At 34.6% G+C, this 72,089-nt stretch overlaps 3 protein-coding genes across 6 annotated transcripts; 1 reads left to right on the top strand and 2 right to left on the bottom strand.

The window, feature by feature from the left end:
• The first annotated feature begins 33,148 nt into the window (after positions 1-33,148).
• On the top strand, positions 33,149-34,587 carry LOC110638706 (transcription factor MYB62). Of its 2 annotated transcripts, none has more exons than XM_021789328.2 (3): positions 33,149-33,433; positions 33,533-33,662; positions 33,750-34,587. In XM_021789328.2, exons 1-3 carry the CDS (start codon positions 33,241-33,243, stop codon positions 34,387-34,389), a joined length of 963 nt encoding a protein of 320 aa, XP_021645020.1. In that variant the 5' UTR covers positions 33,149-33,240; the 3' UTR covers positions 34,390-34,587. The 2 variants fall into 2 exon arrangements, with proteins under 2 accessions (XP_021645020.1, XP_021645021.1); XM_021789329.2 differs by having other exon boundaries at positions 33,152-33,415.
• Positions 34,588-42,652: 8,065 nt separating this feature from the next.
• On the bottom strand, positions 42,653-57,122 carry LOC110638709 (uncharacterized). Of its 2 annotated transcripts, none has more exons than XM_021789331.2 (10): positions 56,773-57,122; positions 56,108-56,203; positions 53,365-53,449; positions 53,030-53,151; positions 46,114-46,138; positions 45,929-46,012; positions 45,797-45,826; positions 45,606-45,711; positions 45,413-45,477; positions 42,653-45,160 (listed from the first exon to the last, which is right to left on the bottom strand). In XM_021789331.2, the coding sequence occupies exons 1-9, from the start codon at positions 56,863-56,865 to the stop codon at positions 45,414-45,416; spliced, it is 705 nt and encodes a 234-aa protein (XP_021645023.2). In that variant the 5' UTR covers positions 56,866-57,122; the 3' UTR covers positions 42,653-45,160; position 45,413. The 2 variants fall into 2 exon arrangements, with proteins under 2 accessions (XP_021645023.2, XP_021645024.2); XM_021789332.2 differs by having other exon boundaries at positions 56,821-57,122.
• Positions 57,123-59,681: 2,559 nt separating this feature from the next.
• LOC110638710 (cysteine-rich receptor-like protein kinase 10) lies at positions 59,682-64,185 on the bottom strand. Of its 2 annotated transcripts, none has more exons than XM_021789334.2 (5): positions 63,825-64,185; positions 62,033-62,243; positions 61,683-61,920; positions 61,384-61,534; positions 59,682-60,338 (listed from the first exon to the last, which is right to left on the bottom strand). In XM_021789334.2, exons 1-5 carry the CDS (start codon positions 64,008-64,010, stop codon positions 59,934-59,936), a joined length of 1,191 nt encoding a protein of 396 aa, XP_021645026.1. In that variant the 5' UTR covers positions 64,011-64,185; the 3' UTR covers positions 59,682-59,933. The 2 variants fall into 2 exon arrangements, with proteins under 2 accessions (XP_021645026.1, XP_021645027.1); XM_021789335.2 differs by having other exon boundaries at positions 59,682-60,335; positions 63,825-64,182.
• Positions 64,186-72,089: the final 7,904 nt, after the last annotated feature.

Here is a 72,089-nt window from a genome sequence, read left to right as displayed (position 1 = left end):
AACCAGAGGTTGATAACAGGAATTAAAATTGCATGAAATTAAAATCAACTTAGATCAAGGAACCAGAGGTTGATAACAGGAATTAAAATTGCATGAAATTAAAATCAACTTAGATCAAGGAACCAGAGGTTGATGGTGGAATTGCAGGAAATTAAAATCAACTTAGATCAAGGAACCAGAGGTTGATGGTGGAATTGCAGGAAATTAAAATCAACTTAGATCAAGGAACCAGAGGTTGATGGTGGAATTGCAGGAAATTAAAATCAACTTAGATCAAGGAACCAGAGGTTGATAACAGTAATGTAAATTGCATGAAATTAAAATCAACTTAGATCAAGGAACCAGAGGTTGATAACAGAAATGTAAATTGCATGAAATTAAAATCAACTTAGATCAAGGAACCAGAGGTTGATAACAGAAATGTAAATTGCATGAAATTAAAATCAACTTAGATAAAGGAACCAGAGGTTGATAACAGGAATTAAAATTGCATGAAATTAAAATCAACTTAGATCAAGGAACCAGAGGTTGATGGTGGAATTGCAGGAAATTAAAATCAACTTAGATCAAGGAACCAGAGGTTGATGGTGGAATTGCAGGAAATTAAAATCAACTTAGATCAAGGAACCAGAGGTTGATAGCATGAAATGTAAATTGCATGAAATTAAAATCAACTTACAAAACAAGTCTGACTTTGGCACATGAAGTTATTCCTTGACAAAGTGTACTTAACAAGATAATGAAGGCGGACGATTAATGGAGGAGGAGTTGTAAGGCCTGACCTATGACCTCGTTCTTTCGGATGTCCCTTTTCCGTTCCCGACTTTCTCCTTATTCTTCGGAAAGCGCCCTTGTGGGTTTTCACTTTCTTTTCGTCCATTCGACCATAAGCGCCCTTTCGGGTTTTCACCTCTAGTTTTTTTTTTTTTTTTTTTTTTTTTTTGGCGGCTATTCCCTGCAAATCTCATAGTAAAGTACGCGAGGTTATCAATTTTTAAATTCAAATCTTATGGCAGAAATTTAACTAATCAATAGCGCATTAGTCAAAGAGAAAGGATAGTATTAAAAAGTGAGCAAGCAGGAAAACAAAAGCAGAAGGAATGGAGTATAACTTTATCATGGCTTTAGGAAAAATAGACTTTCAAAGGAAAAGGAAAGGTACAAGGATAGATCTCATATATTCCTTTTAGTTGGTTTTGAAGTCTTTTAACTGCCATATTCCAAGTTCTCTGAAGTCCCTTGCCGTGACGGTTGCCTCTCTATCCGCGGTTTCATGCCCCCTTCCTTATTCCTCCATTTTTGTTTTTGGTTCGCCCATTTTGTTTTTCACACCAAGAATGTTTTTTTTTTTTTTTTTTTTTTTTAGGACGCTTCGGGTTTTCATCCCTTCTCCTTTTTATGCATAGTATCTCTTGATGTCGGCATTCACGTGTCTCGGAATTCTTCACCGTCCATGTGGGTCAAGATCAAGGCTCCTCCAGTAAACGCCTTTTTAACCACATAGGGTCCCTCGTAGGTTGGTGACCATTTGCCCCGGGGATCGTTTTGGTTTGGTAGTACTTTCTTTAGAACTAAGTCCCCGGGTCGGAATTCCCGTGGGCGTACGTTTTTATCAAATGCTCTGGCCATTCTTCTCTGATATAATTACCCGTGACATGTCATTGTTAACCTTTTCTCATCCAAAGAAGTTTAATCGATCCAACCTTGACTGGATCCATTCTGACTCACCAATCCCTGATTCCTTCAGAATCCTTAGGGAAGGAATTTCAACCTCAACAGGTAATACTGCTTCCATCCCGTAGACCAGTGAGTATGGAGTTGCCCCAATTGAGGTTCTTATGGAAGTCCGGTATGCATGAAGAGCGTAGGGGAGCATGTCATGCCAATCCCTATATGTGACCGTCATTTTCCGGATTATCCTCTTTAGATTTTTGTTCGCGGCTTCCACCGCTCCATTCATCTGGGGACGGTATGGGGAGGAATTGAGATGTCGGATTCTGTATTGATCACACAAACGAATCTTCTGACCGCCTGTGTTCTTGGCGTTATCGGTGACAATTTCATTCGGAGACCATGCGGCATATGATATTGTTTCAAGAATTTGAGAAACGTGTTCTGCGTGATGTGAGCATATGATGTCGCCGACCCACTTGGAGAAATAGTCGATGGCTACAAGGATGAATCTGTGCCCATTGGATGCCTTGGGATTGATGGGACCAATCACATCTATGCCCCACATTGCAAAAGGCCACGGTGAGACGAGATTGAACAGCTTGTGAGGTGGCACATTTATCGGATCTCAGAATCAGACACTTGTGGCACTTCCGGAAATACTCGATGCAATCCTTTTCCATTGTGGTCCAAAAATACCCACGTCGCATGATTTGCTTGGCCATCATGTGTCCATTGGCGTGAGTTGCACAATTTCCCTCATGAGTTTCAAAAAGGATTCTCTTTGCCTCCTTTGCATCCACACATCTCAATAATTCACCGTTGGAGCTTCTTTTGTATAGGGTTTCCCCACTGGGAAAATACCCCAATGCTAACCTCCGAATCATCTTCTTTTCATTTTTGCTTGCCCCTGAAGGGAATTCTCCGGTTCTACAGTAGACCAGGATGTCGTGATACCAAGGCTTTCCATCGAGCTCTTCTTCAATCATGAAGCAATAGGCTGGCTCATCCCTTACTTTAATCTTCAACGTCTGAAACGTCGCCTTCTTCGATTTGAGCCATAACAGCTAGAGTAGCTAAGGCGTCGACAAATTGATTCTTGTCTCTACTCGGATGAGTGAAAGAGATTTCTTCGAATTCCCGATCATCTCGATGAGAAGTATTTCGGTAGGGGATTAGCTTGGGATCCTTGGTTTGCCATTCTCCCTTGACTGATAAATTATCGAGCCGAGTCTCCATACACCTCCAACTTTCGATTTTCATCTCCATAGCAAGATGTAGACCCATTACACAAGCTTCATATTCGCGACATTGTTGGTACAACAAATCCCAACTTAGCAGCTATTGGGAAGTGCTTTCTTCCAGGGATACTAGTACACTCAATTCCATTCGGATAAATTGATCGCTCCAGTCAAAATACATTTCCACACATCGATCGACCCTCTTCTTCGTAGTCTACTTCATTAATATGTTCGTCGTGGAACTCAAAATCGAGCTTCATAATCTGGGATAGGGTTTTCCGCTAGGAGGTCAGAATTACGCTACCTTTCACCGCTTCCGGTCATGTAGACTATATCATACTTCGAGAGTATAACTCGCCACTTGGCTATCCTTCCCGCACGAATGGGCTTTCGAATACGTTCGATAGGATCCATCCGAGATAAGCCATGTCTTGTGATTCAACATGTAGTGCTTGAGGCGATTCGTCTGTGCTAACGCGCAGCAAGTCTTTTCTAAGAAAGAGTACCTTGACTCACAATCATTGAACTTCTTGCTCGTAGTAAATGGCCCTCTCTTTTAGGGGTATCATCATGTTGTCCCAAAACACATCCCATAGAACTCTGTTGGACTGCCATGTACAGGATCGAGGCACCGCCGCCACAAAGTGACCAATACCGTGGGTTTGACAAATCTTGTTTGATTGTCTCGAAAGCCTTTTGACAATCCGAATCCCATTGGGTAGGATTGTTCTTCCGAGTAGTCAAAATAGGCTCACTTTGGCGTGAGATTAGAAATAAATCTTGAAATGTAGTTCAACTTTCCTAGAAAATCGCACCTCCTTTCTGTTTTGGGGACGGCATTTCTTGAATAGCTCGAACTTTGTCCGATCCACTTCTATCCCTTTCTCGCTTACTATGAATCCCAACAGCTTTTCCGATCTAGCTCCAAGATGCATTTAGCAGGTTCAGCTTCAACTTGTATTTCTGAGCCTTTCGAGCACCCTCCTCATCACTGAACGTGGCTCTCTTCTCCCCGAATTTAATGATCATATCATCCACATATACCTCCACTTCTTTATGCATCATATCGTGGAATAATGTGACCATTGCGCTACCGTAAGTAGCCCGGCATTCTTCAACCCGAAGGGCATGACCCGATAGCAAAATACCCCCATTGGGTGATGAAAGCGCTTTATCCTTGTCTTCCTTGTCCATCGGAATCGATTGTACCACGATGCCCCATCAATACACGAACACCTACCCAATCCCGCAGCATTGTCAACTAACACATCAATGTGAGGGAGAGGGAAATCATCTTTCAAACTTGCTTTATTAAGGTCCCTGTAGTCAACACACACCCTGACTCTCCCGTCTTTCTTCATTCTTCGACGACATTAGCCACCCATTGGGGATATTTGACTACTTCCAAGAATCCGGCGTCATACTGTTTCTTGACTTCATCCCGAACCTTGAGCAGTGTATCGGGATTCATTCTCCTCAGTTTCTGCTTTACCGGGATCGTTCCTGGAATTAAGGGAATCTTGTGCGTCACTATCTGAGGGTCCAAACCGACCATATCATCATAGCTCCATGAAAATACGTCGAGAAATTCCTTAAGCAGACCGATCATATCTCCCAATTCCTCACTCTCCACTATCTTAAGTTCCCTTTTTACTTCTTCCGAACCTAAGTTTATTGTGCGCGTTTCATCTTCACAAGGCACGAGGGAGGGTTCATCTTTTTCATTGCTTTCTTCTGTAAGGTCTTCCTCAGAATTACTTGAAGTAATGGCAGTTATGGGGATTTCAAAATTAACCAGAGGAATTTCTGAGTCTATTGGATTATTAGGTGTTAATTGATGAATGGTCCTGAATGAATAAAGAATAGAACATGTTATAAGGATGGAATTAAAAAGGAAAGAGAGTATTGGATTTAAAATGCGCTATCAATTCATTAATATTAATGCCATAAGAAAAGGTCCATTTACAGTATTACACTTGTCACCATGGACAAAATGATCAAGTGTAGATAACCAGAGGTACTTTACTCGAAATTGAGTACAGGGATATCCTCCGTTGTCCAGTTGTCAAGCTCCTGCTCCTCAGCCATGGGTGAAACTAGGGCCTCATACAAGGAATCCAGTTGGATGACATCTATGGATGGATCATCTGGCGATCCTTCTGTACTTGCCGGATGTTGGATGACCGGTTTGGTGAAGATCTCCGTAATTCTCGGGACTATTTTCATTTTTTTCGTCTCCTGGTCGAACCTCTGATCCCGAAGCATCCTCCTCATCCAGAATCGCCCATCCACGAGGGCATCCTCCTCATACCCCAAACCACAACGGCCTATCTTCTGAATAGCCGGTATAGGCTCGACGATTCCTTGCAAGGCAGTGCCCAAGCCTTTCCCCTCTTGATACCCGTTTCTTGACATTACTTTGGCCACCATAGCCATAGCCCCTTCCTTCCCAGTATCTTGCAATTCAAGGGCCTGGAAAGAACTCTCCAATGATTCCTCGGCCGCTTCCACATAAGGAAGTGATTGCGGCTTGGTGACCAGTATGGCCTCTTCGCCCCTTACCGTGATGATTTTGCCGTCCTTAATGTATTTGATCTTCTGGTGTAAGGTTGAAGGAACAGCGTTCGCAGAGTGGATCCACGGCCTCCCTAATAACATAGTGTAAGCCGGCTCAATGTTCATCACTTGAAACGTGACGTTGAAAGTACATGCCCCGACTTGGATTGGCAAGTCAATGTCTCCCAGCACCTCTCTCCTGGTACCGTCAAAGGCTCTTACCACCATTGCACTTTGACGTATATGCGATTGGTCAACCGGTAGCCTGGCTAAGGTCGCACTAGGCAATACATTGAGGGCCGATCCGTTATCGATGAGAACCTTGGCCACTATACAACCCTTACACTTCACAGTTACATGTAGAGCTTTATTGTGCCCTAAGCCCGCAGGGTCTACCTCCTCTTCAGAAAAGGCTACAGAGCTGGAAGCCAGGAAATGTCCTACTATTTTCTCAAACAGCAAATGAGTAATGTCGTGTTTCACAAAGGCCTGATCCAGGATTCTTTGTAGGGCTTGTCGGTGGACTTCCGAGCTCAGGATCAGTGATAACAGTGAAATTCGGGCGGGGGTTTTTCTCAATTGCTCCACCACGTCATACTCGCTCTGTTTCATTATTTGGAGCAGCAGTTCTTCATCTTCCTTGTGCTCAATAGGCTCTGCTTCCCCTGCTTTCTCAACCTCCTCTTCCGTGTTTCTGGATGACTCTCCCATTTTTACTTTCCCTTTTCTCTTCTCTCTTTCTTCGTTCCCGTAACACCTCCCACTTCGAGTTATAAACTCGACTTCTTGCTCAGGTGGAGAGGATTTTGTTGCAATAACGGGTCTAGAACTGGCTTGGGGAGTAGTGTTGCTAGCAGGTCCAGCATAAGTCATTCTGAAGTGCTCGTGAGGAGCGAAACATGGTTTTGGTGGTGCCGGAGGTGAGGCAAGACTAGGAGCGGATGTACTGCTTGACGCTCCCTGAGTGAAAACTTGGAAGTTATAATTCCAAGGGACAGCGTGAGTATTGGTGATGGGGAGCTGAGGTGGAGTTTGGATAACTGTTACCTGCGGAGAGGCTACCGGGGGTGAGAAGGTGATTAGGTTTGGAGGTGGAGGCGTCGGCAGTATCCGGTGGTGTTCACTCCTTTTTCCGCCTTTGTCGGCATCTCGTAACCCTGAGAGACAATAAGTTCTGGACTTCTTGCCTGAACCCCTCACAATCTCGCAGCTCATGGTCAGCTGCCCCTCCATGGTAAGGACACCTCGCACTCTCTTCGAATCCCGCTACCTGAGGGCAAAGGTAGCCTTCCCTCATTGCTATAGTAAAAATCTCCTTAAAGTATGGAACCAGCTCATCCACTTCTGGTGTTGATCCCTCTCCCTCAGACTCTATCATATTCACACCACTACCCGCATTATGGTTAGGTAGTGGGTTTGAGGTGACATTGGGGAGGGAACCATTTCCCTCGATCTTCAACCACCCGTTCCGGATTAGAGCGTGCACTCTCCTCCGAGTGCCCCGCGATTGTCGATTGAATGCCCTTGTGCTCCTCCATGATACTCACAGGCGGTGGCATCATACCACCCAGGATATGGCGGCTGGATTGGGTCTAAAGGACTGCACGATTTGGTTTATACCGACAAGGTATCGGTATATTTCACTGAGAGGGAGGGGAAGGGGTGGATCAGGATTCCTTGGAGGTCTTGGGTTATTTTGTGGTGGTCGTGGTTGAGCTGGAGGAGGAGGTGGTCTTGGTTGGAAATTTGCAGGTGGGGCGTATTGTGGGCGTGGTTGTGAATAATTAGGGAAAGGGGGTGGGATGTTTGCGATAGTTGGGCCATGAGAGGAGGATATGGCGGTAGTTATTTTGGGGGAATTGGGGAAAATTATTCTGTCGAGTGATGGAATGCACATCACTCTCCTTTTTCTTGCCAAAATTGGCAGTCTTTTTCACAGGATTCTCAGCCAACTCCTGTAGTCTTCCTATTCTCAGATTAGCTTCAATTCTCTCACCGGCTTGGATGATATCTGAGAAGCTGTTGGAGGTATTTCCGATCATCAGGTTGAAGTAGGGAGCCTTCAATGTTTCGATGAATAGGGAGCAGAGTTCATTATCGGTCACTGGAGGATATACTGCGGCCTTCTCCCTCCATCGTTGGGCATACCGCTTGAAACCTTCCGGTCTTTGCATGCAGTTCTGGAGGTCCCTCCTCGTGGGTGCCGCATCACAATTGAATTTGTACTGCTTTAGAAAGATATCGGCTAAGTCCTTCCAGGAGTGCAGCTTGCTCCTGTCCAATTGTATGCACCATCTCAGAGCTGCTCCGGAGAGGCTCTCGTGAAAGAAGTGAATGAGAAGTCTATCGTCTTCTGTTAAAGGCGGACATTTTGGCAATGTAGGTTGCCGGTGGATGCGAAGTCCGAGTTTCATTGTATTTGTCGAAATCAGGAACCTTGAATTTGGGTGGTACCACCACATCTGGCACCAATCTCAGTGACGACACATCGACTGAGCCATACATGTTCAACCCTTCTATTGCTCTCAATCTTTCTTCTAGGGCAGATAGTTTCTCGTTTTCTCTCGCCCTATGTTCTCCTTCCACCGCATGATACACTCCTCCAACCGGAGCCGAGGGGTGGAGTAAACTGGAGGATCGGGATTGAATGGTGAGGCTCGGCATTTGAGACGGGTAATAGGAAAAAGGTGGGTCATTATTTATGGTCACAGTTGACAGATGATTGTCGGTCCGAATGGGAGGCGAAAGGTAAAAGAGGTTGAAGCTTGCTGAGGATCATTTGTTGTAGGAGGCGGAGGAGGTAATGGTGGGCTAGGTTCTGAAGCAGGTTTGCTCTGAGACATTTCCTTCATTAGTCTCATAATTTCAGAAAGCTGATCCTTCAACTCGGAGACTGTCCACCTGTAGGTTCTGTACTTGCTCTGATTTTTCATTATCTTCCTCGTTCGAGATCTTGTTAAGTACACTCGCTTGGGTTGGATCGTGTGCTTGGTCAGACTTGCCTTGTTTGAATCAATATTGATTTCCTGTGAGGATAAAAAAAATTTAAATGAATTTGAGTTTTGCAAAGAAACTAAAAGTCCCTGATGCAGACGAAGGATACTGATGGCATTTGAGAGCCGTGTTGGAATCTGCAAAGGATAATCGCCTCGGCTTTGTCATGGCATCGTTCGATAGTCGGCCAGTGAATGACGGATTGAATGCGCATTTATGATACTGTCCATATAGCGCATTTCAATTTTTCACATAACCCTAGCGAGGAGTTCCTACTGAGTCATATTATTCATTCACAAATGCTTAGACAATGGTCCAAAATCATTTCATTAACTGAATAATTTGTACAGCATATTCTTTACATCGGCCTAGGTTCTGGGAGGTTCTTTATAATGAGATGACATTTTCTGAGATACTCATATAACCTTTCCTCTTGTTTGGCAGGATCGAACACTTTCAGAGCATACTCGGATTCAGGTAATAGTTCCTTTTTTCCCTGTGCTATCATTTTCTCCAACTGGTCCACATTTTCTTTCAGTCCTTGATAGAGGGCAGCTTGTTTCTCTTTCTCTTTCCTTTCTTTAGCACACTCTTTCAAGATGTCGTTGATGAGGAGTGCCTGTTCTTTTAATTCAAGCTTCTTCTTCTTGTTTTCCTGTTTATACTCTTCAACGAGTACCTCTTGGTACTTCATCCTTTCCTGAAGCTTACTATTCTGCCCTTTCATCTCTTTGACCTCAGCTTGGAGAGAGTTTCTTTCTTTTTCCCACTGTACCTCTTGCTCTTCGAACCCTATCCTTTCGGCCCTTGCCTCTTCCTTGAGCTTTCTTACCCTTCTCTTAAGTTTCTGCTGTTGGTCCTCCAATTGTTTCATTCGTTCTTGCAGCTGTGAGTTCTCGGTATTTGCCTTTTGTAGCGAGTCAACCAGGCGATTATCAGCTTCCTCTAATAGGGCGTCTTGGCGAGGGTTGTCGTCCTTGAATTCTATGGTAGAGCGTTCTTGGTCCCTATCAGCTCTCCATTTAAGGTAATCGCCCGAGGCACTTGGGCCTTTGGGTGATCTCTCCATTAGAGTGATGTTTTCCCAGGACTTGCGAGCCCTTTTCAACCCTTCTTCTTCCTTGAGCTCATGGTAGAAGTGACCTTGGTGGTATTCTTTAATGTTGATCATGGACTGTGTTGAGCCAAACTGCCTCATTACGGTCTTTGGAGTGTAACTTGTATACCCGGTTATTCCAATCAGGGACACCGACTGAATACCTCCTGTACCAATCAAGACGGGTTGGCTTGACGTCCACAGCTTCCTCCAACAGTAATCATGGCTATTGAAACTCAAAATCCGTTCCCGCCACTGTTTTTCATTCTTCGAGCTGATCACTAACCGGATCATCTTCTCAATGGGAGGCTGGTCAAGGTACCAAGTCAATCCTTTTGTCTCCACAGGACACATGTGACTGATAGTCAGGTATAATAACCGAGAGCAACACTTAATGGATCCTTTCCTGTTATGTCCGTAGTAAGTTAGGGTTAACAAGGTTTCGGCAAGAATTGCCGGTATCGGATTGATCCCCTGCCTTCCTACTGTCCAAAATACCTCCACTGCACTGCAAGTGATGATCCCCAATGGCCCCGGGAACAGGATCAGACCATAGATTCCCAAGGCGAGTGCTACGGAAGCTTGATCCCACTGTTTCTCTTGGAGGTGATGATCTAACCGCTTCTCAAGGTACGTCCAATGCCATCCATGCGTGTTCCCTTTGACTGTTTCTCTGGACTTTACTTCTTCTGGGGGAGAACCCAACATATGTGCCAACCGTTTCAGTGCGCCTATGCTCGAGGTGTAAGTAGATCCGGTTACGCAATGAATATGGGACCCCGGCAATGCACGATATTCCTCCATAGTGGGGGCCGTATCAATGTCATTGAAAGAGAACACTCCGTACTTAGGATTCCAAACCGTCAACATGGCTTTTAATGCAGGGATTTGGACCTTGACTTGCATTAAGGTTGCAATCCTTCCGTACTTCTCTTCAAACTGTACCTTGACCTGGTCGGGAAGCAACCTCCATCTATTAGACAGACCCTCGAGGTTGTTCATTTTGACCTCTATTTTGTCCAGATCCAGTGAAGGTATTGAGCTAATGTGTGCCTTGGAAACATCATTTTGCGAGGGTACCGACCAATGAGCTGATTTGGACCAAAGTTTAGCATGCTGAGCCTCTCCTGCCGACTGACTCGAGGATGCCATGATAAAAATGATGCCTATCCTTATACAGACTCTTGGTTTGGTAACGCCTGCGGGAAAATTTGTTAGTAAGACAAATTAGGGTAATTTTGAATCATACACGTACACATTTATCAAAGTAGGAAAATGTGTAGGCGTTTTAGTAGGATTCAAGATTGCCCTCAAAAGAAATGAACAAAAGGAAATTAAAGCAGAATAGGGTAAGAGTAAGTATGCCCCTTTTTGTCCTATAGTAGGGAGACTCCTAACACCAGGTAAGCGCTACCTATCTGGATAGTTCTATCTTATGAGGCAGTTTACTATGGCTTTCAGCTATCGTGACGGTTTAGCTCAGGATCTAATTTTCTAATAGCCACAGGTTCCCAAATTGCCCCTACTGTAAACAGTAGAGCCCCATCCTACCCCCATGATATTATCGGGAAAATTCCACGGGTATCACGGTAAATAGAACGAGTTTCAATTTGAGCAGAAGCCTTCACGGATACTAACGGGGTAAAACCCACGGGTACCGCTACATGACCCCCTCCTACTTTCCTAAAAGGGTAAGAAAGCCCGGGTTAGGACCATAGTGTGTGAGGACATTGTGTAAGTGTTCAGTGTGTGAAGGGACACTTTTACCTCTTCCCAATTCAGGGGGATTTTATTTTTCCATTTTTTCTTTTTTTTCTTTTTCTTTGAAATGAAGAGCACTGTAGGAGATAGAACAGGCAAAACAAAATAGTTAGCAGCAATAATAATTAACATATAAGACATCGCCGAGTGAGCCCATCTAACTATAATTTGATCGGACAAAAATTAAACCTAATTTTGGACCACTAGACCGGGGTTAAGTCGGTATGTCCCCAGTGGAGTCGCCAAGCTGTCGCAATGGGATTTTGCGGTTGCCCGGACGATCACTCACCGAAGTGGAAAAAAGTGAGGAGTCGCCACCTTAGTTTTGAGGAAAACTAAAGAAAACCATTTGAGAAAAAAAATGACACCACTTCAAGGCAGAGATTCTAGGTTCGGGGTCCGTAAACGGGTGGGGAAGGTGTTAGGCACCCCACCTCGTCCCTTAATGAGGGTAGGTAGATTTAATTTTGCGTCCTTTATAAATTAGTTAGAAGAGCTTGAACGGGAATGTTAGTCCTTTTGGTAAAAGGAATGTTTGATTTTTCACTGATTAGGATCACCCAGATACATAAGTAAATGAGACAGCCTTAGTGAATTACTTTTGTATGTTAATTTTACTTGAAAAGGAATGTTTTATTTAAAATTTAATTTAGAAGATCGGATAAGAACTCTCCTCCGACCTCTTTTGGATATTCATTAAAATTTTGGTTGGGGATCGGATAAGGACTCTCTTCCGATCCCTAATAAATATTTATTAGAGATTTTAATTTGAGATCGGATAAGAACTCTCCTCCGACCTCTTTTAAGTATTTATTAAAATTTTAAGCTGAGACCAGATAAGAACTCTCCTCCGATCTCTTTTAAATATTTATTAAAAGTTTTGAATTGAGGTCGGATAAGAACTCTCCTCCAATCTCTATTAAGTATTTATTAAAATTTTAAGCTGAGACCGGATAAGAACTCTCCTCCGATCTCTTTTAGATATTTATTAAAAGTTTAAGCTGAGACCGGATAAGAACTCTCCTCCGATCTCTTTCGGGTTAGCAGGAGCCTGGAAGGGGCTTTGCCGATCTCCCGAATTTCAATTTTAGCTACATATCACAAGAACCTAAAACTAAGGTTTCTGGCATTCAAAATGCTGGAGATAAGGTTTCTTGATACCCTATGACTAAATGGGTAATACTAAACTTGATTTACCGACCTTCCATGTAGTCATTTCACGCATACCTATTAATGTCCGATGCATTACTGTCTAGTTTATTTAGGTTTTATTCCAATTCATGGTATCTTGCAGAAATCAAGTTCACGTCAACCTAATAGTTTGGCTATTTTCTGACGTGTTATTCAAGCTTTCTCTTTTAAAAGAGACCCTTAAGTTCTGAGATACTTATATTTTGCCTGACCACTTACACGCTACTAGGAGCTAAAAGCTCGTATTCAGAAATGACGAAAATTGATGAAATGATGGACCGATCACTAAAGAGAATTCGAGAGTAACGTTCTTTGAGATTTTTTTTGCTTAGAATAAACTCAGAGAAAACCGCGTACGTAAAGAGAACAAAGAAAGTGCGAAAAGTAAACGCAAATACTTAATAAGACAGTAATATGAACTCTTACCTGTGAGGAGCCAAATATATTGAAATAACCGTGAGGTGGTAAATAGTGATGAAGATGGTGGATTGATCAGCCTGAGAGTTGATGTCTGTGAGGAGCCAAATGTATTGAAATAACTATGAGGTGGTAAATAGTGATAAAGATGGCGGATTAACCAGCCTGAGAGTTGATGTCTGTCGTGAAACCGAGAGATGCTTTAGCTAAAAGGTAACCGGGTAAGAACCAGGTGGAAGGAAGTTGAGCTTGAACAGAGGAAAAGAAAGCAGAGATGACAAGAGTATGACCAGATAATGAACAAACTGGAAATGTAGAGTTCCAGTATTCAAAATCTTTTCCAAGAAAACACTCCTGAAAACTAGTTTCAAAAGTCTTTTTGATCACTACAAAGCAATGAGTAACAAATGAATGAAGTTTCAGAGTTCCTCCACGATAATAGCGACCTCTTGTCTATATTTTTGTCCATCCTTGAACAGTTTTTCATGCGGTATTTATAGGAATCGGGTGCTCCCCATGAAGGGTCACGATTTATTTTGAGGAGATGGAGGGTCAAGATTTTGAAGTACATGATCGGATGTTCAGAATTAAAGAGAATCAAAACGAATGGTGAGATCGCTTCTCGGAATATTTGTCCTTTTCCTCTTTTAATCGACGGTCTTGAATCCTCTTGTCGAACGATCGAGGGCTAAGAGTGAAAACGCTGGTATTGTCGTCTTCTCTTTTGATCCAAGGGTTCGGATTCATCCTTACAAGTGAGATCAACGGTGGAGATTGGGATGTACAGGTGTCATGACATACCACGGCACTGTCGGCATTGCGGGCGATTCTTAGGCGTGCGGTGGAGATCTCGTCGCCACGCTTTAACTACCTCGGCTCGATTACGACGGCGGTTATTGGAATTTGTCTTATTCTTTTTGTCTTCCGATCCTCCCCTAGCTCCTATTCCGATCTCTCATGCCGATCTCCTATCTCCGATCTCTTTTATCCCTTGATCGATGCCGATTCGGTCCAAGCATTAATTACATCTCGATTCTCGGCGTCCGCCGTTTTCCTTCGACATTAAATGCCCATTTCCCCTATATATACCCACATCGACGGAGACATTTTCTTCATCGACTTTCCTCTCTTCTTTTCTTACTTTCCTGTTCATTTGCTCGGTGGAAGTTACGCTATAATCGTGGCTTTGATCTTTTCCGATGAACTTCTTTACTTACCGATGAAAATTTATGATCCGGTGATCGCATGACCTTAACTACGATGGTGAGAGAACTGGATTTGACCGTCTGTATTGCGGACCTCGGTTGTACCGATCTCGAGTCGCTCAACCGAGTTCATTCGGCTTCTCACCGCATTGGGTGTTCCGGCGTCTTTCCTCCACATTGGGTGTTCGACGGTAGTCGGTTTCGAGTGGTAACATCGGTGACGATGTCTCTCATCTTCATGGGAGTCATAATCACCCCATCTCGAAATGTACATCCGTCCGATGTCAATAGCGGTCTCTGATCGAACACATCTTTTGATTCAGCCACAAGACTAGGCTTTGACATAGGCCTTTAGATAGGATGTTCCAGGTCTCTAGAGATCGCCCAAATGATGTAATCTGAAATGTAATCAGATCTCTAGAGATTGCCCAAATGATGTAGTTAGACCTTTATTGTAGTCCGATCCTAGAGATCGCCCAAATGATGTATTTTATTTTCAATGCAATCCGATCCTAGAGATCACGAAATGATGTGATCCAATGTTAGTGTAATCCGATCCCTAGAGATCGCCCAAATGATGTAATCCGATCTTTTGAAAATAAAGACTTTATTTTGTCGGTTATCATCTTATTATTTTTGCATTGATTATTTTTCCGATCTCTAATGTGGTCATCCGATCTGGTTCTTTACCTGAATGACACTTAACTGATCCTTTATTCAAAATATTTAACTTATTATGCCGATCTCCAATTAACCGATCTCAGAACATTCGGATATTTGAGAGAAGTGTCAGAACAGCTGTCGAGTCCCACCAATCGATGCGCTGCCTAGAACCTCGCGAGCATTAAATGCTCGGACTAGTATAAATAGGGGTGGGAGGGTTAGCCAGTTGTTCTCTCATTCCATTTTCAATCCTCTGCTCACAACTTCAAAGTTCTCTCCTTTTCTCCAGCTCTTCCGACGCCGATCAGACTCCGGTAAGGGCTTTAATCCTCTTTTTAGTTTAAGTTCTTTGTTTCTTTTGAAAATGAGCGGTGCCGAAGGTCAGAGAGCGGCGAGCCCTCCTTCCATTCAGTTCTCATGGTCATCGTCTGATGAAGAAGAAGCGATCGGGCCAGCGTGCAACCTAAACCCCTAGGGTCTGCTCCAGTCGTGGTCGGGTCATACCATCAAGGCTTGCACCACCTTCAAGGAGAGAGACCCTTCCTATAGACGAGCTTCCGTCGGTTCTTCGGGAATCCGATCTGCAATCGTTTGTTCAAGAATACAATATTTGTCCTGATTCATATGAGCTGATCAAGTGCCATGGCGATCTTCGTGTCGATCACTCTTTTGAAGAGAATGACATGGTCATGGTGTACGAGGAACAGTTAAAGGCCGGTCTGAGGTTCCCTCTAGCCGATTTCTATAAGGAGGTCCTAAAACTTCACCGAGCATCCATTGTTCAAATCTACCCCAACTCGTGGCGGATCTTGGTAGCTGTCCGAGGTCTATGCCGAGCGAAGGGAATCTGTCCTACGGCTAAGGTGTTCGCCGAGCTGCATGCACTAACTTCGCCAAAGGATGACGAACCGGTTCTTTCAGTGAAGCCTCGTTGCGGACTCTTTTCCGATCTGCCTCATCCCTTAAGAATTGGAAGAACCAGGTTCTTCATTCGAGGAGTAAAGATCCGAGCCGCTTTGAGGACTTTCCTCGTAGCTGGTGGTACCAGGGCCCCTACTTCCAAGCACTTTACCTGAGTCAAGAGGAAAGCTTGATAGTGATGGAGCTGAAAAGTCGGGCCACCACTCTAAAATATTCTGTCCAAATGCGGTGATCGCGGCGCACCATTGGACCATGCAATCGATCACCGGCCGAGATCGCGAACTTCGCTCTCGACCTCGGCATTGGTATTTTCTATATCTCGATTCGGGACCTTAGCGATCTCACTAACCTCTTTTACGTGCGGTATGGCGGGTGGTGAGGGTTCTAGGAAGCGGAAGAAGGAAAGAGAGATCTCCGGAAGGTAAAGGAGATGAAGCGTTGAACGTCTTCAAACACCGATCACGAACACGGGAGATACAAAGAGACCCGCCTCAACCTTCGGTCCGCCGACCATTGAAGCTGTCAGATCTCCTCCTAGATCGGAAGAGCAGCCCCCGCCTCTCAGTTATTCCAAGCACGGAAATGGAGCCTTCTCAATCTTCTGGGAGGACCTCTTCTCGTGGCGCTCGACATCTTGATCATTGCTTGAAGAATAACCGATCGTTAGGGAGAACTCCGATTTTGCCAAAGTCACGGATCTACCATCTTCTTTCAAGAGGATCGGACAGCTATCCCGAGAATGGTCTCGATGATATCTTGACTCGAACCATGAGCCTAAGCGTGGAGTGTCCGTGAACCGGACCATGATTCGAGAAAAGATTCGGCGTGCAGGTAAGGAGGTCGGGAAGAAAAATCAGGAATTGACTTCCCTCCGATCCCAACTCTCATCCGCTCGGGATTATATATCTCAAGTCGAGGGACGGGCGAAGTACCATGAAGACCAGCTGGCCGAAAGGTCTCGTGACTTGGCTGAAAGTGAACGGGCTCTCAGAGAAATCCGGGCACTTCAGGCCAACGAAGCCGCTCAGGTCGCTCAACTTGTAGAGGAGCTTAACGCGAAGGATAAGGAGCTTTCGGAGAAAGAAAAAGAGCTCAAGGAAAAGGATGAAGAGATGGTGTCGGGAATAGCCGGAGCCTATGTGAATGCTCATAAGGATCTCTTGGCCGAACTTCAAAAGCGCTATCCTGAAGAGGACTTTTCTTGGATGGACGACCTGGCTCCCGGGGGCGATGGTGAAGATAGTGAGGAGGAGGGCGAGGAAGAGAGAGAGAGTGAGCAGAATGTAAATCAGGCTGGGGGATCACCCCCAGCCGAATAACTTGTACAAATTATGAAATGAAATGGAATATCTCTTTTGTTCAATGAATGGATGTGATTGGAAAATCTTCGAATTTGCCTAAGTATTTGATTGTATGAGCATAGCGAAACATGAACTAAATGCCATTATTAATCTAAGTATAAAAGATCGGAAAGCACAATAAGCATGAGATCGGTGGGGGAGAAATGCTGAACGGGACTTGGTTAAAATTGAAAATTTAACTTGAACACTTAAGATCGGAACCCTCGTTAAACCGAACCCAAACTTTAGCTCTTAATCTTCCGAAAAGGAGGTCGGCAATAAAACTGGTAGGAAAAGATCTAGTGCCAGTTCATTTTATTTATCAACAGAGATCAGGAATATACTTGACAGGTCCGGAAATTCGACAACGGGTTTGAGAGGTCGGTAAATGATTTGAGAGATCGGCGAGGCTTAATGAATATGAGGACTCAGCATTAATTCAATTTTTGTGAGGAGAGATCGGAAATGTGACCGCCTAAAGAGGGATCGGAAACGAGATTAGCTGTTCAAAGAAGAATTTTTATTGATTCTAGGGATCGGCCAAAATATGGTGTCGACAATGAGTTTTCTTCTTAAAGTAAGCTTTACTCACTAAGCTCTAAGCTCACTCCCTTAGAGTTGAAAATATAGTCAGTATATTCAATCTATGAGTTCTAGAGGCTATTACCTCATTTTATTTTAAAAAGTATATGTAAAGTTTGTGGAACTCTCCTAAGACATGTAATTGTATAAATGTTTACTGTGCTTGTAATCAAATGTTTTATATATTTAAAAGTGTTTTATGAATTACTACCAATTGTTATGAAAGTATTATACAGGGTTGTTATGGGTTCTGGTGACTTCTTGCCTACCCATTTATTTAGCGCCGGTAATGATTCAAATTTGGGTTGTTACACTCAGAGACATTGATGAGTGCCAATTATTAACTAACTAGTGGACAACAACATTATAAGCTCGCTTTGCAAATTGAAAAGAAATTGTATGGAAAATGTAGGTCATATCAAGGATGTCATCCACCACAAGTTGAATAGGTCTTAAGAACTAAACCTATCAAGTAAGTGTTTTTATTAAGATATTGGAATTAGAATCTATAAGAATGTTCAAAAAGCCATAGTCTAAAGCAATAATGCAATACCAAGGGTATAAAATATGTCATGCTTTTAGTAATCACAACCTCATAAAGGCTAGAAACATTATTAAAAGCAAAAAAACATCACCTAATGTGAGGTATCTGCAAGTATACAGCTCGTATCAAGTAATAAAGTGATAAGTCAAGTATCATTCCCATGAGGATTTGCGTTTAAATACTAAACTATGAATGAAGAGATTATTTGGGCTGATGATAATGCAAGAAAGTGCCAATGTAAATAAACTTGATAAAATTAATAAATCTAAACAAAATAAGTAAATAGAAAAGCAAATAAAATCTTAAACAGATAAAAGCAAATAAATTCTTAAACATATTCAATTAAACTAAATTAACAATGGTAATTAAAATCAAAGACTAATTAATGGTGAAATTGATTTCAGAGTTGGGGTTTATATATAAATTAATTGAGATTTATCTTAGTTCATCTAATTTTAAGAGAAAATATAGTTTAAAGGTGATTAATTCTAAAATCCTTTGATATCTTTTTCAAGCAAACGAAAGAGTATTTTAAGAAAACTAAACCTACTTTCGTACGATATTTGATTCACTTAAAACTCATTAAGTTTTGTAACCAATCAATGGATCCTCTTAAATCCCTAATTTATTTCTATATCTAGGGGCTTTAAGTTCTAATCCTTGATTATCTATCATTGATTTTCACCTTTCAATCCTTCAATCAAAGATTAAAATAATACCTAATGGGTACCAACATTAGGCAAGTAAAATAGGCACATAAGGAGAAGAATCAAAACTCATATTTGTATAAAATTTAGAATAAATTAGTCTACATCCACAAATTAATCTAAAACATAGTTTTCAACTCTAAAATCTAAAGATTCTACTCACTCATGTTAATATTTACAAGAGAAAATGATGATGAAGAAGAGAGAAACATGATAATAAGCTAAAAATAGAAAAACCATGGAAGAATCCAAAATCTCTGAACTTTGTGGCTTCTAGACGTCTTCAGCAGCCACACTTGCCCAGAAAATCAATGGCATCCTTTCCTTTCCTTTTCTTGTAATTTTTCTCTTTCTTTCTTTTTAGGGCAAAAACTAGAAAAAGATGCTTTTATGTGGTCTTAAAAGTTGTCCTAAAGTAGGTTTAACAGTGGATAAAGACAAATGAATGGATAGGAGATGGGGTGTAGAAATTTTCAGGTCAGCATATATTTTCACGTTTCTGAGGTGTCCGCTGACAGAGTTGCTTAACCTTAAGCAAAATCTTAAGTAAGGTTCCAGGCACTACACTGCCTATCGGTACAGGGTAAGCAAGTTCTTCAGTAAATCTCATTAGGTTTTTTGTTGCACTGAATTTTTCACTGCGCTTGACTTCTAGCTTAACCCGAGCCACATCTTAAGCACCGTGACATACCATAAGCAATATCTTAAACAACTTCTTAAGTAAATCTCAACAAGTTTAATGTTGAAAATTCTAAAGATGCTGAAATTTAGCTACACTTGACTTGCAACTTGCCCTGTGTCATAGGCTAAGCAATGTGACATGCCATAAGCAACATCTCAAGCAATATCTTAAGCAAATCTGCAAGTTTATTTTCCAAAACTTGATTTCTTTAACTTTTTTTCCATTCTTTAGTACTTCAAATCTCTTCAATGCATCATTGACCTTCAATTCATCATAAAACCTATTAAAAACACCAAAATTACAAAAATCAAGTATCAAGTAACTAAAATTAACAATTAAGCTAAAATAAAGCTAAAAACATAAAAAGTACTCAATTGTAAGAGTGAAATGGATATAAAACTACCCTAAAATGCTTATATGAAATGAGTATGATCTCCTCCTCATTTTCATTTCATAAAATTGCATTCATTTCAATATAACCAATTAACTTAACGAGAGCAGCATTTACATTAGACTTAAAAAATGGAAATAAAGGTGTAATCCATTCAGCAAGAGGAGAATATTAGCAGACAACTTGCTTCCTATATGTGTTATAGGATGGAATTAGAGGCTACTGCTCCTAAGTTAATAAATTATCCTTATTAAATGCGCCAAATATAATTAATCAAGACATTATGGCACTTCCTTTAAAATGACGTGACACCTAGCAATGCTGCAAGGTCAAATCTAAACCTGCCAAAAACCCAGTGGTCTATTGCCCCAAACATTGACTAAATCCCACAAAGTTAACCTCATTTGTGCCATTAATGGCTATTTGAAGACATTTAAGCTTAAGGTGACATGATGTTACTCCTCAAATAATTGATACCCTTGTTAGATAGTCTCTATTGAATTGCGAGTTAACTTGCTAAAAACCAATTGATTCCTCTCACCTCCATTGCCCACAATAAAAAGACTAATAATTCAAAGGCCTCAATAGACAAAATACTTTCAATTTAGGGAGTCTAATCCCTAATAGATGAACAGTGCATAAAAACCACCTTAGACCCAAAAGTAACTCAGAGCCAGACTCCTCTAACCTAGGTATAATCTTTAAAAATATGAATGAGAGTGTCATCAAGGAAGCCACACCAATCATAGAATAAAGGGGCCATCACCCATTGGAATTAAAAGTTGTTGAACTAATATGAGTGATTGAGCCATATAGTAACTAGATCTAACTGTATAAACCCCATTCTTGGTGTATGAGAAGAATGATGAATTTAAAGGTATGTGAACACTCAAAGGAATATGTATATTACACTCTTGTTTAGAAAGGATAAAAACATTACGAATCAACTAACATTCCATTATAAATTAATGTAATCAATAAGAACACTCACCCTAGCATCAATTAAGAGAACCCAAGAGACAAGTGGTTCTAATTTAGAAGCTTCAATAGCCAATTGTCATTCCATACCTAGATAGACAACCCATTCCCCACTTTCCAACAAATCTCCTTCTTTAGTTCTTTTTTACCTTGTAAAATGTTTTGCTAGATATAACTAGGCTTATACCTCATCCAAGCCTCCATAAAAAAAAGACTGCATAATACTTAGCCTATAAATTCTTTGCACAAAGTGAATCTGGGTGCATGATTAACCTCCAACTCTATTTCATAAGTAATGCTAAATTAAAGCCATGCAAATTATGAAAGCTAAAGCCCCCATCTTGTTTTAAAGAACACTGTTCCTCCCATGATAATTAGTAAACCTTTTTGCCATTGCCCATATTATCATACCAGAAATTGCAAATAATACGCTAATTCTCATCACATAGAGTAGATGGAATAGCAAAACATCTCATTATATAGGTGGGGATATACTAAGCAATGGATTTAATTAAAACTTCCTTACCAATAGTTGATAGGTATTGCTGCTTCCATCCTTTCAATTTCTTTTAAATTCATTCCTTCACATAGGAGAAAATGTTTTCACTTGCCAATCAAGGCTGGTAAACCCAAATATAGAGTGTAACGATCTAGCTTGAACACTAAGTAAAGCATGGATATCACTTCGAATTTGCTTAGGAACATTTTTACTAAATGAGATCTCAAATTTTTTAAAGTTAATCAACTGACCTGAAAATCTCTCATACTAAGCCAAGACTTTTTTCAACTTCTAACACTCTTCCCATTAGCTTGTGAAAACAAAACATTATTGTCAATAAAGAATAAATGAGAAACTTTAGGGCTAGTCCTATACACCTTGACACCATGAATATCCTTTCGTTTAACAGCTTGCCCTAATCAAAGTGGAAAAGCCTTTTGCTCAGATAAAAAAAAAAGGCCAGAGAGAGTCACCTGACACAGACATATGGTGGTTTCAAAAACCTATTAACTACCCTTTCAATAGAAATGAAAAGGATGCAGTAGATAGAAAGGTCATCACCAAGTGTGTAAAATGTGCAATAAGACCCATTTTAACAAAACTCTTTCTAAGTAATCCAACTATGCTCTATCATATATAAGTTTTGCTCATATCAAGTTTTAAAGAGAAAAATCCTCACTTCCCCTCAAATCTATGCTTCATTGAATGGAAGACTTCAAAGGCGGCTAGGGCATTATCTACAATCAAATGACTTAATACAAAAACATTTTGAGCTTCATTGATAATAGAGGGCAAAACACATTTTAGATGATTTGCCAACACCTTACATATTAGCTTATAAGTGAAATTACATAAATTGATGGGCCAAAGATCTTTCATTGTCTCTGAATTTTTCTCTTTAAAAATGAGAATCAAATTATATATATCATTAATACATGGGGGTACTAACGGAGGCATTAAGGGGCCAAGGGGGGAATTGGACCCCCCTGGGCTTTTAGAAAATATTAGGGGTATAATAGTCCTTTGAATAAAAATAAAAGTTAAATTACCTTAAACTCTCTTACTTTTAATAAAATTAACATTTATATCTTTTTTTTTTTAAAAATGTAGTACTTAATTTTTTTAATTTTATAACAATCTACTTATACAATTAAAATATTATATAATTAATCTTTATGAATTTGCTTTAAATAACATTTTAGTCCTTGAATTTTTAGGCAAAATTAATTTTTAATTTCTAGGAAAATCAAAGATAAGAGACTAAAATGTTATTTTATCTAAAAAATTGACAATAAAAGTTATTTAACATAAGCGAGGATTAAAATGCAATAAAAAGATTAAATTTTTTATATTTTTTTAAGAATAAGAATAATTTATTTCAATTCTTAAAAACTGAGTATATAAGTGTGAATTTTATTAATTATTAACAAATTTAATAATTTCTCCAATAGAAGAAAATTCAACCAATTTCTCTTTAGGTAAACGATGTGCTTAGAGTTTTAGCTAAAAATTTTTTTTAAAAAATCTATACTAAAAATAATGAGAATTTCTGATGTCGCGGATTTTTACAGTTGTTATAATATTAAATATGTTCTAAAATAACAAAGTTAAAAATTTCAATTTAATGCTTGGATTTTTTGATAAATCAATAACGAAAGATCAATTTTAGTACATCCTTTCTATTTCTCTCGTTTAATCATTATAACATTCTATTGAGTTTAGTAAATTTTCTTTAATAATAAAATTTAATTAGTTAGTAAAAAATTTAGAGATATAGTAAAAAATTTAGAGATATGAATATTTAGTTTTATACAAAATTTTCTATAATTTCTTAATTTTTTTTCCTAATATCAAAGTTGAGGTAATTGAAAGAAATAGTTAATGCTCAAAATTTTTTAAGCTAATAACAAATCTATCAATATAAAAAATAAAAAATTTTATCAATTTTTTAAAAAGATTATAATTTTAATTTTCATAAGAAGAAATATATGTATTTATTTTCATATAATTATATAAAATGGACCCCCTAAACAAAATTTCTGACTCCATCACTGCATGGGGGCATCACTCTTGAGTTCAAAAAACCAAGAACTAATTGCACTATATCAGGCCCCATGATATTTCCAAAAGTGGTGTAGAATAGAGCAAGCAGGGCTTCTACTTTTATAGGATGTTTTAGCTTATTAGTCACCTTCTTAGCCACAAGGGGAGCCTGAAGGACAAGTTTCATATATTCTCAATCAAAATCGAGGAGATCACCTTAACGGTGTCGCCAACTATAAAGGTGATTGGGCAAATAATCTAGTGATCGAATTTATATTTTATGATATAAAATATTATAATTTCAAATTTTGATAATTTTTTTATTTTAATATTAAAAAGTTTTATCCAAATCAAACCAATGTGACATGATACCACTATCAAATATAGATTTTTTAAAAAGATTTCTTCAAAAGCTTATTTCCTCTTACATCCAAAAAGATTTTGTCACGACTCAACCTATAGGCCGGACCGACACTAAAACTTGGGCCAGCCTAAAGCCCTCGAGACCCGTAGTAAGCCTAACTATTTCTCAACCCAACTCTAAGGCCCATTTGGGCCCAATTTCAAGAATTCAACTGGACAGAGTCCGACCATAAAATGGACATTCAACGGGGAGTTTTTTACTCGCCGGACCTGTAAACATAATATATAATAAATTGGAGAGCTCAGCTCACCCTCCACATAATCAAAATGTCATAACTCAAATAGGAGCTCAGCTCCCTCATTCAATCCCATCATGCATACAGTTAATAATTTTACAGGTCCAATATAACTTTTATAATACAGGCCCAAAATAAAAATAAGTGCTTCTAATACATGCGGAGTCTAAAATTTAACTAAATTATACAAAATATATTAAATACTATTAATGGACCTACAAAAAAGAAGAGCAGGTTAGCCATAATAAATAATCCTCCTATAACCTAGAAAAATATATAAACAGGAGTGAGTATTCAACTCAGAGAGTAAAATATCAATTTTAATCATAATCTCTATAACTATCTAAAACTAATATACCCTGTAGAGTGAAATACAACGTTGTCATAATTTTTATATCATAACAGCAAAAAGGCAATTTGGAGCACTCACACACTCAATACTGTCAAGCAATACATATATGAGAGCTGATCCCCTATACAGCCCTCTTAATCTAATCTCTATCAGCGAGTGTCTCTCAAGCCGAACTTTCGCTTAATAAACCAAATACGGGGTTCCAGCGAGTGTCTCTCAAGCCGCGTCTACCCGTCCTGTCCATATCCTATACCATACCACACGCACGCCATGCACACACACCGCTCCAAATTACCACAAATAACATCCATGGCACATCAACAATTATGAATATAATATAAAACGTGCCTAGTGTTTAACTATATAGATACATATTTATAAGTGATGCATGGGCATGCTTGAACATATAATAATATCGAAATTACAATTAAAATTAATATTTTACTCACAAACTTGAACCGAGGTCACTGCTGCGGCTGGGCGGAGGAGGAAGGCTATCCCGACTCACCTGACAATTTCATTGTAATTATTTAATATATTTGACTCAATACAAGTTTAGAAGAGACCAAAGATACCCTAAGTTGTGCTGAAAATCCGGCAGAGTCTCCCCTATACCTATGACCTACCCAACCTGCAAAATGATTCAAATAACACTTCTAAACTCAACCCATATCTCATCATCATTATATAGCCCCTCCTGGGCCCTCCAAACCAACCAATAATTACAACATCAGACAACTCAATTATAAGACTTCAAAACTAATATTTTTCAAAAACTATCCAAACTAACTTTAAAAATTCTATAAACCTGCCCCACGGTCTTTAACAGTATTATAAGGCTATTGCAGTAAGAATCATAATTTTTTTTATCATCCACAAATATTTTATAAATTTTATTCTAACCCAGTATAAGGCAAAAATTGAGTAATGTAGAGTTCGAATTTACCTATGCCAAATATGATAACTAGAACGCGTCCAGAACGTCTGAAAACAATGGGGTAGCCTATAATCTTAACCCGGTTCTGAAATGGTTCCAGCAGCTTATCTGCTCGGCCTGAAATTGCAGATCCGGGTGAGGATCGAATTTCCATGAAATGAAAGTACATACGCGAAGTCCACAATACCAGGGTTAGAATAATATATATATATATATATATATATATATATATATATATATAAAATTATTTGAAAATTAGGGATGTTACATTCTTCCCCCCTTATAGAAAATTTATTCTCGAATTTTACACAAGGCAGAACAATGACACATAGTTGCATATCAAACTTATGAGTACTTGCTGCGCATATCCCGCTCTAACTTCCAAGTGCATTCCTCCATAGATTAACTCCTCCACAGGACTAACCATAGGGATTTGCCTTGACCAAAGTTATCTCATCTGATAGTCTACTATGGCTACTAGTTGCTCCTTAAAGATCAAATTCTCATTTAACTCCACTGTGTCTGGTCATAGCACATGAGAAGGATCAGGAACATACTTTCTAAGCATGAAAATGTGGAATACTGGGTGGACATGAGAAAGGTTTGGTGGCAACTCTAACTGATAGGCTACTGCTCCCACTTTGTCTATGATCTTAAAAGGTCCTATATAACGAAGTGCCAATTTGCCTTTTCTTTCCAAATCTCATAACCCTTTTCATAGGAGAAACCTTCAAGAACACGGTTACCCATTGCAAATTTTACATCTTTCCGCCTTGGATCTGCATGGATGGTTAAAAATTTTTATGTCTATCTGCCCCTGTCGTAGTATGCCAGCTACCATCTCCTTCTGAGTCTAAACCATCACATCTGACTACACGTTTACCCCTCCTTTTTTTTTTGTCATCTCTAGTACTCATTATAACTCCACTACTCTCGACTTGATATCTGATAACTTTAATTAACTTTGGCGCTTACCTCACTTTTATTACATCCTAACGTGTCTCTTGGTGACTTCAGTCCTCATTCCTTTGTTTCAATAATCTCTGTTTCCCAAAAACATGACTTATGTTCCTTACCCTATAGTATCCTATGAAATGCTTTCCTGTAGCACCTATCATATACATCTCGTTTGAAACCTTTACTTGTCCTATGACCTAAATGGTCAATACCTATAAATCTTCTCACTCCCATGATACTTCAAATTTTCAATCTCTTTTGTGTCATTACTAAGGTCCTTAGACTAGCTCTTGTCCATCTTATGTAACTAGTTATGTAGAGCTCCATCCAGGTGTCAAGCGTACCCTACACCACTTATCAATATTGGACAGTGAACTGGGTCTCTTCTCTTACAGGACAAATGTATTTGTATTCCCTGACAACCCAGTTAATGCAACTTTATCATTTCCCACTCCTTCTCTGGAATGGAAATATCTAGACTTCTTCCTAAAGCTTCTTGGTATGTGGCTTACTTCTGACACATTGGCACTCAGATCGAGGCTCTACTACTCCTTTAATCTATCATCTCATGATAACTTGTTTCAAACATCTCTTAGTGTATTCATAGCATACTTATTCCTTCTTATCCTCCTCATTATAACTAGCGCTATCGAGCTTTCTTCCTATCCTTTGGATCTTATCCACTTTCTTTTCCTATTTCTGCTATCGTTGATATCTTTTCAACATGCTGTACTTATTCCTTAATCTTAGTCCTATCTCACCCTTACACCTTTTCCTTCAAGGATGTCCATCCCATCATTAACTTTAACTTTCTTTTTTTTATTTTATTTTATTTCTTAGTCTTATCTTGATTATTAGTTCCATTACTTCGAGAATTCTAACTTTACGATTGACTCCTACCAGCACATTCTTCACATTACGTAATACTTGTAATTAACCATAGAAAATTCTTTTTGTATCCCCTTTCCTAACTTACCTATCAGAACATTATCATTCCCTACCAGCCTTAGTAGGAAATTGCTTATCCTGGATGGATAGGAGCCCTAGAAATTATAAGTTCCATCTGAACTAAACGGCTGTGGGAAATATGTGCCATGCCTTAATTCTGAACAAGATACTTCACGTATTCATTCTCCTTAATATAATCACATATACTGCCCATAGCTTTCCAAACTTCAGCCTCAACTTTTCCCATTAGCAATAATTTCATTCGCTGTAACTCATTAGCAAATAGCACTTCCTCCAGCTTATAGTTCAAAAGGGTTGTAAGCCTTAGTAACTAGCTTGATTTAACTCCTGTCACCTTTATGATCATTCTTTCATACTTAACATTAGGTACACTATTATTGTCATTTTCGCCTCAAAAGATTAGATATGTACTAATGCCCATCAAATTTTCAATTAATTGGGTCGCTTTGACATGACCTCTCTTCTTAACATAATCTCATAGAATCGAAAAACGAGCCAATTTGAAAAGGAGGAGAAATGTTCTCCCACCATTTATGGGATACCATTGTTTAATAAACAAGATTTAGCTCATACCCCTTAGTCTCCCTTTTTAGTTTCATTTTTTCTTTGCAATTATTGTGCGTTATTACAAGATATCAGTTGTATCTACCATTTGTTATATTGTTGTCCTGCCTGACATATCATCTTAGAATTTACTATTGCCTTTTTACTCTCCATTTATCTTCCATACTTATAATTATTTGTCCAATGCTCCTTATACTTAGTTATATTCTTGAAGATAAAAGCACTCACAGATTCTTTTAGATTTACTCCAATCTTACCAATAATCACTCCTCTAATCCATGTACTTCTCAATATCTTATAATTACACCTATACCTATCTTGTCCTATTCTGACCGTTATTAGCGTTCTGCTACATATTATCATACTATTATTTATTTATTATTCTCTCTTTTTTTTACATAATTATTCTATCGATCACGTTGAAAATATATATCTAACTCCAATTTTTTACTCTAGGTCTCACCACTCTAAATTTTAATATCAAGCCTCTGTAACATTATCCCTCATCTTGCATATTTATATCCCTTATGTTGACTTTTATCCAACTTACTCCTACTGATCTTGCTTCTTTATCTAATAATATAATTCAAGTTACCACAGCACGCTCAACAGTTACTACCTACTTTGGTCGCCCACCTCACCTAATTTTCATTATACTGTCAACAACCAAAAGGGTTCTTATGTCATTGCCCCATTATCCTACCTTGGGGGTAGAAAATAGATAAGGTCTAATCCAGATCTTGTAACTCTAAGCTCTAGGCTCAGGCTCCTAACACTACATCAATTATGACCTGCTCTAAGTCTTGTACTTCTGGGTTTCATAACTTAAAAATGTTCTTCCTAATGCCATCCTTTTCTACGCTCTCTATCCCTTTTTTTTTTTTAATCTCGTTTATCCTTCCTAGAACCACATTTACCTCCTCGGTATTTTGGCTCTATTCTTCCTAATCTTATCCTAATCTGTTTTTCCAGTTTATTCTTTAGCCAACTCTTTTTATCTTACCCAAATCTGAACTTTCACTCTTCCATCCTTTAGCTCTATTTTCATTTTGAACCTGATTGTCATATCAGAAACTTATACCTTTCCACTATCCCTACCACGTCATCTATACCTCAATGTTACTCGGAATTGATCCTCTAACTACCCTAGCTAGACTTCTGCTGGCATTCAAGCTATCTCTCTTACTGCATTTGAACCGCACTCCATTTCTCTCTCTCTCTCTCTCTCTCTCTCTCTCTCTCTCTCTCTCTCTATATATATATATATATATATATATATATATATATATATATATATATATATATATTCTATGATTTATCGATGCTAACTTTTGTCCTTTTCCTTTTTCTTTATTTGGAGTATACTTTAGTCTTAAGCATTAAGAAGCTAAGGATGAACTTAGGGAATAGCAGTCATACTTCTCCTGCGTGATCTCTATTCTTACCCTTTTGGACTACATACTACCCCCTACTACCTTAGGGAGGGGATCTGTAGCAACTCTAATTTTTCATATCCATTTAATTAGTCGAAACTTAAAATACTAGTATCTAAACTCGTCATTCAATTTAAAGGCTTACATACATCTTGATCTTACATCTTATAATTCCTACATGGAACTTGTACCCTCTCCAGAACACCTAAGCTAACAACTCTCTATCTCACGCTACAATCCCATTTGGGGCACTACTCCATAAGTCATCATTATTAGTAATAATCTTCGATCCCTTCTGAAAAGATAGGACTATATCCTAACTTACTGCAACAAAGGTACTACATTTACCACCTTGCCAAAACCATATCAAATTAATGACTCTCTTATCATAGCATAGCTCTGTAAATCATCAATTCATAGTTCTGACCTTCCCTAGGTAGTAGGGTTGTACTTTACACCTTGTTGATACACATAAGATATACTATTCTCACTAAGCTCTAAGCAAAACGTTTGTCGTACTGCAAAAATCGTCCAAAATTCCATATAAAAGACTAGATGGTCTCACTCTATAGATGTCACCTTTACTTTGCAACTAATCCACAACCTCTGGTCTGATGGCAACTCTTGATGTAACTCGAGCTCATGCTAGGGTAATCGAGTTACTGACTCTAGTTACCACCCAACTGCGACCTTTCGATATTCTAGCTCTAGTTCCCTAACCAGGAGTTTCCAACTCCTCTATAGATATAGAACTTTGTTCTAGCATAATTGTACCAAAACAGAGGCCATCCGAAACACCCTCATTATGGAGCACCATGGGGATGCTCGCAGCTCTACATAATAATCTCATATCGGTACTGTAATCTACAACTTACAGAGCAGACATCGAGAACATTGTATAGTTACTACGATACGTCCTGACAGACTAGGTCTCCTAATCTCTTATCTCTCTTAAATTTACTATTATCATAAACTTACTCTGATTGGGTCATCCACTGACAACTGCCAGCAGTGGTATCCTCACCCTTATCTAGTGCAATTATATTATCAAAACTCACCTTTATGTACTCATGCCTAGCACCACATAGGCACAACACTTAGACCATACTGATAGAAATATAGTGTTTCTTGGAGAACGTATTTTCATGGCAAACCTCAATATGTCTGCTAACTCTATTTCACACTTTTATGTACTTCACAATACTGAGGTGCTAAACTGAAGCACTCTTATATTAATCGAGAAATAACGCAGAATCTAGAAACGAATAATTATAGAAAAAAAGATGAAACAGAATCCTATACTTGGCATGTGACAACTCTAGGTGCACACTTACCCATGAATCTAAAGCCTAAGCTCTGATACCACTTTTGTCAGGACCCAACTTATAGGCTGGACCGGCACTAGGACCTGGGCAAGCCTAAAGCCCCCGAGGCCCATAGTAAGCCTAAATATTCCTCAACCCAACTCTAAGGCCCATTTGGGCCCAATTTTAAGAATTTAACCGGATAGAGTCCGACCATAAAATGAACCATTCAGCGGAGAGTTTTTTATTCGCCGGACCTGTAAACACAATATATAATAAATTGGGGAGCTCGGCTCACCCTCCACATAATTAAAATGTCATAACTCAAATAAGAGCTCAGCTCTCTCATCCAATCCCATCATGCATACAGTTAATAATTTTACAGGTCCAACATAACTTTTATAATACAGGCCCAAAATAAAAATAAGAGCTTCTAACACATGCGGAGTCTAAAATTTAACTCAATTGTACAAAATATATTAAATACTATTAATGGACTTGCGAAGAAGAAGAGCAGGTTAGCCACAATAAATAATCTTCCTGTAGCCTGGAAAAATAGATGAACAGGAGTGAGCGTTCAACTCAGAGAGTAAAATACCAATTTTAATCATAATCTCTATAACTATCTAAAACTAATGCACCCTGTGGAATGAAATGCAACATCGTCATAATTTTTATATCATAACAGCAAAAAGATAATTTGGAGCACTCACACACCCAACACTATCAAGCAATACATATATGGGAGCTGATCCCCTATACAACTCTCTTAATCCAACCTCTGCCAGCGAGTGTCTCTCAAGCCGTGTCTACCCCGAATGATCGGGTCCCAGCGAGTGTCTCTCAAGCTGTGTTTACCCATCTTGTTCATATCCAATACCATACCACACGCACACCGCGCACACACACTGCTCCAAATTACCACAAACAACATCCATTGCACTTCAACAATTATGAATGCAATATAAAGCATGCCTAGTGTTTAACTACATAGATACATATTTATAAGTGATACATGGGCATACTTGAACATATAATAATATCGAAATTACAATTAAAATTAATATTTTACTCACAAACTTGAATCGAGGTCATCATGTGGTGGCCGAGTAGGAAGGTCATCTGGCTCACCTGACAATTTCATTGCAATTATTTAATATGTTTGACTCAATACAAGTTTAGAAAAGACCAAAGACACCCTAAGTTGTGCTGAAAATCCGACAGAGTCTCCCCTATACCTATGACCTACCCAACATGCAAAATGATTCCAATAACACTTCTAAGCTCAACCCATATCTCATCATCATTATATGGCCCCTTCTGGGCCCTCCAAACCAAGCAATAATCATAACATCAGACAACTCAATTGTAAGACTTCAAAACTAATATTTTTCAAAAACTATCCAAACTAAATTTAAAAATTCTATAAACTTGCCTCGCGGTCCTTAACAATATTATAAGGCTATTGCAATAGGAATCATAATTTTTTATTATCCACGAATATTTTATAAATTTTATTCTAACCCAGTACAAGGCAAAAATTGAGTAATGTAAAGTTCGAGTTTACCTATGCCAAATCTGACAACTAGAACGCCTGAAAACGGTGGGGTAGCCTATAATCTTGACCCAGTTCTAAAATAGTTCCAGTAGCTTATCTGCTCGGCCCGAAATTGCAGATCCGGGCGACGATCGAATTTCCACGAAATGAAAGTACATACGCGAAGTCCACAATACCAGGATTAGAATAATATATATATATATAATAATTATTTAAAAATTAGGGATGTCAGATTTTTTTTTTAAGAACCAAAATAATTATGAAATTTATGATTCAAATGCTCACAAAATAATCATTTGTTGTTTTATCAGTTAGACATCATTATATAATGATAATATTAAAATATCATTTATATATTTATATATAATAGATTGATTTTACTATAATGATATTGATCTTACTTTTAAAATTATAAAATTACAAATTCGAATAGTGATTAAAATTTAATAAAAAAAAAACCCTTTAAAAGGTTATTTTTTAAATGATTCTATATCTTACTGTTTTATGTCCCTTTATTTCTTCGAAATGAGTCTACTCATTTTTAAAAGAAAATTTAATTTTATAGTGAGTGTTTTAATCTAATAAGTAAAAATATTTTAAGAAATTGCAAGAATTTTGAAGTATGTTAATTTGTTAGACCAATGTAATTGATCAAGGGAAAATTAAATAAGCATGCAGAATAAAGAGGTGGGCTAATTTTTGTCTACAAATAGGTCAAGAGATCAAGAGAGAGAGATGATCTCATCACCAATTCTACAAGATTTCCATTGTTTGTATTTGTTTATTAAGGAGAAATAGACTTTAAGGAAGTTCAATGGAAACTCCTTTCTGTTTACTTCTACAAGCTACTTGTTTTGAAAAGTAACTACTGTCATAATACAGTATTGTAGCTAAAACCCTTTTGAACTCTGCCATATATATATATATATATATTTCATTTTGGACTGCTGCCCTGCACTGCACTCGCTTATTGATTCCCCTTTTTCTTTTTTAAACCTTGAACCTGCTCCATAAGAGTGGAGGCTATGTCTTCTGTGTCATCATCTTCTTTAAGCAAGAAGAGCTTAAGCAGCTCTAGTGATGATGATTCTTCTGATAAGCTTAGGAGAGGCCCATGGACGCTCGAAGAAGACAATCTCCTCGTTCATTACATTGCTCGTCATGGCGAGGGTCGATGGAATTTGCTTGCAAAATGTGCAGGTAATCAAGAATTATTAGGTAATCAAGAATTATTATTTAATGTTACAAGATAGTAACACTTACAATTATTTTTTTACCAATTTTTTATACTTTTTTTCCCCTTTTTTGGGGTTAAAGGATTGAGAAGAACAGGCAAGAGTTGCAGACTCAGATGGCTGAATTATCTAAAACCAGATGTTAAGCGTGGAAATCTTACACCTCAAGAACAGCTCTTGATTCTTGATCTCCATTCAAAGTGGGGTAACAGGTAATTAATTATAGATTGTCTTATAATTAATGATTATTTTTAAATCTTTTGTTGTTGAAGTTCTGTGCACTGACATATCAAGAACAGGTGGTCGAAAATTGCACAACATTTACCAGGAAGAACGGACAATGAAATCAAGAACTATTGGAGAACTCGAGTGCAGAAACAAGCAAGGCATCTGAAAGTAGATGCCAATAGCACAGCTTTCCAAGATATAATCAAGTGTTTCTGGATACCAAGATTGCTTCAGAAAATAGAAGGATCAAGTACTTCATGTTCATCGACATCAACATCATCATCATCTACCATTTTATCCCAGAACCCAACAGTAGTTTCTGATCAGCCTGTGAATTATTCTGCTCATGATTTACCATTCCCAATACCACCACCACAGCTGCCACAGGAAGTTTCTGGTAATCTTCAGGGAAATCTTGACCATAACTCAGACTCAGAGCATGGCTCAAATTCTTGCATTTCTTCCACGGAATCAATGAATATCTCACAAATATCTCAATTATCAGAATACCCAACTAGTCCTTTTCATCCCATCAGCACCTTTCAGAAAGATTGTTACTATGTTGATAGTGGTTGCTATAACATGGAATCCATGACCCCGGCAACTCTGTCAGTGCCTGCAGGAGTATTTCAGAACGTGGCGGAAAGCAATTGGGTTGGGTATGATTTCGGAGATAACATATGGAGCATGGATGAATTAATGGCAATTTAGGAACTCACTAGAATTTGGAGATTTTAGGGTCTCGTTTTTTGGGGATGATCCAACAAAATTACTTAGTGGTCAAGTATCTCATGTTGTTAATTTTAGGATTAATTGTGTGTTTGTGTGACAAGTAATTGTTAATTTTTGTACCCAAAAATATACAACAACTGTGAATTTCAGGTTTATATATAAGTTTCTTGCTTGAAATCAACCCTTGTACAGTAGCTAAATTGGACCTATTAGTATCTTTCCAAAATCATTGTCACTTAAGACACAGAACAGAACAGAGTGTAATAAAAAATAATTTTATAGTATTTAGGATAATTTTCTTAATTATGTTTCCTTTTCTCTTTCTTTGACATTGTCAAAGAAGTGGGATGGCGGAGAAGTTTTGGGCCATAAATCATTTGATTATTGAACATTGTTTTGATATAGATCATTTGATTATTAAACACAGACAAAGAAGAACTATGCTCTTGTTCTGCTCTAGATTTTCCATTTTTGTTCAATTTTCAAAGCCACTAGTATAGAATACTAACCCTTATTGAAGTTTTGAAAAAAAAAATTTACAGGATATCCATAAATAAAGATGAGTCAATTCTTCAATTAGAGGTCGCTTGATCGGTTTACTTTCACCTTAAAATATCTCACTTATTTATTTTAAAATTTTTCACCTTTCACTTTCACTTTTATGATAAGAAAATGAATTAATTATCTTACATGGATAACTTATTAATTACTATCTTACTCGTTGTGCTTCTATTGAATAAAAAGAAAGTTGAGCCAATTCTAGGAAACAAAATTTCTCACATATTATGCTTCAGTCAAGACTTTTTGGTATGAAAGGAATCCACCTACCATTATAACTATCAAAGGATGACTTTCATTGTGATTAATGCATGGGAAATTCTTTGCCATTATCTTCTAATTTAAGTGATTCCTCTTGTTGAAATTTGAACACTCTTAAAACATCTTGAATTAGCCACTTAACTATCCATCCTACAGTCGCCAACCCATATCTTATGATATGAGAGCTTGTAATTACTCTCCACCACTTGAGGCATGATTTTTGAGGTGGCGTCACCTTGCGCAAACTCTTATCCTTATCATAAAGGTTTTTTATTTTTTTTTTAATAACGTAACCCATTTTATTACAAATTATTCATATTTAATCATAATACGCCTTCAATCATGATAAGATCTTATTATGGTGAGTAAAAAAAAAAAAAAACAAAATTATTAACCACGTGGTATTTCTACTTGTATAGTAAATTGTGATATTCAAGTAAAATTTTCACAATAAAAACGAGTAAGAACTTAGATTTTTAACTTTACAAGTAATGTCCGTTTAGGAATTAACTCCCAACATTGATCTAATTGCTTACATTTTAAGTTTAAGACATCAATTTTATTATAAATATTGAATGATTATTTATGAAAGAAAATTATAATTTTACTCTAAATAATTATTTCTTAATTAATATATTAAGGGCATTCATGAGAGAAATTTTAATATAAATTATTTTTTAGTTGGAATATGAATAATTGATCCTGATGAAATAGATAGTCAATAAAAAAATACAGATTTAATATGGTATAAATAAATAAATTAATAAATAAATTAAAAATTTATTTGATATTACTGTTAAAATTGTCTTTAAATTATTATTGAAATAAATTTTTAAATTAATTTTAAACAACATTTAAAATTATTTTTTTTGCATAATACACAATAACAAGTTATCTACGTCGATGTTATTTAGAGAGAGAGAGAGAGAGAGAGAATTGTTGAATTGAATGGATGCAAGCTTATTATAACACATGTTGAAATATTAGGGCATAAAAACAGAATAAAGTCGGTTAACTAATAATTTGACTAGAAAATTAAAGCCATTGCAATATTGGCAGCCACCGCTGATGAATTGACAAATTCTGTTTTAATAAATGAATGCATTGCAAAAATCCAATTTTGCTACAGAAACTTCTTTAAGGATTTGGAAAAAGACTACACCTAGAATTATTCTAATTATAAGTTGACTGGTCACGGAACTCATCACCACCATTTAACTTAGACAAAAAAAAAACCCACCACCATTTAAATATTAATAAATGAACTCCTACCATTGCTATAAATGAAAATTCTCTAGAAAGAATTTGACCATTCTATTCATTAACTTGGAAATTTTTGGAAATATGAAATCATGGGTATGATGATTTTTCTGCCACTACTGAATCAATTCAAAGATTAACACAATTTGGTATTTGATCATGATTGTTAGACTCGGGTCGATTTGGTTGATCGAACTAGAAAAATTATAAATTGATCGCTTGATTAGTTTAGTTTAACTTAAAAGCCTTCTTTGTATAAAAATTATAAAAAATTTAATGGTTCGACTAGGTAATTAGCCATAAGAAGGACTCGGGTTTGGATAAAACGGATTTTGTGGGTTGTAATTTTTTTTGTTTTTTGGGTTCTCTCTAACATATTTCATTTAAAACTGTGTCGTTTTTTGGCAAAAAACTCTTATTTCTTAAATTCCACTCTTCTTTCATTCCTCAAGTCGCTCCTTGCCTCTCTCGTGTCACCCCTCACTCAAATCCTTATTTCTCTCCATCAAAGTTTCGAGTTGTTGCATTTTCTTACCCATATTCGTTTATCTCATCATTTTTTGAAATCTCTTATTTACTTTTGATTGGTAAGATGTTTGACACATTTATTTTTATTTTTTATATTTTTTTGTGTACTCTAATTGATTGAATTTTCTTTATTTATTGTAAAATTTTACATATCAATTTTTGTTTATTGATATGAATAATTTCATTATTTTGAAAATTTTGTTTTAAATATATTTATCATAAAATATTATTATTATTATTTAAATTTAAAATTTTAAATAAAAAGTTAAATTATTTTTAAAAAATTAATTTTAAAACGCATCTAACTTTATTTTAATAACTTTTTATAAAATATATTAAATTAATGATTATAATAATACTGCATTATTATATGTATAATGAGTTGATTATTATATGCAATCATTGTAAACACAAGGAATTAATTTAGTAATTAATTATAATAAAATTTACATAAAATTTACAATAATTAATAACTATAACAAAATTGTTATACGCTAAAAGGAAGGAGGGATGAGAATAATTGATAAAAGGTAGTTTGGTGGATTACAACTTAAAGACAGCTCGAAGGGGTTTAAGGAAGAGAAACTGATGTCATGGATTTGTAATGTCATTGTCATGTTGATGCGTAAAGGGAGGGAACTCTCTCTCTCTCTCTCTCTCTCTCTCCTGCATCGAGACAGTTTCACGTTTGTCCGATGATGAGATGCCTTTCCCATGTGAATGTGAAGGATCGCACTCACAAGTCTCAAAGTCTCCTCCATGACCATGATAGTCGTCGCCTTCCATGGTAACCTCATTTTAATCACAGAACAGAACTCTACACGTTGTTTCTAGGTTCATTCCACTTGTTTTTCGAGGATTTGCTGTCTTTGGACTCTTTACATAATTGAACTTTCTCTTCCATCTCCATTTCTAAAATAATTATACTGTATAATGGTAATTTCATATAAGATATTCTATATAGAATGAAAATTCAATAATGATTAAACATATTTATATAAGTAGGCTTTTAAAAATTATAACCATCAAGTAATTACTCAACAGTTTTTTTATTTTCAAAATTTAGTAATTACTTTTGTTTATAATTCATTTACTTGTTCGTCATTCTAACTGGATTTACCTACATAAAATCACAATGGTATAAAAATTATATCCTAACACATTGACTTCATCTAGGCAAATTCACTTGGAATGATAAACAAGTAAATGAATTATAAGTAAGCAAAAGTAGTTATTAATTTTTTAAAATAAAAAAATTACTGAGTAACTACTTAATGGTTATAATTTTTAAAAGCATACCTATATATATGTTTAATCCTTATTGGGTTGTTATTTTATGTAGGATATTCTGTATATAATCACTGTTATATGGTATAATTACTTTTATTTATAGTAAGATTATATGATTTTGGCTTATTAATTTTCATTTGAATTTATAATTAATAAATTATTCATCATTTGATTTATCAATCCAATATAAAAATTTTAATTAATAAAAATTAATTTTTATAAAAAAATTATTTTTTTTTTCGAAACAATCCACAATTTATATATTAATTTAAATTTATTTCAATATTCTGACACCTGTTTTTGGGTTAATGACACGTATTGTTGGAGGACCCCGACCTGCTCTCCCTTCAATTGGTAATTATTATATATAAAAATAGTATATGAACACACTGCCAATGTGCCGACATCTAATTTAGTTAGGTAAATATCCGTAGGCTGTACGATTTATATACAATTTTAATTTTAATTTTTAAATAAATTTACAATATATTATATTGCAACTAAATAAATATTAAAAGAATTTTAAAAATTAAAAGTGAAATTTAGAAGATTTTAAATATATAATAATTAAATATCTAATTTTTGTTAAAAAAAAACTATTCCTCCACCCTTTTGCAGCTTTGGAAAAGTTCTCCGGCCAAATAGTAGTCGGCCATCACACTGATTTGGCCAATTTCTGATGACCAGAAAGGAATTTTTCATGACCAATGGCGTTCAGGCATTCAAGAAGTACCCTCCAGTCAGCAAAATTCCACCGACGCTCAGACTGTGTCAGGGTACCCACAAACAGCCCAAAAAATAGTCACTATTATCGTTGTTCCCAATATTTATGAATGATTTTAATGTGTTTCATATAGCAGGATCGACGTAACCACGTTCAAACTGAAACTCACTTGTTAAGTGTAATAAAATAAAATGAATTAAATAATTGAATAATAATATTAAGATCTCTAAAAATATTTTTAAAATTTTCTAGCACATATAATAATTTTCTAAAAATGACATCAAGGCGAGTCGAGGATGGGAGAGTGATCTCCGTCCCTGCCTTACAAAAGATTGAGATTCAAGAGAAAAATTCTATCGGAGTACAGAGAAGTGAGCTTTCCCACGAAGATTTCTCTTTTTTTTTTTTTTTTTAATTAATCATTGTACAATACATATATATACATATTTTTTTTTGTTAAAACTATAATGTTTAAATACTTAAATATATAAAAATAAATTAAATTATTAATAAAAAATAATAATATATTATTATTAAAGAAAATTATAGGAATTCGAGACGTAAAAACTTTCTCCCCATACTCACCTTATACAATATTGGAATCGGATAGGATCATGAAAAATTGATTGGATAAAGAGTGGGCCAAATTGAATTTGAAAACAATTATGCTTAAATTTTTAGATTATAGTGAAATTTATGTACTCAAGAAGTAACTTGACTTTTATATTAATACATGCATTTTATGTAGTTATTTAGGTTAAATTTTACAATCATTTTATTCATTTTTTAGTTATTTTTAATTGATTTCATTAGTTTTTTAGTTAATTTTTTATAATTGTTAATTTAGGGTTAATTTGTAATTTTATTTTTGTTTGTAGATAAAATGATATTTTTGAAGAACTAAAAAGCAATTATGCAAGTGAATGGTATATTCTAAGTTTAAAAGTGCTAAAAATGAAGCTTAAAAATTAAAGATTTGGAAGGCTGTCGAAAGTTGTATAAGGAGCCGTATAGCCTATGCAGCTTGTGTCTAGAAAATGAAAAAAAATTTTAAGTAGTCGAAAATTGCATAGCCTAGTGCATAGGCTATGCACCATCTTATGCGAAAGACAGGAAAGACATTGCAAGCCTGCACAATGTGCATAGCTTCTTACGTGACCTGTGTATCTTCAAGGAAGATGAACTTAATTTTGCCAAAACTTGTATAGCCTCATGCATAAGCTATGCATTCGCTTATGCAGAAAAGTAGAAAATCTCTCAGGATTGCCAACATGTGCATAACCTTCTGCGCAGCCTATGCACCTGCTTATGCACCTTAATGGAAATTCTCTGAAGCTTACCAAAACGTGCGTAAGAACTTGCATGGCCATATAAACCTATCTTCACTTATTTTCTCCAGTTCTAACTCTGCATAAGATATTGCATGAGCACAGTTCCAGCTATGCACTTCCTCAGTAATTGGCTGAAAGAGCAAATCTTGTCATACGTGCATGACCTCACCGCATACCATTTTTAGTCCATTATAAGGTTTATGTCAGAGGGTATAAAAACATTATTACATCATTTTTTGCTATAAGAAGAAAGAATTAAAAAAGGGAGAAAGGGGAGCTGTAACTTCATTCATTTTTTGCTGGAGCTTGGATTCTTATTCATCTCCACCATTTTCTGCACTTCTTTCATTGGGTTTCTTCAGTTTTAATTTTCTTTTCATCTTTTACATCTTGTTTTGCTAGAATATTTGTATTAAACATGAGTGGTGAATAGCTGTTTTAAGATTTTGGAGCTCGGTATGTAATATTTAAGATATTTTATAGATTTTAACTGGTTTGTCTAAATTTTATGGTTATTATGAAGTTTTATCGATTTCTCGTGTGCCTAATGACATGCTTAGTATAGGATCCCATTAAGTTATGTTCTTAATCCTTGGTTGAAGCACCTAAAGGAGAAAATCCAGTAATAGATAATCAAGAAATGAAACTTAATTAACTGAAATCTGGAAATAGACTAAGGATTAAGAGGACTAATAGATTGATTAACGACCCTAATGGATATTGGTTAATTTTAAATTCCATAAAAGTAGGATTTAATTAATCAAGACACTTTTTGTCTCACTCGAAAGAGTTTCCAAATAATTTAAGAATTGATCTCCTTAAAACACATAATTTTCATATGCTTGGCTAACAAAAAAAAATCTCAAAATAGCTTAAAAATGAACTCCTTAACTCCGGAATCACCTTCTACCATTATTGATTGTTAATTATTTTTAAGTGCTTAATATCTTTAGTCTTGCCATATTTCATTTAGTTCAAGTTATTTCTCTTAACTTTAGTGAAATTTTCTACTCAAGCAATCTATTTATTAAATTTGCAAATATACATTTTAATCCTCAATTTCTTTATTTAATTAATTGTTAGTCTAAATTTTGTTTAAGTTAGTATATTTTTATATCAAAAATTCAATTTAACTCTTCAAGGGACGATGCCTTTTTTATACTACTCGAACGACCCGTACACTTGTGGTTGGATCACATCATATATCATTGTCATGAACTGAGTTTGCGTGGATTATTAGCATAATAACTACGACAAATCTGAACTATACAGTTTTGTGGAACTTGTGAATCATTTCAAATCTCTTATTCCATTGCCTTAAAGCTATGGAAGGCTTCATTCACCTTTTAGAGTGAGATCCTTACTTCTTACTAATACCAATATAACTGATTATTTGACCGAGTTATTAATTGTTTTCTCCCAACATGAGGATTATAAGTCTTTGTCTCAATTACTTATATTCCTTCTCTGGTATATTTGGAAAGGCAGAAATGCCATTACCTTTGACGATGAACTTTGGTCTTTTCAAGATATTATTTCTAAGGTCATTAATGCAACTGAAGAGTTTGCTTCCACTTAATTGGAGCAATGACTCATGCTCCAAGGAATGCTTCCTGGACTCCTCCACATCCACACCATCAAAATTAATTTTGATGCTGCAGTCAGTAAGAGAAAGAATATGGAATCCATTGTTGCCATTGCTCGAAATTCAATGAGACGTACTCTTGGATGGTATCACAGATCCTTCAACTTTGAAATCTTTAGCTTATAGAGAAGCTATGTTGTTTACTAAGAATAAGGGTTTCATTCAGTTCTTTTGGAAGGAGGTTCTCAAATGCTCATATCCATGGCTAAGGAAGCATCCACTCAATTTTATGGGTATCTTTAATGATATTTCTGTCTTTGCTCATGATCTTAATGTATATGAGTTTCATTTTTGTGCATATGGAATGTAATAGGGCAGCCCTTTCTATTGCTCAAAATATACTCTATAGGGACTCTTTTGCTTGCAATCCTTTGGAGCAATTTAACTATGTAATGTTTTTTTTTTTTTTTTTCCATTTTTGGGTTGGAATTAGAATTGGATCGACAATTTTGATTGGAAAAATTAAAAAAAAAATTATATATATATATAATATGTTCATTTTCATTTTAAGTTCTGCAGTTCACTTTGTGACAAAAGAGTACTTAAGATTTCGCATCGTTAGCAAATGATTTTCCTTTTTTTTTTCTATTAAAAAGTGTTGAAATAAAAAAAGTGCTATCATGGAAAAAAAAAACTTATCAGAAATAAAAAATTATTTTTTAATAATTTGACAAAATTAAAAATATGTAAAATGGGATTACTTCATCTTCGAGCTACAATTGGGATTGCTCTTCATCTTCAAGTTGCAAGTGGGATTGCTCCAACCCAATTTTTCCAGAGCAATTTTTTTGTGGAATTAAATTAGTTTATCGAAGTAGGTCCACTATAAAAAAAAATGATCAATGCTCTTTTTTTTAGCAAATCACTAAGGAAAAACAATAATTTTAATCAAAAACTAACCAAAGAATTGTTAGCTTTCAACTAAAATGATACATCATGACTCAAGAGTTTGTTCTTCTTTCAATAGAAACATTTATGAAACTCTCTCGGTTAGCCTTCCCCACGGAAGGGAGATCCACAAGCACACTCCTAGGGGTGCAAAATACATGTGTAGTGACATCATGCAAACAATAATTCCCAAGAAGAGCTATAATGCTAGCCTGAAACTAAATAGGAGTACAAATAGAACCATAGTATATCCATACATGAGAGTAATGGACTAACCTGAGCATCATTTTAGATGTCACCAATGGACTCCTCTATTTTTGATGAGAAAAACAGAATAGAACAGAATTTAAAAACCACATACAATGATTTTAACTGTTTGTATATATGAAACATTAATTGTTTTCATTAATTATGCATTTTGTAGTCAATAGGTGAAATTTTAATTTTTGTTTCTTATTGTCAGTTTTCTATTAGCAGGATAAGAGGAAAACATCACCAGTTAAACAGTCAGACATGAAGAGAACCAGGAGGGATCATGGGGAATTGGAGAATATCACGTTCAAGCTGTTTGAAAAGACAACCAAATTGGACCTTAAAGCAACTTGTACAAGAAACTAATAAATCTGCGGTGCAACTTCTTTTCCTTCTTCCTTTCTTCTTTCTTCTTTCTCTTATTCTTCACAGTTTATTTCTATTTTGAACTTATGGGTGCATTAAAAATTTTCTATGCTTCTCATTGATTAAAGTGCCATGTGTTTTGTTCTATCTTGCTAGTAGACTTCACAAAATTAGTGTTAATCATGCCTTATTAATTAAATAGTTGAAAGGTGCTTATATTATTTGATTAGTTGATTTGGTGACACCTAGATCATCTTTTTCTCCTTGTGCCCCCTCCAGGACGAACTACATTAGTCTTATAATTGTTCGTGCTAATAATGATCATATTTGAAAATGGAAAAAAGATGGTTACATTGTCTGTGTTTAGTATAGTATGTTGTTCGGGATATTCATGTTGCAAGCTTTGGGTATATTCTCTGTGTACAGCAATTTTTGAAGGGGATATCTATGTATACAACAAGCGAGGAACAAATCAAGAAACTTATAAGCTTAAGTCACAATATAAAAAATTCGCAGAGGGAAAAATTTGTCACTAGTCTATTTTATATTGCATAACTTTAGGTTTTTTATTTGAGTCAAATTTTGTCCATGTTAATTTGTTCTACTCTACGTCAGCCCTTTTTCATGTATGTCAGCAACATTTGATGGAGAAAAGATGGAAAATCGCCGTTTGCTAACGGTGCAAAACCTTAAATATCACTTTGTCGCAAAATAAGTCACAGACTTTGAAGTGAAAAATGAGTGAAATCACATAATACTTTTTGGGTAATTTATCCCATTTTGATTCAAGGGCAAGGAGATTGGAATCTAGCCTTTTGATTTGATTCAGTTTTGATTAAATTCAACTTTTAAAATTTTTTATTATTTTTTTCTTTTTTTAAAAGGAAAAAATTTTTTTTATGGCTTGAAATCAGACTGGACGATTCCATTGGATTGAAGCCAAATTTGTTCAGTTCACATTTAATTAATTTCCATTCCAAGTTGTACCAGTCCAGTTTCAATTTTAGTTCCAAACCATACTCTGACCACCTCTAATACAAGGTGTTAGTAGTAGTTTACGATGACATTTATATAGAAATCCAAGGGTTTTTTTTTACGTGAAACTGGAGGTGTTGCATAATATTTAGGCGCACGACCTCTAAAAAACTATTATTTTATTTTAGAAATTATAAAGTTTATAAGGATTTAATCGACTTTTATGCGTAGTTTAAGAGGCCTAAATGAGTTTTTTTGCATTGATTTCATTAACTCACAATCAAATGAGCTCTCTAAATTCATGCTTTTAATATTAACTCGTGAATCGAAGTAATCTAACTTTCATCTGAACAATTTAAAAATCAAATTTAATTTTTCCCATTTGAATGGGATGTATCTGAATATTGGATTAGTTTTGCTTATGGGGTTTCAACAAATTTTTGCTCAGCCACCACAACAAAATACAAATCAAGAATAACTTGTTTGATGTAAATGCAATGAAGTAGACAAGGATTACAGGTACTAACCAATTCCATTTGCCTTCAGCTGAAGCCATTGTCAAAGCATCTCTATAAAATGAGATGCCATTTGATAAGAGCTGGAAGTTGCAATTAAGTTGATGCCTTGTCTAGGCTCCAAGTGATCATACAACTTGAAGCAGAATTCCTAATCCTGTTCAGAGGGGGAAAAAACTACATTATACCCTAAATTCCATTAATTATCTTATCAGTTAATGAAGCATTTCCATTTAAACAGTAAGGCATGGATCTTTATGTGATTTCATTCTACCCTAAACCTAACGCTGGTGACAAAAATGGAATGTGTTTTTGGACATATATCATATGCTCCAACTACAGTGCTTACATATAACTAATTGACCAAGAAAAGTAAGTTGAAAATGGCAGAAAAAGGATTAGAATGAACCTCAAGACAATATCACGATACCGAGGTACACGGCCCCACAAAGAAACAAGAATGATATTAAACCCCTGCAAGGTGAGTTCATAACCAGATTTGAACAATTAAAACTAAAATTTCAGATTTTTTTTTTCATTAAAAAGGAAGAACTTCAGGCAGAAATCAAATATTTGAACCTATCATGGTGATAAATGCTCACCAAATGATGCCCCAGCCCATGCCATTGCATGGGCAAGGGCAAACTTCTGCAAATTTTTCAGCATCACTAGAATTAACTCTACGGGATATCAGATCATCATAGATATCTGCACAATCAAAGTCATATTAGCAAGCTCCATAATTCCAGAAAAAATAAGCTGACAATCAAATTTTATAGGTTGTTCTAGATACCGTAAACTGAAAACAAGCTGTTCATTACACCTGCAATGATAAGCAGTGATCACATAACAAGAGTCATTTTGGAGGCATTAAAGTGAATTTCAAGGGACAACATGAAAACAAAGATTACAGAATTGCATTTACCAATGAATAGAATAGTATACCGAAGAATACGAACTTTTGTTGTTTCTTGCAGGACCCAAATCACTCCAAGGAAAACAACAAACCCTGATGGCTCAACATGTAAATACCATTAAGATAACACAATGCATATTGCACCTTGTGCATATCATAGCAGCCAGATTTATTCAGGTTACTGAAACACATACCAATACAAAGTCCCCGAAGAGTCCACTGTATAAACAATAGAAATAAGTAAACATCTATATAAAATCAAGAACCTTATCTAACTGACTTGATCCCATAGATGGATTAAAATATAAGGGAGCACAAAGAATCACTTTATTATATTTGATTATGTTATTTTTGTGGCTTTGAATTTTGGGATATGTTTTTTCATGGACCCGAATTGTGACCCGACCCAAAAATTTCGCGCTGCGATCCGATTGGGATAAAAGGTGAGATATGTGGTGGTAGTGGAGGGCACGGGCCCATAGGTCCAGGCCCGAAGCACACCACTGATCTCCTTGGGAGTGAGGGGGCAACGCCTTTGCGGTATGGACCAGTATAAATATTGTAATATTCTACCCTTTGCGGTAGAGTTGTGAGATATTCGGGAAACACACTGGGGTTAGGGTTTGAGAGTTCTGATTGATTGTATCTTGCTCTTTTCATCATAGTGAAACTTTTTTCTCTTGTCTTGCCCATGGACGTAGACCTTATGGTTGAACCACGTTAAATCCTGTGTTATTCTTCTTCTCTTTTCAATACTGTGTGATTGTGCGATTTGTGTGTATGCCTTAGATTTGCGTGCTTATTATAACAAACAGGTATCAGAGCTTTGTGCACAAAACCTAGGGTTTACAGATGGCGTCGTCTTCAACTAAGTATAAGATAGAGAAGTTTGATGGTGGATCGAGTTTTAGTTTGTGAAAGATTAAAATTAAATCTTACTTGATCTTACAAAGTTTATGGAAGGTGATAAGTGCATAATTTATTAATTTTACTCTCATCACATTTAGTGTTTCTAGTGTGTTTTTATGCATAATTCAGTTGATTAAAGTATAATTATCATTTAGGCATATTTTTAGATAGTTGTTGGAATAATTGTGTTAAATGGAGAAATTTTCAGCATTTGACATTTGCTGTATTTTTCAGGTGTTTTTAAAGTTGTGGATCTCCAAATTGAGTGTTGTTTAATCCATTGAAAAGTTAAGATAGAGCACTACAAATAATAAAGAGGAACCAAAGCTCAAATCAGTCTCCAAGGTTGACAAAATGAGGTATGAATCTATTGCAAAAGCCCAGACTTGATGTGTCACGATCAGTTTCAGTATTTATTTTGTATCTGGAGTTACAGACGTCCAAATGAAGCAAGCCCAAGCCCAATTGAACCTTAAGAGCCACCTCTACAACTTGTATGAAGGGCTAGAAGCGAGATGAGGCCGTTTTAATTGTCAAAAAAGGTAATGAAGTCGTCATTATGGGCTGGATACTTTGTCAGAACCAGTCTCGGTTTTTTTGTCATAACTTGGGCTGTAGACCTTGGATTTGGGCAAATGAGTACCCGTTGGAAAGCTAAGAAATAGGGCTACAACTTTCATGAAGACGGCAAAGACAGATTCGAAAGGGAAGTGGCTGAAAAATGGCCTTGATTGCAGAGACGTGAGTGCAGGCTGAAAATCTGTCTTTTGAATTTCAAAACTTTTCCAAGTTTGGTTCCTATATTTGGGATTAAGTTTTTTATTATAAAGACCATCTTTGGGCAGCAGCCGAAAAACACATCATTTAGCAACTTCGAACACCATAGAAGACATTCATTCTCCATTCTATTTTTAGTTTTCTTCTTTATTTTTCTTCCATTTTCTGTAGGCCATGAACATGAGTGGATAAGTTCTTAATTCAGTTCAAGGGTTTCTAGTTCATATACGTAATTTATGAGACCAGATTCTTAATTCAATTTATGTCTTTTTTAATATCTATTGTTTTCTGATTTCATTGTTTTTGATCTATTGAATGATTTGCTAAAAACGCCTATTAGTTAATTGTTTGATGAGATCAATTGCTAGTTCGTCTTCATAATCCGTAATTGTTATGTAAGATTGAACGCGAGTAGCAATTAGGTTTTATCGATTATGATCCAAGTTTTCGATAATAACCTAAGGAAGCAATAGGATGAATTAAATGATTTATACTTCATAAATTGTTGTTCAGCTTAATTACTTCATTTTCTTAAAGCAATTATTAATTTGATGAGGATTGCTTAATACCAATTTAGTTAATAATTAGAGTCAATAAGAGTATTGGGCTCGAGTTGATGAGTATAGGGAAGTTAGGGGTTTTACTTCGTTGTTTGGTAAATCTACGTTAAATATTCAATAAGAGATAATTGTATTTCTTTTGTCTATGATCGAATCAATGCATTGGAATTCGAATTACCTTGGACTGAAGTTTGTTTAATTTGAGAGTTTCATATTTAATTTTAGTTCTTAATTTCTGATTTCTGATTTCTGATTTGGACTGCGAATTACCCTCCCAAACTTTGTTTCTTTTTCCATTACACAAGTGCACAAAATTTAATAATTCAGTCTCTAGGATTTGAACTGGATTTACCACTTACTGCAGAAAATATTTCATAACTGGAAATTTCAGTTAATTTAATTTCTGGTGGATTCGACAGCCATCAGAAGGCAATCGATGATAACTTTCCAGAAGTTATGAAAGAGGCGGAGAAGCTTGATCTAAAGGGGAGAGCATTGAGTGCGATTTTCATGAGCGTAACTGATAATTTCCTAAGCGAGATTGTTGGTGAAAGCTCAGCATCTGCGGCATGGAAGAAATTAGAGGAGTTGTACTCTGCCAAATCACTGACCAACCGCCTGTATCTAAAGAAAAGGCTTTACAATATGAGAATGAGCAAAGGTACGCCCATTAAAGAACATTTGGATGAATTCAATTTAATCATATGGACCTAAAGAATATTGATATTGAGATTGATAGTGAGGATCAGGCCCTTATTGTGCTATGTTCTTTGCCACCCTCCTATGAAACTTTTGTTGATACTCTATTGTATGGGAAAGACAGTATTTCACTAGACGATATTAGTAATTCTCTAAAATCGAAGGAGTTGAAAAAGAAATTTCCAGATAATAGAGAAAGATTTGAGGGGGAAGGTTTGGTAAGCAGCGAAAGAACACATTCAAGGGAGGGTTCTTCTAGCAGAAAGAAATCTAAAGCCAGATCTAAGTCAAGAATGAAAAAGGCCAACTGTTTTGAGTGCGGGGAGCAAGGTCACCACAGGAGAGACTGTCCCGAGTTGAAAAATAAAAAGGGAAAGCAACCAGAAAGTTCTGTGAAAGTGGTTGATAATTTTATTGATTCTGATGGTGATGACAGTGCTGGAGAAATTTTATCCGTGAGTTCAGATCATGGACAAAATTCCTGGATTCTTGATACTGGTGCTACTTATAATATGTGTCCATACAGAAACTGATTTGTCACTTATCTGTTGAAAGAATTGGTAACATCAGATTGAGGATATTTGATAGGGTTGTCAGAACTATAGAGTGTTGGCATGTTCCAGGACTAAAGAGGAACCTGATTTCTCTTGGGACACTTGACTCTCATGGATTCAGATACCATGCAGAAAATGGAGTTCTCAAAGTGTGCAAGGGCTCTATGATACTCATGAAAAGCAGTTTGGTTTCAGGATTGTATTTTCTTCAGGGCACTACAGTTTCAGGGGAAGTTACAGTAGCATTAGGAAACAATAATCAGAATCAGACTCAATTGTGGCACATGCGTCTTGGTCATATGAGTGAAAGAGGATTATCTGTGTTAAGCAAACATGATTTATTGGATGGGCAGAAAACAGAATCTATGGACTTTTGTGAACACTATGTGTTTGGCAAACAGACCAGGGTGAAGTTCAATAAAAAAGCAGTGCGCAAGACCAGAGAAACAGTGGATTATATCCACTCAGATCAATGGGGTCCTAACAGAATCCCTTCCAAGAGCGGTGCCAGGTACTTCATGACTTTGATTGATGATTACTCTCGGATGGTGTGGGTGTATTTTCTGAAAACAAAAGATAAGGCATTTTCAACCTTTGTAAAGTAGCGATGATTGAGAAACAGACAAAAAAGAAGATCAAGCATCTTAGAACTGATAACAGGTTGAAATTTTGCAATCGTGAGTTCGATGCATTCTGCAGCAATGAAGGTATAGTGAGACATCGCACTTGTACAAGGAGACCACAACATAATGGTATTGCAGAACGCATGAACAGAACGCTTTGTGATAAAGCACGAAGCATGCTCTCACGTTCAGGATTAGGAAAGGATTTCTGGGCTGAAGCAATTAATACAGCCTGTTTCTTGGTTAAAAGATCTCCATCTACAACTATTGAGTGCAAAACTCCTTTTGAGATCTAGTCCGGTTCACCTGTTGATTACTCTCCGCTGAGAGTATTTGGTTGCCCTGCTTGTACTCATGTGAGAGATGGTAAGCTTGAGCCGAGGGCAAGGAAATGCATATTTCTAGGGTATGCATCTGGAGTGAAAGGCTACAGGTTGTGGTGCAATGATCCAAAGTCTCCAGGATTAATTATCAACAGGGATGTGACATGTAATGAGTCTGCTTCATTGGATAGTCAGAGGGAGAAGTCAATAGCAGAATCAAATTATGGTGTTAGAGAACAGGTGGAGCTTGATATTGATACTTCAGTACTTCAGTCCAGTGATTCAGAGGATGAGGTGCAAGATCCTAATCAACAAGAGGATGCACCTGAGCAATAGCAACAGGAACCATATAGCATTGCAACTGGTAGAGAGAGAAGATAGATTAGACCACCGCAGAGATATGCATATGCAGATCTAGTTGTGTTTGCCTTGTCAGTTGCTGAAACAGTTGATGTGCATGAACTCAGCAATTATAGAGAAGCTATTTCTTATTCAGATGCAGATCACTGGGTCAGTGCTATGAGTGAAGAAATTAAATCTCTTCACAAGAATCAGACTTGGGAGCTTGTAACATTGCCTAAGGGACAAAAAGTGGTAGGTTGCAAATGGGTGTTCAAGAAAAAGGAAGGCACTCCAGGGGTTGAAGCACCTCGATATTAGGCACGATTGGTAGCAAAAGGCTTTACTCAGAGGGAGGGTATTGACTTTAATGAAGTGTTTTCTCCAGTTGTGAAGCACAGTTCTATCAGAGTCTTACTTAATATGGTTGCTCTTCATGATCTAGAGCTTGAGCAACTAGATGTGAAGACAGCATTTTTGCATGGTGAGTTGAAGGAGCAAATTTATATGAGTCAGCCTGAGGGATTTGTCATTCCAAGTATGAAAAACCGTGTTTGCTTGCTTAAGAAATCTTTTTATGGTATAAACAGTCTCCTAGGCAGTGGTACAAAAGATTTGATACATTTATGGTTCGTAATGGCTTTAATCGTAGTTCATATGACAGTTGTGTGTATCATAAGAAGCTTTCAGATGATTCTTTTGTTTATTTACTGCTGTATGTGGATGACATGCTTATTGCTGCTAAAAGCATGTCACAAATTAACATTATGAAAAAGCAGTTGAGTGATGAGTTTGAGATGAAGGATTTGGGTGTTGCAAAGAAGATATTGGGAATGGAAATTACCAGGGATAGAAGTGTTGGGAAGCTTTTCTTATCTCAACAGACCTATGTTTAGAAAGTGCTGAAGCGTTTCAACATGTATAATGCTAAGCCTGCGACTATTCCGTTTGCTGCCCATTTCAAGTTATCTGCAGATATGTCACCAAAAACAGATAAAGAGATTGAGCACATGTCTAGTGTTCCCTATTCGAATGCTATTGGTAGCATCATGTATGCTATGGTATGCACCCGACCTGACATTTCACATGCAGTTAGTGTTGTGAGTAGATACATGGCGTGTCCTGGGAAAGAGCATTGGCAGGCAGTGAAATGGATTTTGAGATATTTGAAGGGTACTACAGATGTTGGTCTAACATTTGACAAGGCCAAGATGAGTGATTCAGTTGTTAGCTATGTCGATTCAGATTTTGCAGGGGACTTAGACAAGAGGAGATCTTTGACAGGTTATTTGTTTACTCTTTCTTGAAGTGCCATCAGTTGGAAGGCAACATTGCAAGCTACAATTGTTTTGTCTACCACAGAGGCTGAATATATGGCCTTAGCAGAGGCAGTAAAGGAAGTTTTATGGTTACAAGGTTTGGTGGGTGATCTTGGATTGATACAGAACAAGGCAACAGAGTTTTGTGACAGCCAGAGTGCAATATATCTCACAAAAAATCAGATGTACCATGAGCGAACTAAGCACATTGATGTCAGATATCACTTCATTCGGGACATTGTATCTCAGGAGACTGTTGTTGTGCAAAAGATCTCTACACATGATAATGCAGCAGATATGATGACCAAGGGAGTTCCAGTCAGCAAGTTTAGGCATTACCTAGACTTGGTTAGTGTTTGTAGTGCTCAGTAATGCCCTTGCGAGGTTATTTAATTTATTGATGATAGAAGAAATTCAAGCAAAGGGGAAGAATTATTATTTTTGTAGCTTTGAATTTTGGGATATGTTTTTTTCATAGACTCGAATTGTGATCCGATCCGAAAGTTTCGCGCTACGACCCGATTGGGATAAAAAGTGAGATCTGTGGTGGTAGCGGAGGGCACAGGCCGATGGACCAATATAAATATTATAATATTCTATTCTTTGCGGTAGAGTTGTGAGATATTCGGGAAACACACTGGGATTAGGGTTTGAGAGTTCTGATTAATTGTATCTTACTCTTTTCATTATAGTAGAACTTTTTTCTCTTGTCTTGCCCATGAACGTAGACCTTACGGTTGAAACACGTTAAATCCTGTGTTATTCTTCTTCTCTTTTCAATGCTGTGTGATTGAGCGATTTGTGTATGTGCCTTAGATTTGCGTGCTTGTTATAACAGATTATTTGTTTTCTACCGATGTATTTGGTTCATTTCAGGATTTTTGTGTCTGAGGAACTTGTGAATTCAATTACCATAAAAATTAAGTGTGATATAGATCTTTTCCATACACTTAGAAGTGACTAAAGCATTCACAAATGAGATATTCTAGATGCCTGTAACCACTTACATTTTTAGCCACCAACAGTACAACAAGTAGAGCAACAACAAAACATCCTGCTGCAATTCTTGCTGTAAGAAGATTTGTGGATGCAAGTATTAAAACCATTCCCCAAAAGGAGGAACCGAGATCTGGAGTGGAAAAACTGGGCATTAAATACCAACAATAAACAATAGTTCAAGCAGATATAACTCAATAAGAACCTATAATTTCTAAATCTTATATATGAAATTGCTCATCTCAGAGAGAAGTCATAAATGTAGTTAACTACAGACTCTCCCATCCTAAAAAGACAAAGGGAAAAGAAAAAAGGAAGATGAAGAAGAAAGGAAAAAAGAAGTTACATCCAGCTGGCAAGATCAACCAGTACACACCACCACGCGTTTGAGTGGTTCCACCTTCATCTGCGTGAACCTGAATCCCTTCCACCTAGAACAGAGAAACATATACAACTCAACTCAACTAAGCCTTTATCCCAAAAATTTGGGGTCGGCTATATGGATTCGTTTTTTCCACTCTGAACGATTTTGGGTTAAATCCTCAGAAATGTGTAATGCTTCTAAGTCATGCTGTACTACTCTCCTCCAAGTCAATTTAGGTCTACCCCTTTTTTTCTTTCTATCCTCTAGCCTAATGTGCTCTACTTGTCTAACTGGAGCCTCCGTATGTCTACGCTTCACATGACCAAACCACCTCAATCTCCCTTCTCTCAACTTATCTTCAATTGGCACCACTCCTACCTTTTCTCTAATACTTTCGTTACGGACTTTATCTAATCTAGTATGGCCACTCATCCACCTTAACATTCTCATCTCTACAACTCTTATCTTAGATGCATACGACTCTTTCAGTGCCTAACACTCACTACCATATAGCATAGCCGGTCGTATGGCTGTACGGTAAAATTTTCCTTTTAATTTATTGGGAATCTTACGATCACATAAAACTCCCGTGGCACGTCTCCACTTCAACCATCCGGCTTTAATCCTATGACTAACATCCTCCTCACATCCCCCATCTACTTGAAGGACTGAGCCTAGATATTTAAAGTGATTACTTTGTAACAGTGCCACTCTATTCAAACTAACTCCTTCCCTATCACCAGTTTGGCCTTTACTGAACTTGCAATGCATGTATTCTGTCTTCGTTCTACTTAACTTAAAACCCTTTGACTCTAGAGTACTTCTCCAAAGTTCTAGCTTCCTATTGACTCCTTCTCGTGTCTCGTCTATCAGAACAATATCATCCGCAAACATCATGCACCAAGGAATACTCTCTTGTATATGTTTCGTCAGTTCATCTAAAACTAATGTAAAAAGGTAAGGGCTTATGGCTGATCCTTGGTGTAATCCAATTGAGATCGGAAAATCTCTTGTGTCCCCTCCCACTGTGCGCACAATAGTAGTTGCTCCTTCATACATATCTTTCAATACTTGTATGTACCTAATAGATACCCTCTTTTGTTCTAACGCATTCCATAAGACCTCTCTTTGAACACTATCATAAGCCTTCTCCAAATCAATAAAAAACATGTGTAGATCTTTCTTCCCATCTCTATATTTCTCCATCAAGCTTCTAATGAGAAAGATCGCTTCCATAGTTGAACGACCGGGCATGAAACCAAATTGATTGAGAGAGATAGAAGTATCATGATGTAGTCGATGCTCCACCACTCTTTCCCACAACTTCATAGTATGGCTCATGAGTTTAATTCCCCTATAATTTGAGCAACTCTGTATATCTCCCTTATTTTTAAAAATAGGTACTAAAATACTCTTCCTCCATTCATCAGGCATTTTACATGTATTAAATTGAACACGGTATTTTCAAAGTTAGATAATCACATAATCATTTTAATATTTAACTTTTGCTGAATGCACTGGTGGACTTGTCTTTACTGCAAGAGAGTGCTGTGAAATGAAGAACTTGCAGATACAAGTATTCTGGGCAAATTGATGTGAATTTGATATATCAAACAATTTATAATCCTAAACATGTTCATTACAACATATGGAAAAAATAGATATCGAAATAAGCAAAGGTCTACCAAAAAAAGGGAGAAGATTCTCTCCTGTTAACAGTTCAGTGCAACCACACTTATCAAATTTTACTAGCCATGACGCTAGTTGCTGTTTCTCTTAACTTGGTGCCTATTTAGCCCTTAGGTTGAATCTGAATCTGCTTTTTTGAAAAAAGGCACAATTTTAGATAATACTACAAAATGCAGTTTGAAGTTGTGTTTTAACTGTTTTGCAGTTTCTATGATCAAAACATGCCTTTTGAACAAGTAAGCTTCCACTTAGTTAGAGATCAATATTTTGGTTCAAGATGGTGCTTTATAATTACTAAAAAGTGGAAAGGACTGAAAATCTTAAGTGGAAGATGCATAAGAAAGTTAGAAACATATTCTGTAGGAAATATGATCATGACTTTAAGACAAGTAAGATTCTACTAAGTCTGAGATCAATCTGTCACGAATACCATTTTGTACCACTGATTCCACACCAGACTATATCGCCACAACAACTTCTAAGAAAGATATCTTATACCCACTTTGAAAACTAATACATGGCAGAATGCCATCCTTGAGTCCCTGTTCTTACTTCTGGTTGTAAGGCCATCGACTCATTACAAAATCTCGCACAAGTCTTCCACTTAACTAATTTAAGACTATACAGGGAATGAAGGCACTGTGTTGCCTTGCCTTACAAGTACTATACCTTAATCCCAAACTAGTTGGTGTTGGCTATATGGATTATTTTTCATCATTGAACTCCATTTGAAGCCAATTCCGCATCAATATCCAAAAATTATATATCTCTTGATACTACTTCTCTCTATTTTCTTTTAGGTCTCCTTCTTTCCCTTTTCACTCCTTCCACCATGCTACATACAGATTACCCATCTGTTATTTAATTTAGGAAATGCTGATAATTTTATAAGAGAGACTTGTGATTATCAGAAGAACATTGATAAGCATGGTATTTCAAGAGTCTTAGAAACAAGCATATATAGGTATGCAATGCATCAGCAACGAGCACTAAAAAATTTTGGTAGAAAGTACAATGAGATAAAACAGCTTCTTACATGGCCACATGTTAATTTACAAGCAATAGCATGGCTTGCCTCGTGAAGGAATACTGTCACAAGCTTGAATGGTCTCAGAAGTACTGTTCTCCATAACTACATAGATTTAAAATATAATTTTGTTGGTATTAATTATATAATAATCCAGGAGCATAAATGACAATCTACTTCTAATTAGAAGAAATTATAACTATCTATTAGAAACATGCCATTAAAGTGACTAGTATTTGAAGATAGATGTTCTGGTTCAGAGATTCAGACCTCCATAATCTTCATTGAAACAATTCCAGTTGGGAAGGAAGAAGAACAATGGAACTCACAGAAACTGAATGCATTAACAGAAACCCATTTGTATTTTAGCGAATAAAATGCTACCAATGCCAATGTATAAAAGATTTTTTTTTTTCAGTACCAAGTACATTGCAACCTAAGAAAGTGAAACCGTAGCAGAGATTTTAGATAAATGAGGGACCACCCAACTCCGAAAAGACGATCATACCCAGATCAAACTGACATTTCCACTTCTTGACCATAACCATGAAAAGGAGAAGAACTAACAGCAACATTCACATTCACTTCTTTGCATATAAATCAAATAGGTTTCACTAGCTTATCAAAATGAAACCACAAAAGTAAGGGGGGAAAAAACAGAGAGAGAGAGATACCGCAAAAATGACAACAGTACAGACAGAGACAGTAACAAGAAACACTACTTGCTCATGGTTGCAGCAATTCTTCAACTCCCAATTTGGCCTCATCCCTCTCCGCTGTGTCTTTTAAGTTCTGTTATCCCACAAATGCCTGAACCTTTACTTGATCTCTTCTTGGTGCTTGGGACATATATATATATATATACACACACACACACACAAAAGAGAGCGCGACTTTTGTCCATTTGCTCCTCTCCGTAAAGGAAGGGATGGAGGTTTGGTCAAGAGCGCGTGAACTGATTGACTGCTGGAGAAGCACAAAAGCTAGTTATTTTCGTTTTTCTTTTTCCCTTCCGTTGACTGTTTGTGACTTGTGACCCCGAAATTAAATTTCCAAATGAACGGGGAATTTATTATACTAACAACTAGCATGACGCTCATATTATACATAAATAATTTATAATTTTTATTTTTTAATTTAATTTTTAATTATATCTTAAATAATATAAATTATTATTATTATTATTAAATTAATTTTTAGTTAAATTTTTTTTATTTAATTTAATTGAACTAAATTTTTATTTATTATAATAATAAATTTTTAATTAATTTATAATGTAATTAACTAAAATACTTATTTAATTTTTTTATATATATTAATAGTAATTTTTATAATTACTTAATTTAAAATGTAATAAAATTATTTTATTCAAAAAATCATTTAAATTTCATAAAATTTTTATATTTTATCTCATAATTTATGTAATTTAATTTTTTTATTACAAAAAATATATTAAATTAATAAAAAAATAATATTATTTAAAAATATATAAATATAATTTTTTATTATTAATATAATAAAAAAATATATTAAATTACTAATAATGAATTAAATTATTTAATTTTAATAATAATAAAAATATATAATATTATTATTAATTAAAAATAACATTTTATTATATTATTTTATAGAAATATTATATTTTTAAATTTTTATATAGTGTAAATTTTTTTATTAATCTAATATATTTTTTATAAAATAATTCTTTCATAAAAATAGTTATCATTTTAATTAAATTTATGATACAAAATAAAAATATTTTATAAAAATTAAAATTTTAAAATATTATTTTTTTATTAATATAATAAATATTAAAAATATATAATATTTTTCAAAAGATAAATTTCATAATTTTAATATTGTAACTTTATTTTTTTTTTAATCATCTTTGTCCGTAGTTAAATTTTCGATGCAATTATATTAGCATTTTATTTTTGAAATTCTATTTCGACATAAAAATATAGTTTAGAGATAATTTATGCATAAAATTTTATATATTTAATTAAAATTTTAAAATATTTCTGTTAAAAATTAATAATAATAATTAAAATATTAGTTATAATTACATTCGATATATAGTTATAATGAAATAAAATATTAAACAGTTTAAGAAATATTAAATAAGAAATTTATAAAAAAATTATTAATTAAATAATTATTAATTAAATATATTTAAATAAAATAAATTTTGAGAATGATAATTAATAATTTTTAAAATAAATAATAAAAAAAATAAATTAAAAAAAAATTTGAGCGCACTAGATAAAATTCAAATATTTGGTGAGAGAAGAGTAGTTAATATAAATTAAATATTTCATATGTCATACTATCTATGGATAAACAAATAGAAACCAACTAAAATAAAAGTTTAATGTTATAATTAAATATTATTTAATTGAAAAATGGTAACAAAAATATTTAAATTTTGGTTATTTCAATTCAATGACCATAAGTTAATAATAATAATAATGATAACAATAATAAGTATTAATTAATCTTAAAAAAGTAAAATAAAAAGAATATTAAATTGTTAATATAAAAATTAATATATACTAATTATAAATAAGTTAAATTTCTATATTTTATTTATATAATTTTTTTATATAGACTATACTTTTTGTCTATTAAATTTTCTAACAAAAATTTCATAATAAAAATAATAGAAAATATAACAATAAAATAAAAATATTTATTAAAAATATAAAATAATTTAAAATTAATTAAATTATATGATTATTAATTAAAAATTACAATTAATAATAAATAATTAATGATAAATTTTTTTTAAATTAATAACCATCTTTGATCTTTTTATTATTATTATTATTATTATTATTATTATTATTATTAAATTATTTTTTATTTATAATGTTATTATTAATATTATTATTATTATTATTATTATTAAAAAGTATAATACGTGATAAATAATATTTTTATATAAATAAATTTTTAAAAAAATAATAATTTAAATCATAAATATTAAAATAAAATTATAAATAATATTAATAATTAAAAAAAATTAAAAAAATTAAATAATTATTATAAAAGAGTATAAAAAAATTATTAATAAAAAATAACATGACAAACTTTTCGATAAAAATATTATATAAAATTTCCTTATAAATACTACTCTGCTTTATATTTATATATATATATATATATATATATATATACTTAAATTATTTTATAATAATTTTTTTTATAAAATAAATCTTACTTTATTAATAATCATTAAATATATAATTAAACACTAATTTAATAATAAAATAGATGAAATAGAAACAATAAAATAAAAGTAACTATAAAGCTTTTTTTTTTGTTAATCGAACCTAATAAAACATATAAAAGCTGTTTCATACTTTCATCTAATAGTAAAAATAAAAGTTTATTTCAAAAAAAATTGTAAAATTAAAAGTTAAAATATTAAACAGATTGAAAGGATATCATGAGCAGTTACAAGATCAAGTAACGTTTTTTTTCAATGACCTCTTAGGCATATTCATCCACTTCAAATAAATGAATCTAATTTGTTTCATAAATTTAATTAACTAAAGAATCAACTAATCTTCATTCCAAGGAATTTCACAACTAAAATCATATCCGAATCCATTATTTGAAACCATTACATCCAAAAATAGCCGTCTGGACTATTTGCATCAAGAAGTTGCCGTCTGGGCAACATGTTAACTAGCACAGCATAATATTTACACTCAATAAAATAAAGAATAATTTATTTATATAAAGCTGATAAAGCCACCAACTGGAGATGGCCAACGCCCTGGGAGAAAAAAGAAGAAAAAGCACCTAATTACCCTTTTCAATTAAGTGATGGTTACCTACCTTCATCAATAGAAGAAATAGACATTGAATTTCTAGAATATTCCTCAACAAAACTATTGCCCCCAGAAACTCTGGCAATGCCAGTGCTTGTGCTGCTAACATTAGTATTAGTATTAGCATTAGTGTTAGTATTAGTTTTAGTGAAAGCAGAAGTGGAACTAGTTGTCCAACGTCCTCGACGACCTTGAGTTCCAGGTTTACCAGGTTTAGGCAAAGTAAATGAGTCGCTCAAAAGCATGAGATGAACTGAGTTCATATCAGGCCTATCTGCCACGGTTTGTTGACAGCATAACAATCCAAGTTGAATGCACATTGCTGCCTCGTCTCGATTGAACTTATCAAGGGTTGGATCAACTAAATCCAATGTCTTTCCTCCTTGATAGAGCATCCACGTCTGCTTCAAAAAAGCAAATAAATAAATAAACAAAGACAATTAAACCAATGGACTTCTACACAGCTTCCAATGAAGAGTGACGGGCGTTGAAAAGCAACACTTGAATTACAGGGTAGCAATTCAAAGCTTCCTGATGACATTCTAAAATTTGATGAAACTTTACTTTATATGCAGACTTGAGTTCTGATGTATGTCCAAATCCTAAATCTTCTACTGACGAAGGGACACACTGCTGTTCTCAGCCATCTCCGATTTGTCATTTCATTTGTCTCACACTTATGCAGCATAATTGTCAAATCAATATTGGAATCAAGAATGAAATCCTTATTTTGTGATTTGGGAATCATGAATCAAATATGAAAAATTGCATAAAAATAATAAGTAGCACAGTAAACAAATAAAATAAAACATATGATGTATTTTGACAACAACATCAACTTTAGATCCATTTTTCTCAAGTTTAGGATATCATAACTTGATGCTAATCTAATCTAAACTAAATTCTAATTAAATTTTATTATGATTGAAGAGTATTGACCATATAAAAAAAAAAAACACACAATATAATTATAAACCAAACAATTGAAGAAAAAAAAAAAAAGACACTCCCTTACTTTCTGTAATATAATAATACAATATAAATTATAAAATCAGAGGAAACTAGTGCTGTTAGTGTACATGTTACTTTGACTAATGGTAAGAAATGTTAAAATTTTATATCTATGAATAAATATTACTTGTTTGATTGATGAAAGTTTAGGAAAAGGAACAACGATATTTTTCTTTCAAGATATCATTTCGCTCAATAGATTGTTTAAATTTGTATTTTAATTGAATAACTGCAGTTATGTGAAGAAAGGCATAAGTGTAGATTATTTTAGGGAGATATTTTCCCAACTTATGAATCCATAGTCCCAACTTGGATAGTTTGCCTTTAACTGAACCAAGGAGGTGGACTTAGTTTGGCATGTGAAAGCCAACTCATGATATCACCTGACCACAATACCAAAATAAATAATAAAAACAACGTCTAAATTGGCAAACTTACATAGCTCAAGATGTCGGCCTTTTCACCACCAAGGTGGCTGTCGTGATTTTTTCTCCCACTTACAATCTCCAACAGCAAAACTCCATAGCTAAAAACATCACTCTTCACAGACAAATATCCATGCATTGCGTATTCAGGGGCCATGTAACCACTGCATTCAACAAAAAATTTTGTTAATTTGTCGTGCTTAGCTCTTTAAGAAAATTTCCATAGGAAAATTACCCCTAAAAAATTATATAGATATGTGAGAATAAGACTATTATCACTTGAAAGTTTTAAGAAGAAATGAATTTACTCACTGAGTACCAGAAATCCTAAATGTATTCAAATGCGTGTCTTCACCAGGAAAGAGCCTTGCCAAGCCAAAATCTGAAATTTTTGGATTCAAATGTTCATCCAACAAAACATTGCTAGCTTTGATGTCTCTATGAATGATCCTTTCAGGGGCTTCTTCATGCAGGTATAGAAGACCTCTTGCCACTCCTGTAACTATTCTAAACCGTGTTGTCCAATCAAGGGATGAAGATTTCTGTTTATCTGAAATTTCAACTCTTTATTGGTTAGTCCTAATTTTACCAAGCTCAAGCTGATTTTCCACTAAAATTTCAATTATCTTATCGAAAAATTTGAAGTAAGAGGGATCTTTTACCGAAAAGAAAATAATCAAGGCTTTTGTTTGGCAGATATTCATAAACAAGCATCTTCTCAGTTCCCTCTACACAACATCCCAACAAAGTGACCAAGTTCTTGTGCTGAAGTTTTAACAAGAGTTTCACCTCATTAGTGAATTCTCGCAGTCCCTGTCTTGAATTTAGTGAAAGCTTCTTCACTGCAACTTCTTGACCATTTGGTATCAATCCCTTTGAACAAGAAGCAAATATTCAATTATAGTTTCTGGCAGAAAAAATGGCATAAAAACATCCTACCACAGTAGAAGGATTAATGTAAAATGTTACTCATCTCACTGCAAATGCATTGGCTTGCTGTATCATAAAACAAAGGCATATATTCAACAAGAAAATAGCAAGGGGAATTTGAAAGATTAAAAAAAAAAAAAAAAAAAAGACATTTGATAAAGATCAGTTCTATTTATCAATACATTTACATCATTAAACTTATCAACATTCAGGCAATTCTTTGGAACAGAGAATAAATATATGATAAGTATCTGTCTATTCTTTACATACAATCTCTTGACTTGAAATATTTATAGTCAGTTCTGCTTTTGTTAAAGACTTAAAACATTTTACTTTGAAGGTCCTCTCGACCTAATAGCCTATTCTTTTTGGTATAGCACACATTCTAACAAGTTTGAAACGAGTTGTCATTTACCCAAAAAAATAAAATAAATAAATAAATTCAAGGAAATAATTATAACCATACCAGACAATGACACCTGGATGATAAAGAAAACATTGTTTATCCAGCCATTGATTTTTTTGAACCCATTAATGTAAAGATCTCATTCATCATGTGCACTATAGCCACAAATTGTTGTGTAATAGTAATATTATGTGATTTACGTTTACCTCAAAGTGAAAATACAAACTAAAGAGTACTGTCAAATTTGTCTTAAGACACTCCCCTAAATGTATTGAAGTATAAATGATATAGCTGATACAACTCCAACACAAAATTCACAAAGACCCATTCCAAGTTGCCAACTCTGAACTGAAAGCAACACCAGTGCGTGCCAAAGCAATTTTTATCAATTCCGTTTTCTAATTTGAGCCATTTTTGTGCCCAGCTGAAAATTTGTATTTTGGAAACAACCAAATTTTGGGGTTTTCTGTAGGAACCCATTTTTCTCTTTTAAGAACTAACTAAAAAACAAATATGTCGTAATAATGTAATTATATTTGACAATTAGAAAACAAAAACCAAATAACTAAAAACAAATCCATACCAAACAGGGTCCAAAACAATTTTAAAAAATCATGAAAAGGAAAACGAATTCCCATCCCGCGCAAAGCTCAAGACTAGAGTATATGTTATGAGTCCGGTATTGCTGTTTGAGTTGCTCTTAAGAAAAGTATCGTCTATTAAAATTTAATTTTAAATTAAATTTGAAAAATTTTTACATTAGAACAACAATTCCAAAGCAATCCCAAATAGTCTATATGAATTCCATAAAGTGGTGGACCACTAATAAACAGAAGAATTTTACCGTTATTACTCTATACGACTGACTAATGGCATTAAATGCAGAAGGTGCAACCACTCCTGTGACTAATTCACACACTACAGGGCTAATTCCGTAAATTAGTTTACTCAGCTACTCTCAAGTCCCACCGTTCCATCTAATTCTTCCTCTACCCAGAAAACCAGAAGAAGAAGAAGAAGAAGCCTTCGAGCCATACACGGAAAACGCGAGATACGAATCTAATTTACTTTTGTTCCATAATTTGAGCTAACAGAGCAAAGAATATAGGAATACGTACCCTGTAAACGGGACCGAATCCACCATGACCAAGCTGGTTCAAGTCGGAGAAAAAATTGGTAGCGATTTGAAGCGTACGGAGATCGAAGAAGAGGTCATGAGTTTCAAAGTCGTGATCGGCGACATCGGAAGCAGTGGATTTGAGTTTTCTCTGGAGGCAAGAGCAGAGAATGGAAAGAAGGCCCATCAAGGCATGGGCAAAACAGCCGACTTGGCAGGAAAGAGTAGGAACAGGAGGAGACCAAAAGTCTTCTCGGTCCAGCTTTATTACTTGTAATTTAGCATTGACAGACAGAAGCGAGAGAAACTGAGATATGCAACGGAAAAGGAGGAATCTAGACCAGCTATGATTTTGTTGGGGATGAGAGTTGACTAGACACTGTTATAGCTGATTTGAATTTTTTTTTTAATTTGAAATTAAAAATAGAGGAAATTACAGAAGAATATCCTATAATTCTATTTTTCACAGTTGATTTTTTTGTTTACTTGTGATAAAATATTAACCAAGGTTCCACGCCACTAGCAAACGACTTTTTGCCTTCTCCGTGTGCGAAAGAAAGTATACTAATATGAAATAAGAAAGAAAGTGGAAATTATAAAAAAATACCACATGCCATAATTCACTACGAGATTTATTTTGTGGCAAATTGATAATTTAAAGTTTTGTATTATTAGTAAATTAATTAAATTATTTAACTCTCAGAAATAGTTGAAATTAAGTTTTTTTACTTTTTGAAATATCATGAAAAAATTTATGTATATTCTCTTTGAATAACACAATTTATCAATTCTAGTAATTTTTGATAGCTAATTCTTTAGGATAGCTAAATCTTTAGGTCAGAGGAGTCTAATACGGTGTCTGGGAGTGCTAGGAATTTGAGGAGCAGCTTCAACCATAAACTCCTCAAGATAATGCTGATGGAAGCCATGCCCAAAGTAAATAAAGATATCAGCCACCTCATAGAAGAGAGGAATAGCTGGCTAGCCACCAAGAGTATCGATTCAATCTAGCCACCAAGAGTATCGATTCAATCTAGCCACCAATCGAACCGGCTTTTACCCCTTTTTTGTTCAATATCTCATAAGCTTTCCATAGACACCAATTTCATAAATTTTCGTTAGGCAGTTTGAACAAATTGAACACAAAAAGTTTTAGCCCTTTTCGACTTCCATGCTAGATTTCTCCCAAACAGTAAATTCCACCCAAAATCTGAGATCACCAACGCGTCCTACACGTCTAGAACTTTGAATGACACCAATTTGAAATTTTTCTGACACTGAAAATTTTGTGAGTTTCACAAACTTGCCATTAATTTTTCAGGTCTTTAATAAGCCTATTTAATTAAATAAAAATTATATTATAACTCCTAATATTGTGAGCTTCGAGTAGGCATTTTCATTTCGAAGAAATTTCATTGGTGATCGAGATTGCAATTACGGGCCAGACACACAGGCTGTCAAATTCACTGTGGAAGTAGGTTAATGTTATAGTGCTTTCTACTATTTTCAAAAGCCTATAACGTGTGTCAAGTGTTAGAATTGACGTAAGTAAACTCGAATTCCAAATTCCTCTTTTTACCTAATGTTGAGTTTATAATAAAAATCCATAAAATATTCGTGGGTAGTTAGAAAATTGTAATTCCAATTACAATAGTAGAATGACATTATTAAGGATTGCAAGGAATAATTATAAAATTTTTGGGGTTAATTTGAATAATTTTTGCAAAATGTTAGTTTTAAACTTAATAACTGAATTATGTAATTATGTGAGAATTGGCTTATTTGGCAGGCCCAGGAGGGGCATTGTGTTGTTTTTGTATTGTATGCCTAAGGCCTTGGATATAGAAGTGCTAGTTGAGTTGTTCTATAGATTGGATAGGTCCTAGGTATATGGAAAACTCTGTCGAATTTTCAGCATAAACCCAGGATGTCTTAGGCTCTTTAGTTCTTTGATTGGAGTTAATATTGATAAATTTCTTGAATATAATTGTTTAGATGATCCAAGTAAATCTTTCTCTTCTTCTCAACCGCCCCAGTGCTATTTGAATAATCTGTGAGTTTGAAATTGATTTTATTTGTATTTCAATATTATTAATTTATATTCAATGTATGCTTATGCATTCACTTATATGTATGTATATAATTAGTTAAATGCTAGGCACACTCCTTTACTACATATGTTATTGAATTTGTTTGTGAATGTCGCCTTAAAATAACTTGAAGCTGTGTGTGTGTTAGCTTAAGTATGATGTGAATATGGATATGGGTAGGATAGGTTGTCACGACTAGAGCTTATCTTGCTGGGACCCGATCCTTATATATAGATAAGTCGGGGTGAGTACGGCTTTGAGTTGATCTCACTTGCCCTCGCATTTGGATCATTAAGCGAAAGTCCAACTTGAGTTGACCTCGCTAGCAGGGATTAGATTGAAAGAGTTGTATAGGGGATTAACTTTCATATATATATATATATATATATATATATATATATATATATATATATATATGCATTAATGTGACACATGGGTGTGTGCGTGCTCCATATTATCTTTTATACAAATATTAGTTAAATTGTTTTGAACTATGTGACCATGATGCATTTTATATATAGGAATGCACTAGTCTTAGATAGTTATCGAAATTATATTTAAAATCAATATTTTATTCTCTAAGTCGAACGCTCAACCCTGTTTAACTATTTTTTTTTTCCTTAGGTGATAGGTGGCTTTATTGAAATTAACCTGCTTTCTTTCCATGTAGGTTTAAGCAGAAAATATTTTATTTGACCTTTATTATCTTCTATTTAAATTTAAAATTTTGTATGGACTAGTAGTTGTATTTTATTTTATTTGGGTTGTAATAACGTAATTCTGAGTTATAAAATTAATTATCTGAAATTGCTTGGATGTTTGAAATGTAATTATGATTAATGATGGAGGGAGCTGAGCTCCCAATTTTGGATATGTGATTTGAGTATTATTTGAGTGAGCTGAGCTCTTCATATTACTGATTTTATTTGTTTACAAATCGGGTGAATTAATGCTCCCAATTGGATAGTCCAATTTATGGTCAGACTCTGTTTGTTTGTTTTCTTGAAATTGGGCTATCTTATTGGGCTTTTATGGTCAGGTTAGAGATAGTTAGGCTTACTACAGGTTTCGAAAGTCTTATGCTAACCCAAGTTCTAGTACTGGTTCAGCTCAGAAATCAGTTTGTGACACTCTCCTTTACCTAGAAGGGGCAGAGTAAAGTCATTAAGGGCTACAACCAAACTCTTGGAGGGCAGAATAGAAATAAAAAAAAAAAAGGAAAAAAAAAACAAAACAAGAGCTTTTTTTTGAAGTCAAATGAGAGAAAGGCGTTTTATAGTATAATATAATCAATTATATAATAAAATCAACAGTGTAATAATGGAGATCAAAGTTAAATAGAGCTTTTGAATTACAAGAAGAATGTGGTGTTGTTAAATTTAATCTTTTATCTCCCATATATTTTGTTGATTAAATCCAAACTCCCAAATTGAACTCATGTGATGCTAATGGACGTTTCCTACTAAACATTTACCCCTATTTGGAATTTAGAATTTTATAAAAATTTAATTCAATTGATTTCTTTTTTTGTCAATCTCATCTTTAGTAATGAAAGAATTCAAATTTTTTTTTAACTTAAAAAAAATCATTTTAAAAAAATAAAAATCAAGTATGATTGTGTGAGAATTCATTTAAATTCTTTTATTACAAATAATTTATTCCAAACAATGTCTAACTGAGTTGAATGAATCCTAGAGAAATTTAAGACCCTATTTAGTTATGGAAAATAATGTTTTATTTTCTTTTTTTTTTTTAATTTTCTTAGAAAATTTCAATTTTCATTTTTTATGGAAAAAAAGGAGAAATATAGAAAATGTATTCAGTTGCAAATGATAGAAAATAACTTTTTTAATCCAAACACTAAAAACGTTATTCATATCTTTTATAATTAAAAAAATAAATCATTATAGAATATATTTCAAAACTTATTTTATTTTAAAAATTTTTTAATAAGTGTCATTCATTTATTTTGCAATAATATGATCAATTTTTTTTTTTATCATTGTAAATAAATATTTTTAAAATAATTATTCAATTAGTTATAAAAAAAGTCATTGCAGTTGAAAAATAGAACTTCTGTTGTATTAAAAAAAATTTGAAAAAACTTGAAGTTATTTCTTAAAATCTTGGTTAAATTTTAGAAAATTGAAAAACTGATTTTTCTAGTTCTTCATTTAGAAAGCTATTGTATGACATGAAACTCTATTTTTCTGTTTTTTTCAAATCTTCTTAAAAAAAAACTCCAATTTTTCAAAAAAAAAAAAAAAAAGGGCTAAAGCTCTTGAGCGTGAATCAACTGCGATTCTAACCCAAGGAGACCATTCTTTTTTAAGAAGATTTGGCAATTCATTCATATATAAAAAAGGATAAATTTTGACAACTGTTCCTGAACTTATCTAATTGTAATATTACAGTCCCTCAACTTAAAAATATAACATAAAATCTCATCAACTTTTAAATTTTACATAGTAAAATTCCTCTAACCTCAAATTACCAGTTTTTCAGTTAGACGCTGACCTGGACAATTTCAGCATGGAGCTTAATCAGTATTTCTTTTTTCTTTTTCAAGCCATGTATAAATTGAATCTTTTTTTTCTCTATAGACAAAATAATTTTTTTTTTTTGCATAAAGAGAATAATTTTACACTTTGCATAAGAGATGAGAGAGAAATATTAACTTAGCGCAATGCAGGAGTTATTCACATCAGTTTCTAACTAAAAAATTAGTAATTGAGAAAAATCAGTAATTGAAAGTCAGAGAGATTTTACTGTATAAAATTTAAAAGTTGAAGGGGTTTTATATTACATTTTAAAGTTAAAAGACTGTAGTGTTATAACTATATAAGTTCAGGAACAATTGTTAAAATTTATTCTATATAAAAATGATAATCTAAGTACAACATAATATTCTCATAAGAGGGAAAAAGAAAAGACAAACATAGACAATTAAGAACTTCTGTTTAGAGATGATACGAGTAGAAGAGAATAATTTTTTAGGTAGTAACTGGTTCTTTTTCATTTTGGACAATAAAAAAAAATTTCTACAACACTGCCCTTGCAGAACTTGCTACCTTTGTGGCCTATAGAAAACATTAAACCGCTATGCTTCATTGATAGAAGATTATTACTTGTACTTAAAGTTCCAAAGCTCCAACCAAAAGGAATCAACAATCCATGCTGTATTTTAAATTGCCAAAACCTATCAAAATTGCGAGAAAAAGAAACAAAAATAAAACAAAAATAAAACAAAAACCCACTAAGGGGAGACAAGACTCTCAGTAATGAGAGAGCAAGATCCCAATATTTGGGAAAGAACCTTAGATCCATTCCTAATAGACAAAGACATGAGAAGATAAATCTACATTTATTTTAAACGAACATAGATTTAGGAGTCTATTAGGGATTACCAAAAAGAACCCAATCATGGGGTAGCCACTGGTGAGAAAACTCATCGGTGGCCACCCAAAGAGGAGATCTAAAGGAAAAAATGAAGAAAGAGAAGAAAAATGATGAATAAAAATAGAAATGGGGAAGAATTTCTAGAGAGAAGGCAAAGCCTCTCTCGATGTGGCAATTCTTTAGTAAAGAAAATTATTTTGTAAGTGTTTCATTGTTATTTTATTTATTTTTATTTGAAAGAATTTATAATAGATCACATATAATTGAGAGAAAATTATGAGTAATATGATTGGGTTGATCCGTTATTTACAACTAAAGTGATAAGGGAATTGAAGAGAGACAGTAGAGTTTTAAGGAATCGAAAAAAGCATTAAGCAAACTACATAATTCGAATGCCAACCATTTTGCAATTACCACAATTACTTATGAAATTTCAAATTTTTTGTTTTATTATAAAAAAGATAGATAAATAATGCCTTCTTCCTCTTATATGTGAAAAGGAGAAAATTTCTTATAATCCATATGCCTAAGGGTCTGTCTATATGCCTAAGTATCTGTTTAATTTAATATAACTAACTTATAATTGATAGTTATTTTTATTAGTTGATAGCTAATAGTTGATAACTGATGATAACTCAATTATGTTAACTATGATAAAATTTTATCTAGCTACTAATTTTATTCAGCTATTACTACTAGTACGTAAAATAATTAATAAGAGTATAAATCATATATTTATTTTATTAAATAAGTATATAATTATTAATTTATATAATTATTAATTTATTATATTTATTTTATTAAATAAGTATATAATTATTAATTTATTATATTATATAATTTATTTTATTATTAAAATAAATATATAATAATTATTTTATTAATAAATAAATATATAATTTATTGTTTATTACATCATATTTATTTTATTATTGAAATAAATAAATAAAAATTAATTAATATAAGAAAATATGAGTAACAATGTAATATTTATACGTTCCTTACGTAATATAGAAATATATACATATTGAAAAATGATAAGGTGGTTTTCTTATCTTAAAACAGTAATAACTAATTGAAAATAACTCTAATTTCATAATTTTTTGAACGACGGTAGTTTATGGGTGTATCAATTGAACAACAACTGCTTACTTTTATCAAATAGGTTTGGAATAGCCGTTGGGTGTGAAACCTCCATCACCTATCCCAAGCCTAATCCAAACTTACCCTAAGTGTGCATCAACCTAGGCTTGGCCATGAGAGTTGGAACCAATTATTTTAGTTTAGTGGTATGATCAAACTGCTGCCAATTTCAATTGGTTTCAATTTAAATATAATTTCAAGTCTGTTTCGATTGTAGTTGTTCAGTACTTTTACCAAACAGGTTCAGAGTAGTTGTTGGGTATAAAATCCCGATCAACTATCTTAAATCTCTAATACCAACTTCCCATTTAGTGTGCATCAACCTAGGCTTGGCCACAAGAGTTGGAACCAACAGTTTTAGTTTAGTGGTCTGATGAAACGGATATTAGACGAAATCCCCCCAGTTTCAATTAGTTTCAATTTAATTCGATTTTGGCCAAGATAAATCTAATTTCAAGTCTATTTCAGTCTGGTTCCCACCTAATTTGATGTTATTAAAAAATTCTCTTTTTTTAAAAAAATATTTGATTTAAAATTACTTTGGTCAAATTATTTAACTAATTTAATTATGTATTCAATTTATATCAATTTTCTCTAATTTTTTCAATCATATTAATAACATTTTTTTCAATTATATTAATTTCCTATACTTGTGTTAATTATTTATTTTTCTAATTATGTTAATTTTCAATGTTTATATTATTATATTGATTTCCTCTTTCCTTAAATATATTAAAATTAAAGATAATTAAAATATTTTTATTTAATGGTTTTCATTGTGGTCATTAAATCAGAACATATCTAATTTTAAGAAAATTATTCAACAGGTCAAAAATTTTAAAATATATATTGATCATATAAGTCAAAAAGAAAGAAAAATACAAATTGTATTCCTACTAGCAATTCAAGTTTGACGAAAATTGTTGTATTATTAAGAAGGTGATGGCAACAGGTCAACGACAGGGAACAAAATTAAGGAAATGTCTATTGCCTAAATATATATTTTTTCTCCTTTAAAGATCAACGCAGACACTAAATTTGGTCCAAATGCTTTATAGTGTTGTGATAAATTTTTAATAAGAAATAAATATTATGTTTTTTTTTTTTAATTTTATGATAAAATTCATTTCATTTATTAAATGAATTCCATGGTCGAATTAATTTATAAATAAATTCTTTTGTTCATTTCAAATAAAATGAATTCTGTATTTGGTATGGATGAAAAATTCAATTTAAAATTTTTTTTTTTTTAAAATGCCCTTTTATATCTATTACTGCATATATCTTTTTTTTTTTCTTTTATAATTAAAACTATGAATATTTACAATAGTTATAATGTTGTCTATTTGTCTATGCTTGTGTTTGTATTTGTTTGTCTCTGTATTTATTATCGCAACGTGTTTTACGATTGCCGGATGATTCTCACCAAAATAGGAAGTAAGGAGTCACCACTTTAATTTTGAGAGGAAATTAAAGAAAACCATTTATTGTTAAAAAAATTTACTACTTCTAAGATAGAGATTCTGGGTTTGAGATTTGTGTACATGTGGGGAATGTGTTAGGCACCCCACATCATCCCCTAACAAGTATAAATAGATTTAAGGATGTGCTTTTTGTAACTTAAAATCGATAAT

The sequence above is a fragment of the Hevea brasiliensis genome, chromosome 2 (assembly GCF_030052815.1).
Source record: "Hevea brasiliensis isolate MT/VB/25A 57/8 chromosome 2, ASM3005281v1, whole genome shotgun sequence".
NCBI lineage: Eukaryota > Viridiplantae > Streptophyta > Magnoliopsida > Malpighiales > Euphorbiaceae > Hevea > Hevea brasiliensis.
This window is presented reverse-complemented; position numbering and strand designations above follow the sequence as displayed.

Coding starts and splice junctions, on each gene's coding strand:
- LOC110638706 (XM_021789328.2), top strand. CDS start 33,241: ATGTCTTCTGTGTCATCATCTTCTTTAAGCAAGAAGAGCTTAAGCAGC. Junction 33,434..33,532: donor AGGTAATCAAGAATTATTAG/GTAATCAAGAAT, acceptor TTGGGGTTAAAG/GATTGAGAAGAACAGGCAAG. Junction 33,663..33,749: donor CATTCAAAGTGGGGTAACAG/GTAATTAATTAT, acceptor TATCAAGAACAG/GTGGTCGAAAATTGCACAAC.
- LOC110638709 (XM_021789331.2), bottom strand. CDS start 56,865: ATGAGGCCAAATTGGGAGTTGAAGAATTGCTGCAACCATGAGCAAGTA. Junction 53,450..56,107: donor GTAAATTAACATGTGGCCAT/GTAAGAAGCTGT, acceptor TCTCTGTTCTAG/GTGGAAGGGATTCAGGTTCA. Junction 46,139..53,029: donor TACTGTTGGTGGCTAAAAAT/GTAAGTGGTTAC, acceptor TTGTTTATACAG/TGGACTCTTCGGGGACTTTG.
- LOC110638710 (XM_021789334.2), bottom strand. CDS start 64,010: ATGGGCCTTCTTTCCATTCTCTGCTCTTGCCTCCAGAGAAAACTCAAA. Junction 62,244..63,824: donor GATTCGGTCCCGTTTACAGG/GTACGTATTCCT, acceptor TCTTGTTCAAAG/GGATTGATACCAAATGGTCA. Junction 60,339..61,383: donor AGGCCGACATCTTGAGCTAT/GTAAGTTTGCCA, acceptor GCTTTTTTGAAG/CAGACGTGGATGCTCTATCA.